The 71,227-nt window shown below is 39.1% G+C and overlaps 5 protein-coding genes and 1 long non-coding RNA gene across 8 annotated transcripts in view; 3 read left to right on the top strand and 3 right to left on the bottom strand.

Annotated features, from left to right (window-relative positions):
- The window catches only part of LOC131303201 (26S proteasome non-ATPase regulatory subunit 1 homolog B-like), a 1,087-nt gene extending 34 nt beyond the window's left edge, over nucleotides 1-1,053 (bottom strand). The window contains exons 1-4 of the mRNA XM_058329975.1: nucleotides 994-1,053; nucleotides 640-888; nucleotides 157-377; nucleotides 1-69 (exon numbers count right to left, since the gene is read on the bottom strand). The exon at nucleotides 1-69 is cut by the window's left edge and continues 34 nt beyond it. Of these exons, the coding sequence (XP_058185958.1) occupies nucleotides 1-69; nucleotides 157-377; nucleotides 640-888; nucleotides 994-1,038 (584 nt within the window). The 5' untranslated portion in view covers nucleotides 1,039-1,053. The remainder of the gene's footprint in view (nucleotides 70-156; nucleotides 378-639; nucleotides 889-993) is intronic.
- Nucleotides 1,054-11,331: 10,278 nt separating this feature from the next.
- Nucleotides 11,332-12,255, top strand: LOC131303200 (uncharacterized). Its single transcript, XM_058329974.1, has one exon. The coding sequence runs from the start codon at nucleotides 11,332-11,334 to the stop codon at nucleotides 12,253-12,255; it is 924 nt and encodes a 307-aa protein (XP_058185957.1).
- Nucleotides 12,256-16,214: 3,959 nt separating this feature from the next.
- On the top strand, nucleotides 16,215-21,632 carry LOC131302653 (catalase isozyme 1-like). Of its 2 annotated transcripts, none has more exons than XM_058329398.1 (8): nucleotides 16,215-16,448; nucleotides 17,342-17,438; nucleotides 18,249-18,526; nucleotides 19,306-20,082; nucleotides 20,224-20,313; nucleotides 20,479-20,546; nucleotides 20,665-20,758; nucleotides 21,389-21,632. In XM_058329398.1, exons 1-8 carry the CDS (start codon nucleotides 16,434-16,436, stop codon nucleotides 21,446-21,448), a joined length of 1,479 nt encoding a protein of 492 aa, XP_058185381.1. In that variant the 5' UTR covers nucleotides 16,215-16,433; the 3' UTR covers nucleotides 21,449-21,632. The 2 variants fall into 2 exon arrangements, with proteins under 2 accessions (XP_058185381.1, XP_058185380.1); XM_058329397.1 differs by lacking the exon at nucleotides 16,215-16,448 and adding an exon at nucleotides 16,565-16,603.
- A 1,274-nt stretch (nucleotides 21,633-22,906) lies between these two features.
- On the bottom strand, nucleotides 22,907-27,940 carry LOC131302654 (probable serine/threonine-protein kinase PIX13). The gene is made up of 6 exons (XM_058329399.1): nucleotides 27,618-27,940; nucleotides 26,615-26,946; nucleotides 24,925-25,060; nucleotides 24,688-24,830; nucleotides 23,973-24,096; nucleotides 22,907-23,638 (listed from the first exon to the last, which is right to left on the bottom strand). The coding sequence occupies exons 1-6, from the start codon at nucleotides 27,679-27,681 to the stop codon at nucleotides 23,184-23,186; spliced, it is 1,254 nt and encodes a 417-aa protein (XP_058185382.1). The 5' UTR covers nucleotides 27,682-27,940; the 3' UTR covers nucleotides 22,907-23,183.
- A 15,314-nt stretch (nucleotides 27,941-43,254) lies between these two features.
- LOC131304375 (uncharacterized) lies at nucleotides 43,255-48,348 on the bottom strand. 2 transcript variants are annotated; one of them, XR_009192389.1, is made up of 3 exons: nucleotides 48,172-48,348; nucleotides 46,116-46,215; nucleotides 43,255-43,921 (listed from the first exon to the last, which is right to left on the bottom strand). It is a non-coding gene; the product is annotated as an uncharacterized LOC131304375 (long non-coding RNA). The 2 variants fall into 2 exon arrangements; XR_009192388.1 differs by lacking the exon at nucleotides 43,255-43,921 and having other exon boundaries at nucleotides 45,972-46,215; nucleotides 48,172-48,306.
- Nucleotides 48,349-61,310: 12,962 nt separating this feature from the next.
- LOC131303199 (uncharacterized) lies at nucleotides 61,311-62,562 on the top strand. Its single transcript, XM_058329973.1, has 2 exons — nucleotides 61,311-62,126; nucleotides 62,488-62,562. Exons 1-2 carry the CDS (start codon nucleotides 61,311-61,313, stop codon nucleotides 62,560-62,562), a joined length of 891 nt encoding a protein of 296 aa, XP_058185956.1.
- Nucleotides 62,563-71,227: the final 8,665 nt, after the last annotated feature.

The following is a 71,227-nucleotide window of genomic DNA, read 5'->3' as shown; positions in this document are numbered from 1 at the left end:
AGGACAACGCTTGTCGCTGGATCAAATACAGTGCATAAAATTGTACAAGTCCATGTTCGACATGCGTACCTTGTACATTAGTATAAGTCCATGTATGAATGTATGATAAAGGAAGACAGTAGTTCAAACCTCAGCATAACATGAACGTCATCTTACCTGATTATTTTCTCATGTTGCGTCTCATGTGCATAAGTAAGCATTTCGGCTGCCTTCTCAGTTGCAGTCCCAACCATCAGTAAGCCCATACTAATACCAGCAGCTTCTCCAGCAACGGCACTGTCAGTATAAAGCACATTCGTAATGTCGTCATAGACGTCTTCATCAGCAGTTCCAAGAGCTGCCAAGCCAAGACTTAAGCATGCACCATGCTGAATAACCTGCACCAACAAAAGTTTCCAAACAGGAATAATTTAACTGTTAACCACCATCTCATGTAAAAGCTTGAGCTGTCAGAAATGGGCAACTTGAAAATCATTCACAGCCTCAAGGCTACTTATCGCGATGTTATCGCTTGCACAACAAAATATTAGGTGGTTAACCACAAAATCATCTAAAAGATTGAGCTGTTAGAGGGGGACTGAAATTAATGGTGCACAAAGCAAGTAAGCAACTAAATATTGGATTGTAAACAACACGCACCTCCACATTGGTACTGCGTAGACTATCCCGCAGGAATTGTTTGATACCCTCGCCATGGTTTGCATGAATCAAGCCTAGTGCATATAGAGCACCACCTTCTGAGTATGGACTACCACCACCACCGGCCCCACTCTGTGGCAAGTATGGGGCCATCAGTGATCTTCCCTGTTGTAGGTGGCCTCTGTGAATAACACCAAGCCCTGCTGTTGCACTGAACTTAGCCCAATTAGTAGCTCTGCTCAGCCAATCCTACGAGTTGTTGCAAATAATGAGGGTCAGAGACTCAGAATACATAAATTCTGCAGGGATATTCAACAAATGATTATAAGAGAACTACAGTTATAGTAAGTTCACCAGATTCTCCCGCAGAAATGTATCCACAGTTGTTCCAACATGCATAATGGCATTGGCATATATTGTCAACACTTTTCAAGTTATTTGTATTCGATATCGCCTAGCTGTTGTACTTTCTCTGCTTAATGTCTTTCTTATTTTTCTACTAAGAGACGAAGCTTATAGTGACCTGTAAGATTCTTGGTGGTGCAGCTGGCAGAACATTGCAGCAACGTTTGGCATCACAGCCGTGTAAGGAGATATCTCACATCCGAGGACTATCCTGGTCCTCAATCGAACGGAAAACCATTGTATGGACTGCTTATGCTGTTAAGGAAATACCCTGAACATTTTGTCATCAATACAAGGACCGAAGGCCGAGTGACACAGGGAAAGTAACCATCATGTGCAATAGTAGACTAAATAAAAAAGCAAAGGATAATAGTTAATTAGTTGTCTCTGCCCAAAAATCCAAGGTGTAGCCATATAAAGAGATGGTTCTCGAAGAAATACCACTTCTGCAATTTGTATCACAGAACTACAGAAGACTCCAATATATTAAGGTGAGTATAAGTGATGAATACGAGAATATCAAATCGAATATTACTTCACAAATTTTAGGTTATACTGCTCCACAGAGTAAGGTGCAAAAATAGGCTGGAAAAATTGACACGGATTGCTAATCATGCACAAATATGATGTGTATGTCAAGGCTTTAAAGGTGCTGAATGGGGAGTGAACATACACCTACAAACGTTTTCAACCCAAAAAGTTGCTGCCAAATCCTGTTTGATAGTATAACCAGTTAACATATAACCTTCAAAACATGCAGTAGGAGACATATAAGAATTGTAGCCACCCCTCATCGCTGACCATTTTGGATAAGAAAAACATAGCCACCAAGAAGTTTTCAATCAACAGATCAAGATACTCACAATAATGAATGTGTGGCTTATGTCGTATACTGGTATGCACTGTGGCAGACACTATTTCTCATCTCTACAGACTGTTTTATTGCCTTAAGAATGAGAAGATCCGATCTGTACGCAAAATCATGGAATGGGTTAAGAAAATCTTAACTAAAGGGTCTTGCTAAAACAGGTAGCACATCTATACTCATTTGACACATTTCACTTGACAAATCCAAGAGCAGTAAATTTGTTGCGTTGCTTATAAAGCTTGTTTTTACATGAAGGATAGTCATTAGGAATCTTCATAGACTTCATTCAAAATATATGTGATTGTTTTCATTTTACTCTGTGAGATCAAATTCGCCTCATTAATAGGTCGTATCTAATTGCATACGGTGTAGAAGCAAACAATCTAATGAAGTAAACACTCCAAGTATTGACCAAGTTATCCAGACAATTGAAAGGAGAACGCCACCACTTCACTCAGTAACCTAAACAAGAACGCCACAGAATGAACCCAGGTGTATTCAGGAAGAGGAGAAACAGTACCTATTTTACAACAAACTTCAACATGTTCAGCAGGGAATCCATCTGGCTTAAAACAAGCTGCCACAGCAGCAGTAGAGAGCTGCCATAGCAGTACCAGCAGAGACAGCAACAATAGTATAAAAAAACAGTAGAAGCTCCACAATGCAGTCAGCCACAACAGTGCAAAAAATTAACACTCATGCAATGCCATCAAATAAATAGCTAACAAACTAACAACAAACTAGCAACAAACTAGCAGACTGGAGGGGCTAGGCCGCCACCTCAACTCAGCAAACAGAATATGCGAGGGGTTATGCCACCACCTCGGCTAAGCAATGCAATCAAATAAAACTAATTATACTAACTAAAAACAAACTCAATATTTAGCCTGACTTCGTTACACCTCAGGTTTGGCATAAAACCAGGTTAGAGGTATCCACCAAGCTAAATACGAGCTAATAACACATCAAGATCAAGAACAAAAGTTGAAATCCCAACAAAGTTTTGAAGAAAACTGAAATAAGGTCCACAACACGTAAAGCCAATTAACGACAAACCTCCTAAGAAAACACAATTCACCACAAACCTGATTGACTTGATCAAGTTTGCTGATAATGTTGAGGCGCACATCAGGAAATTCATCCTGCAGAAGGGAAAGGAATATTGGCAGAAGCTGCTCAATAGTTGTGTCCTGCATAAACCACCAAACCAAAGTATGAAAAATTTAAAACTTACACCAACATGTGCAGGATTAATGGAAACAATTCTAATATAAAGAATCAATAAGGAACCCATAATAGGCAGTGGATTACCATCATAGATGAAAACAAGAACCAGCAAGCCAGGTATGCACCAACAGCAACAGAAAACAAGATTATGAAAGCCAAATGAACAAGAAAATAGAATTCTGCTCAGATATAATCATCATAGCAGAAAATTGAAATGGATGCAACATTAAGTTGCCAATAAGGCCTTCATAAGTTGCAACACCACTTCGTAGAATTATAGTTCATAACAATACCACTACGGCTCAGACATTACTTCTTCTTTTTTATCATCATAGCCGAAAATTTAAATGGATGCGGCAACGTTAAGTTGCCGTTAAGGCCTTCATAAGTTGCAACACAATCACACTTCACTTAGCCAAAACTGGGGTTGTGTCTGTGGCTTATTCATTTCAGACTAAAGGAGACACACACACACACACACACACACACACCAACCAGTACACCACACTGCCCCACACACACACCACACTGCCACACACACACACACACACCACAACACATGCAGGCAACATCCATTTCAGTTAAGTGAAGCTAAACAGACCACAAGGCTCAGCATATTAGTTAAGAAAATACATCATAGCCAAAAACTGAAGCGGGGGCAACATCATGTTGCCATTTAAGGCCTTCATAAATTGCCACAACATCCACTTCAGCCCACTTACTGAAATGAATAAGCCACAGAACACCACACTGCCCCACACACACACACACACACCCCACAACGCATGCAGGCAACATCCACTTCAGTTAAGCGAAGCTAAACAGACCACAAGGCATGCAGCATAAAACTGAAGCGGGGGCAACATCATGTTGCCATTTAAGGCCTTCATAAGTTGCCACAACACAATACTGAAATGAATAAGCCACAGACACAACCCCAACAGAATAAATGAATAATAGAATCAAACCAAATGCCAGCAGGTGAGCAGCATAGCAGGACCCCTAATCACTGTCTATATCAGAATCTGCAAAATAGCCTCTGAATTCATCTTTAGCTGAGCGTTTTTGAATTCCAAGGCGTGCATCCTCCCAATCTTTCAAGCATATAAGACAATCCAAAATGTCTGGAGCTAGTCTGCTCCTCCTCTCATCCAACACTCTTTTACCTGCACTAAAAGCAGATTCGGATGCCACTGTAGACACAGGAGGGGTTAGTAGATCACGTGCCATGATTGAAAGAACGGGATATTTATCTTCATTTTTTTTCCACCAAGCTAAGACATCAAAATCACGCCTATCATTCACGTCAACAGATTCTAGGTCCAAATATTTCTCAAGTTCAATACGTGAAGTTATAGTGCTACTTCCTGTTCCTAAATTTGAACTAACAAAATCCCAAAATTCATCATTGGTACTTGTAGAAGATGTTAAAGGAGCAGCAGTACAAGCAACATTAGAACGAAACTTAGATTCATATTTAGCATACATGGTAGTCAATAAATCATTCACATTTGCAAAAGAAGGTAAAGTAGTAATCCCTAAATTCGTACCAATCTCTCTTAAGAGCAAGCTAACACCTCGTAACTTCATCCTAGGGTCCATTACTGCAGCTAACATAAATATTGGTGGCATTTCCTCATAATATTTTCTGAATTTTACCTCCATATCTATACAAGCATGTGCAAAATTTGGATGTTCCCTATGTTTACGAAAATTGACACTAATATTGAAAAGATGATGAAGCACAATACAAGAAGTAGGATAACGAACACCCGAACAAGCTACGGTAGCAACATAAAACACTTTCAAAAATTTCATGAACTCAAAACCAATTTCCCAATCAGCTAGAGTTAAAGGATTACCACGACACGGTCGATATCTCTGATTAACATAAGCAGATATTACATCACTATATTTCCTACAAGACTTTAACATAAGGTAGGTCGAATTCCAACGATTTTGAACATCAGAGTTCATATTTTTTGGTTTAAGTTTGTATAATGATGTGCACAATTTATCAAATTCTTGTTGCCTAGATGGGGAAGTAGCAATAAAAAGAACAGCATTTCTAATTTTTGAAATCTGTGGAGCAATATGTGTCAAACCATCTTGCACAACTAAGTTAATGACATGGCATACACAACGCAAATGCAATAATTGACCAAAATAAGGAGTATTCAAATTCCTTATAAACAATGGAAGTGTAGCAGTATTAGCGCTATGGTTGTCAAAAGTAATGCTATAAACTTTATCAACAACTTCAAAATCCCTAAAAACACCCATAATACTTTCAAAAATCTGTTCAGCATCATGAGGAAACTCCACTAAACGGAAAGCAATAATTTTTTTTTGCAAAGTCCAACTAGAGTCTATATAATGAGCAGTCACACAAATATAACCACGATTATTTATACCAGACCACATGTCAGAAGTAAAACCAATTGCACAAACACTTGCAAGTTCACTAATCAAATCTTTTTTAACTTCACTATGAGCTTTCTTCGTATCACTACGGATTGAATTTCTAGAAACTTTAGCAAAAGAAGGATTCAGACAATTTTGGACAAAATATTCAAATCTAATATCATCACCAAAAGTAAATGGTTGTTCTGCTGCAGCTACATAAAGGGCTAGTCCACGTCTCATTTTTTCTTTTGAATAAACAAAATTACTATCAGATGCACCACCAATTTTATCGGCATGTTTACTTCTAAGATGTCTACCATGTGGTCCTACACCATTATTACTTAAGCATTTATAATTTCTGTCACAATAATGGCATACAGCCCTCCTTCCTATGTCAATACCCTTTTCATTCTTGAAGTTGTCTACTATAGAGAAATGATTCCATACCCATGAGTAGCGTCGTGACCTTTTTGAACCACTAAGGCCTGAATTTGCAGCTACAGAATCTGATGGAGTAGCAGTAGAACCTAAAGGTCCTGTTCCACTTCCACCAGGACCACCACCAACAATGTTTGAAGCGGCCTCCTCACCTACAGAACCCATACCCTGTGGTGCAATAGGGTTTCGTGGTACTTCATCAGAAGAACCTGAGTGGGAGTCAGTAGCCATCTACAAAAAAACACCATAACAGGGGTTATTAAAGGGGAACACGAAAGCCTTAATTTTGTAACCCTAAATGCAATATTCAAGTAAATAACTTTACCCTCTTGTTTCTTTAAAGGTCAAACACATATTCAAATCAAATTATTTTCATGAGTCTAGAAAGTGAAAAGCAGGTAGTTTCAATTTTTATCAGGAAGACAGCAGTACCACGGCCTTTCCAACCATAATTAGCTATCACATCATTCATGAAGAGAACCTAATTTCAGAAATTAGTAACAATTAACAAAAGCCCTAATTTCGTAACTCTAATTTCAAAAATCAGGTCAAAACCCTAATTATTTGGCTTTTCCAAATAAACCCAAACTGAATTTTTATTCAAAAATATTGAACTTAACACATCATTCATGAAGAGAACCTAAAACTGATGCATGTCATCATGTGGTCAACAAATAGGATAACGAAAACAGTAGCAGCATTGCTTTCCTAACAAATTTGTCATAAAGGTACAGTAGAGCATGGTAGTAATTTCCTAACAAATCCAAAGCTATAAGTTCAACTGGTCAACGAACTGCTTTCCAAATTCGATAAACAGATAAACTACATTGCCAAAGCAGGAATGGAGGAGATCTTTTGCAAATGAACATGAAAACAAAAGAGGACACTTTTTTTACTCCCTCCATCTTTTTAGTCCATTCCAAAAAATCGTATTGTGCTTCAAATAAAAAACTACAGCACTTTTGCAGATACTTTTCTGTTTTGTTTTGCACCAGTTGAAAGGACTAATTGAGATCTTTACTTTTTAATTCGAAAAACAACACGATTTCTGTAATGGAGTAATATTATACATGGAGGGAGTATAAACACAGATAAGGATATCAAAAACACAAACACAAATTTTAAACCAAAAAAAAAAAACACAAACACAACAAATTTGCAACTAAACCAGAAGATATGAACCAGTAACAAGTAACAACACCTTAGAACTGCAAATATTTAAGTTCCCCCTTCTTGCATTAATTAATCACCCACATTTTCACATTGCATGAATAGTTTGTCAAACAATCAAATTGAAAAAATCCTCTATATGGACCAGGTCTCCACTGGTGGCAATTAGACATTTCACTGAACCAGCTACTAAAGCTGTACGTATCCACTTCACCAGTAACAAATGCCCCTCTAGGCTGCCTAGAGAAAGTTCATACTTAAAAAAGTCGTAAGTGATTTAGTCCAAAATCACGTGGATCAGGTAGCACATTCAAATGAGGTTCTATTTGTAACAGGTGTGATGTAAATATTGCACGGTAGTACTACTTGAGAACACAACCATACAGACCACACCAAAATACTTTGACTTGCATCATACCTTTTCGGCTTTTCCTTGAGGTGAGTCGCCGAGTCGGGCAAACTCAGATCGAGTTGTAGATCTAGGGTTTGAGTCGTTTGAGTCGCAGATCCGCTGAACAGCAACAGCAACAGACCAGAAACGGTCACCAACTCACCGCCGAAAACGGAACCGGCAAAGACAGTCACAACCGGTCGGTGGTCACCGAGTCACCGACTATCACTGTTTGAGAGTTAAGAGAGAGAGAACGGCAGAACGCCTCAGGCGTTGAGAGGGAGAGACAATGAGAGACTGAGTGTATGAGAGAGAGAGAGAGAGAGAGAGAGAGAGAGAGAGAGAGAGAGAGAGAGACGTTGAGAGACAGAGAGACGTTGAGAGGTCAGATGAGAGTGATAACAGAGACAGAGAGAGAGGGGGTTGCTAGGGTTGCTCTCGGTCTCATCTCTTCCTATTTATACCAGTGTTGTGCCTGATCATGTGCGACAGTTGCACCATAATGCATATGCACTCAATAAAGAAAAAATCTCGTAAAGTCCCATAATGCATCACTCGAGGGCCGCCCGAGCTGTTTTTTGAAAATCGGAACCGTTTACCTTTTATGTGGGAGTGATTATATTATTCGTGCAAAAAATGAAGTAAATTGGTTATCATTATATACTTGATCGCACATAGCAAAAAAAATTCTATTAATAAATCTACGTCCCGATGAAAGGCCTTTCAAAACCCAATAGACCCGAAATTTTACGAAAGTGATTAAAACACCAAGAACAACAAAATGAACGGTATGGATCGTCATACTTGTGTCGCAATCGTGTGGCTAGTGCACATTAAACTATAGCGAAATACATTAGTTTAGAACCAAATAAGTTCGATGTATAGATTTGAAAGATAGCTGTAGACTCATTTTCTCAAATGTTCGATCTAAACCGTTACAATTTAAGATCTTATATTATTTATCATTCTCCTCTGACTAGGTGATAATCGGATGTCGGAAACCACGTGATCAGAACACATTCGGTGCTTCTAAACTCGTTAAAGTCCTATAATACACCACTTGATGGCCGTCCGAGTTGTTTTTTGAAAATCGGAACCGTCTACTTTTTATGTGGGAGTGATTATATCATTCGTGCAAAAAATGAAGTAAATTAGTTATCGTTATATACTTAATCGCACATTAAAAAAAATTCTATTAATAAATCTACGTCCTGATGAAAGGGCTTCCAAAACCCGATAGACCCGAAAATTTGCGAGAGAGATTAAAACACCAAGAACAACAAAATGAACAGTATGGATCATCATATTTGTGTCGCAATCGTGTGGCTAGCGTACAAGAGGCTCGTTTTTATAGAATAGAATTATTAATTATGTAATATATATTACTTGTTCTAATTATAAGCACAAAAAGATTGTTGGCCTTGGTGATTTGAGATGTGTGTCAGTGTGTCAACTATCAAGTTCCCAAGAACATGGGTTCGAACCCCATAGAGATTATTTTTTTAAAACCATTTTTTTTAAAGTAGTTTTTTTTCATCTTTTTTTCTATGTATTTTTTAAAAATCTTTATTAGATAAAACATAATGTATATTAGTATATGTGTAGTAATTGGTGTATTTTATTATTATCATGTTTGAATTTTGATTCAAAATTTCTTAATCATATAAAATATTTTAAAAGCTTATTTTACTTAAATAAAAGGAAAAGATTAATAAATTATTGGATTATCAAAAAATACATACAAATAAAGTAAACTATAATCTAAAATCCTTTGTTTATTTAATAACAAATTTTTTTTTTGGTTTTTCCATGCCTAGTGGCTAGTGCTGTGCCATGCCTGACGTCTGACGACGAGAACCGATACCGTGCCGTGCCGTGCTCAACTAAAATCTCGTTCTACTTCCGTGCTCGTACCCGTGCCCGTGCCGTGCTTAGTTAGAACCATGTTGTGACTCGTGCCCCATCCTATTTCCGTGCCGTGCTGGTCTAAGACCGTGCCGTGCCAGACCAACTTCTGTGCCAGACCAACTTCTGTGCCATGCCCGTGCCCGTGCCGTGCCCCCTCATTTCCGTGTCCGTGCTGTGCCCCGTGCCCGTGCCGTGTCATGCCGTGCCTGTCTAGAACCGTGTCGTGCCGTGCCGTGACTCGTGCCCCATTCCACTTCCGTGCCGTGCCCGTACCGTGCCCGTCTAAGACCGTGTCGTGCCGTGTCGTACCAAGCCAATTTCCGTGCCGTGCCCGTGTCGTTCCCGCTCACTCCCGTGCCCGTGTCGTGCCGCGTGCCCACTACGACCGTGTCGTTCCGTGCCGTGCTAGGATTAATTCCGTGCCTGTGCCGTGCTGTGCCGCCTTCAAACGTGTCGTGCTCGTGCCGTGCCCGTGCCGACCCGACCCATTTGACACCTCTAGCATTACGGAGGCGATTGTTATTGGTCAAATGGTCATAGGTTCCATTCCGATAGGCCTAAACTTTGGCTTCAGCTTCAACCTTGGCATTTTGAGACCCTTTTCTTCTCACCCTCCCCCGGTTCGGGTTCAGAAAAGGGTCACCACAAGAATTTGACTTCGAAGCAATCTCTTGAGTTTTCCCTTATCTGAACGGGTCTTGCAATTCGTATTCCAGGGAGAGCAAAGAGGAAGGTAAGAGGCAAACGACAGGGATTGAATCCGCGCGTGCTGGACCATTTTGAACGGAATCACGAGTTCTGGGCGGCTTTTCTTTATTTATTTCGCATCCCTAGTGATCAGTGTGTTCATAGTATTTGCAGTCATTGATTATCCAAATTCCAGGCGACTCTTAGATTTGCTTAGGAATTGAAACCTCAAAAAGAACTCTGCTACAACGCTCGTGCATGACATCTTTCTACGAGTAACATTTTACAGTTACTATATACTGTAACACACGCTGTGCCTAGTATTCCTAGCAAAAGCTTTAATCTGTCCATGAATTTCTTATCTTCTCTAAGAAAATTCCTTATCTAATGGGTAACCAAACACAGTAACGAGTTTTATTTTTGACGCTTCTTTTTTTTTTTTCTTAGGATAGTTATAACTTATAACCCGTAGTGAAAACAAAAATATATTCAGTTCGTTCCACTTAATCTTCTTGATCCTCATTTTTTTCTTTCTCATTGTCTAATAAAAAAATCTAAGCATAAAACTAGCATCGCATCTGGTTCTTGAATAGAAAAAGAAAAAAGAGAGCGAAAAAAGTTTTTCATTTTTGTTTAGGGAATTAATTTCGACACTCTCTTTTTTGATAATCACTCTATTTTTTAGATTTTAGTGTTGAAAATGTGTATTTTTTTTTTACTAAAAGACAAAAAAGAGTGTGAATATCAAAAAAGGAAGTGTAAAAATCAATTTCCTTTTGTTTAGCATATAATGATTTTCCAAGAAAATATATTCTAGTGTCGGGGCTTCTTTCTCTTTTACACGTAGTATTACAGGGTTATTCTCGTCTCTCTATTTTCCAAACCGGCGCCTGCATTTAGCCGTTTAGTTTCCCGCCACCGGTCCCGATTCCATACCTCCTCACCATCAACCAATCCATGCACCGCTTCATCAAACGCCCCCAGTGACCTCATCTAGACCGTCCATATCAATCACCCGCCACATCCGACGGTCCAAAACGAAGGAACGCAACCGTTCGCATGAGCCACAACGGCTATTAACTGAAAAAAAATAACTGTCAGTTCAAACTATATATACACCCCCTGCCTTATTCCCACACCACATTTCAAATTTTCTTCTCATTTTCGCAAGAAAATCTCTCTGCCTTTCGCAATGACAAACCCTGGAGATTCTTCCAACCAACCCCCCACCACCACCACCACAACCCCCCAAGCCTCCACCCCGCCCGTATCCGGCCAGGCCCCGACGCCTGGCGTGGCAGGAGAAGGTTCAACCACAAATACTAGTGCTACTGCTGTTGTTACTGTTGGTTCTCCTAGGCCTTCCGTGACTAGGGCGCCACCGACTGCAGTGGCCACGGACAGTTCTGCGGCCAGTCACTTTGTTGGTGGCGCTGGCTTTGAAGAGCCTTCCGGTGGCGGAGGCGGAGGTGGTGGTAGTGGTAGTGGGGGCGGTGCTGTGGCGGTTTCTGCCGGAATGGCCGTGCTGGACATTGGGGCTGGTAGTGCCGCTCGTGTTAAGGCTGGTATTGGTGGCCGCGTAGGCCGCGGTGGGATAAGGCTTGGTCAGAGGAAGAGAAGCCGTGATCAGGGGGATGTCGCTGGTGGATCAGGAGGAGAGAGGGTAGGTCCACCGCCGCCGCCGCCACCGGTGCCGGCGGGAGGAAATGTCTGCCCGGTTTGTCGAAGGGACGACTTTCCTTCTTTCCAGAGTCTAAGCGGCCACATGAAAACGCACCCGGAGCGAAACTGGCGGGGTGTTAACCCGCCGCCAACTTTCAGCCCGGATGAGTTTGGTGACATTTTAGCCCAGTTCGGCGAGGCCCAAGGCGGTGGGGTGGTGGCAGAAGATGCGGCCGCGGGCGGTGGCGGTGACGTCGTCGTCGGTGCTGCTGGTGGGGATCAGGAGGCAGAAGTGGCGGTTGCGGTTGCGGCCGGAGGGCAGGATGGTGATGCGACTGCGCCGCCGGTATTCGATCTGAACAAGTCGCCGGCGGAAAAAGCGGGCGAGCCTTCTTCTTCTTCTGGGAAACTTAATCTGGACTTGAACAGGTCCCCTCCACCACCAGAAGCTTGATGATGTTCTCATTTTGCCTCTGAAGTTTCTTCTTGGGTTGCTCTAGAAATTTATATAGTAGTGTTTCTCTGGGCTTGTCGTATCAATGAACTCTTTTTTTTTTTTTTTGTGGTTTTCGAATGTTGTTTTGATTTCTCTGTGATATTGTGATGAATAATAAGTACGGTGTTGTTTTTGTTTGGCAATAACTCGAAAGTACTATAACTTTGTTATGTTTATGTCTGTGTTATTTGATAATTTACCGGTTTCATCGTTGAGTGTATGAATCCTATAAAAACTTGTGGCATTCGATCGAGATGTTTAGGTATCACGTGACAGTGGTCAAGACCTCTCTCCTGTGAATCTCTGATCCAACTTTGAGTCGAACGTAGAAGGCATGCATGCAGAGATGTCCGAGATTGCATATCCATTTGATAGTGAATCCCATTGGATGTGCTCTTTTGTAATCGTTAACTTTTATTCTCACTGTCTTATTTCCTCCGTTCCATATTGTTAGCCATCAACGAAAAGATATGTAATTTTTGGATAAAAAAATAAAATATTTTCGTGCATGTGTTTTTAGTTTCTTGACACCAAATTAGAGATCTCAATTAGTTTTGTGCAAATTCGATGTCAAGAAATTTAAAAATTATACATGAAAGTACTTTATTTTTTATCCAAAAATTATGCGTCATTTTGCAGAGAACCAATATCATGACACGGAGGGAGTATAAAATTGGATTTTCATTAACCTTACAGACAGATCAAATATAGTTTGAGATTATATATATATATATATATATATATATATATATATATATATATATATATATATATATCCATTTCACTACTCGGATTTTAAGTTTAGGTAATGATGTTCACAGTACTCCACTCATGCATAAAGTGCTCTTTAAATTTTGTGATTCAGACGCTGAAGTGCAATATTTGTGTAAATGAGCAGTTTGAAAATCATTCCTTTGGTCTTGTAAGTTTCATTCTTGATAAATACTCAGTGCCCAATGTTTTTTCTAATAACCGGATGCCCGGGGCAAGTGCGCATCGATTAATTCTCCGGTGTCCTAAAGTTAACCACATGTGACAAACCTTCGCTAGCCCCAAAATAATGTTTAGAATGTTTGGCTTTTTCATGGAATTTGAACTTGCGATCTCTTGGAAGGCAAGCTCTTTAGTTGCTTTCTCATTCTCATTTGGCCAACCTTTGGGATTTACCTTATGATAACAAGTAAGAGCTAAACATCATACAACCTCAAAGGGTCGGCCAAGTGGTCTTGGCCGGGGACTTGGGAACAAGTGTAACGGTGTTTAAGTTAGTTTCCTGCCATTAAAATATGAGAAGTTGTGATCCCATGGGCATCCCTTCATCAAAACTGACATTGAGGAGCCCATCAGGACCCTAACACTTCGCATGCATTAGCTTTAAACAACTATTTTTTTCTTAATAATCGGATGTCAGGGCCAATTCTAGGACTCTTAAATTAACGACCGGACAAATCCTCTAGCGGCCTCAAGTTTTGGATTGTTTGGTTTCCGCGGGATTCGAAAACGCGATCTCGTGGAGGAAAACCACTTATTGCTTTCTAGCTATAAACTAGACCTCTCCACCATGACACATTAATGTGGATCTAAGTTATGCATGTAAATCCGCCATGAATACTTTGCACTTGAGGAGTTTGAGGCACCATGTGACGGTATCCAGGAGCACTGAATAATTCCTCCCCTATAGCACAAACACTTACGTTACCGGCTAGCTGGAAATAACACAATTCAGTTTTGTTCTTGTTTTTTTTTTTTTTGGCTCGGCTCAGTTTTGTTCTTGTTTTTTTTTTATTTTTTTTTGGCTCGGCTCAGTTTTGTTCTTGTTAAGGGTAAGTTAGGGTGAATTCAATTATATGTACAAGTAGTGTTCCATCTATCTTAGAAAACTTGGGAAGAAGGTGGTTACTGGTTATGTACAAAAATCTGTCCAAAGTAGCAATATTCTTTGGCAAGTGATCATTGATATTGTGGAATTAAGCAAATGACAATCATTGACTTTTTTTGTTTTAATGATAAGATGTTAGTAAATTAGATCACTGCAAATGGGCCAACTGCTGCTCCCGCTACTCCATTAGTTCAAACCCACGACCTCTGGTTCTCAAACCCAAGAAAAAAAAGACCACTGGGACAAAGCCTGAGGTCTCCAACAAGACATTTACAACTATATGTGTGTGTGTGGTGCGTAAACATATTCAGTTGTACGTAATAGTGATAACATGTGACGATACTATTTAGTTCTCAAAATGGACCTCAACTCGGGAAAAAATTATTAATTGCTCTTGAAGCACCGCCATGTGGTGCTTCGAGAATGTCCTCCACCCCATATAGATATAGATTCCACCACAAAAGTGTGTGGCTCCCACACTAACGTGTGACAGAATAGACGTTTAGAGCATCACGTGACAGTGCTCCAAGACATTGAATAATCACCCCTCAACTCGGAGCCATAGTTGTTTCACTTGCTCTGAAGAACGACTTTTTAGTTGTTGGTGACGGTGAAATTCCTAAATTTTTTGTAACCACACCTCGGGCCACTTTGGCCTCACTAGCTTTTGGTGACTTTTGCCACGGTCTTTTTTATTGATTTTTTAAAAAAAATCAAATTTGAGTCAAATTTTACAAATTATCGTTCGTCGTGATGAGAGAAATAAGAAAGGTATAAAAATAGAGACTAACGTTGAAAAAAGTTCATATAGGACAACCAAAAAATCCGTGTCAAAAGTCACTAAAACTTAGGCTAAAGCGTCACTCACCTTATTCATGAGTTCTGATAATCTAATATATCCGATCCATCATATCCTCATAATCTATACTCTGTAGTATTACCAAGGATGTTTTTGAGAAGCCTCATGAGTTCGACATGTAGCCTAACCTAAAATTTCTAAGCATTCTGTGCACAGCATGTAGCAATAATAAAAATAGTGCTACTCGTTTACACCAATTAAAAATTCAATTTAAATATTCCATAATTTTACAAGAAAGAGTGTCTTGCAATATGCTATCCAAAGCAAGAAAAGTTGAGTTGAATTTAAAATTATGTGAACTTGAAATAAACATCTATCTACTTGGGTTAGCTAGCAAGTTCATAAATATTTGGTAACTCTCTTTTCTACATTTTGCACTCATTTTCCATTTTTATTCATCGAAATTTATAAAGAACACTTCATGTATGACCAAATGAAAGGATAGTGCTACAATTTTACATAAGAAGATTAAAAAATGTGTATAAAAATTAAAAAATTGCAAAATTACTGTCTTATATATGTTTATCTTTGTCCCGTTATGTAGTACGTACAAAATAGGGGCATAGAAACACAAGAATAAGAGAATTGATTTTCATTCTTTTTTTTGTACTGTATGCACTTTTTTGTTTTTATTCACGTGATTGTGAATGTACAATTGTCATTTTAATGACCAATGGAAAAAAAATCATATTATATATCAATACAAAGAAAAACAACAAAAAGGTGTGCAAATTTTTTATCCGAAGCGCCGATTTTGGTGGTGTGCACCAATGGCATCCAATAGCTACGACGGGCAAAAGAAACACGGCTAAAAATACAATTTTAAAATAAATATGTTTAGAATTGTCTAATAAAGCATCTAAAATATATCTATATCCGAACAATAAACACCAATGGCACCCAACTACTAGGGGAAAAAGAAACTATAAATACAATATTAAAATAAGTACGTTTAGAATCGTCTCTATATCCGAACAATAAACACCAATGGCACCCAATAGCTATTAAAAAAAAAAAGAAGCACTGCTATAAATACAATTTTAAAACAAATATACTTAGAATCGTCCGCATCAAAAACTTCGAACACGTCTATGTCCGAACACACGAAAGAAAAACAACACTTGAAGATAAGGAGCATTGAATATCTGACGTCCCGATAACACATATAGTAGTATTTCTAAACCTTATATCGTAAATTACTCATTGGGAAGCATTATTCGGACACTGGATAACTCTAGTAACAGGGACGTGCAAACCACACTCCCGCTCTCTCCTCTTATCCCTGTCTCCCCAACTGACCATTCTTCTCCCTCTCAATCTACCCACAAACAATCCTCCCCCCGCCTCCCCACTCTCTCTCTCTCTCTCTCTCTCTCTCTCTCTCTCTCTCTCTCTCTAATGGATCCTTACAAGGTACCGATTTTAGCTCACGAATTTTGTTCCTCTTATCTTGATTTTGACTTTGAAATCAACTTGCTGTTTCTGCTCCTGCTCAAGTTTTGACTTCGAAAATTTGCATCTTGTTGTTTCTTTCTTTGAATTGAATGCGTGATAGTAACTTTGATTGTGTAAGTTGAATTGGGTTTCTTTTGTTTTCTCTCAATTTTCCCCCTTTCGAATTTGCATCTTGTTTTCATCTTGTTGCTATCGCCCTCTCTTTCGTAGTTTCGTTACCAGATTAATAAAGTCAATGTAAAAAGTTGGAATCTTTTTGTGGTTATATATGAGATTTCCCTGGATTTTTTTTTTTTTTTTTTGCTCTTTTGGGTGCCCCAGTAATGCAAAATCTAAGAGATATCAAAATCAAACATTTTCTAAGCAATCAATCAGTGGTCTCGGGTGAGTTTAGGCTATTGACTTAACGGTTTTTTCAGTTTTTAGTCCAAAAATACCCACTATTAAGGTCAACTCATTTGCCTTATCTAAATGGACTAAATGGTAGTATTTTAGTGAAAACAAGTGTATTTTGGCATGAATACAAAAATTATAGCGTGAACGTGAACTCACCCTAAGTTTTCACTAATGTATACTGTGGAGGGGTCTTGTTTATTTGTTCTTTGATTCATGAAATTTTGTATTTTCTTCAATTTTTGCCACATTTCTGGGCTGTGTTTGGAAAAGAAAAAGGGATATCCCTTCACGAATTCATGGTGTTGGTTTCCCCTGAAATTTTCTTTTTCCTCCACAAGTTCTTGACCCAAACACAGCCTAATAGTTTTTTTATTCTACACTACCTCTTTTCTTCCAGGCTTTTGATATGTCTCTGTACTTTTTGATTTTACTTATTGATAAACTTCTTGGTGCAGTTTCGCCCGTCAAGTGCATACAACTCCCCGTACTTCACCACGAATTCCGGTGCTCCTGTGTGGAACAACAATTCATCTCTTACAGTTGGAACCAGAGGTAGAGATGTCTATCCAAAATGGTGTATGTCATATTTTTTGGTCTAAGTCTTGGACCTTGCTTATGAAGGGGGTTGAAATTAGCGACTTAAGTTGTGGTGATCAGGATATCTTAGCCATTTCTGGCCTGCTTCTTTTTCGAGCATTTTATGTTAACTTTACTTATATGTAATTTACAGATCTAACACCATTATCTGCTGTTATTTGCTGGATTAGATGTTTGCACTTTTTACAAATGTATACATTGACTGCCACAAACCAGTTCATTGTATTTATCATACTCAAGCTTTCAAATTACTATTTGAATGGCATCTCACAAACATTAATTTTATGAAGGTACAGGCAGTCTGTATGACTTGGGCGTTGATATAATTTTTTATCAGAAGAGTAGGAGGAAAGCATAAGTCAATAGGGGTTGAGCAGTTGAGGCACTGGGCAAGAACATAATTTCCTCGAACTTAACTAAGAGTTTGGCTTCTGATGAAGCCTATCCGAGAAATGGATCATTGTAGATGAACGAAGTAATCGAGGCAAATGACTGTGTGCTGTTTTTGTCACTTACTAGCTGTGTGTGCTCCCTTGTTTTCTGAATCTTTTTTATCAACACCATTTTATGTTTCACTGTCCTTTGTTGGACTAGAGTTTTGCATCTTATTTCACATTCTCAACATGCTTTTTTATTGTATGTGATCTCTAATGAGGTCTGTAAACATATGTTCCTTTCCGGGGCCTTCTATGAGATGTTAACTTTATTAGGCTCTTGAAGTGCTTGATTTTGAAAGATGGGAATTTTTGGTTTTATTCTCAACAGGACCAATTCTGCTAGAGGACTATCATTTGGTGGAGAAGCTTGCCAATTTTGATAGGGAACGCATCCCAGAGCGCGTTGTTCATGCCAGAGGAGCTAGTGCCAAAGGGTTCTTTGAGGTCACTCATGACATTTCTCAACTCACATGCGCTGATTTCCTTCGTGCCCCTGGTGTCCAAACCCCTGTTATTGTCAGGTTTTCCACTGTCATACATGAGCGTGGCAGCCCTGAAACTCTTAGGGATCCTCGAGGTTTTGCTGTGAAATTCTACACTAGAGAGGTAGTTTAAAACTAGCATCTGATAAGTTTGCTTCCTATCAGAGTATTTGCCATGCGGATTTATTTTTACCAAAAAGAACTTCATTTTTGGTTGTTTTTTCTTGATTCTTAGAATCAAATCAATGTGGTTTCTAGATACTAGTCGTTGGTCTATTTGACTCTTTTCAGGGTGGGTGAGATTGTGGTTTCATGTCCTTGAATTCGTGCTGCATCAGTATCTGGGGTTTGGATATTTAACAGTGAGTTTGGGGCGTAGCTGATCATTCTCTAAGTAAATATAGTTATTTGTTCTCCCATGTTCTACTTGTTAAGTCCTTTGTGGTCAATCCTTGTGAACCCGAGGGGCTGTGGTATCAAATATATTGTTGTCCTTAATGCACACCTGCACCCTGTTAGCAAATTCTCTGCTCCTTCATTTGAGGGTCAGGAATGAAAGTTGGAAGTATTTAGTTCATTCTTACCACCTTTGTGCGTGCGTGTGAATATGCGATGCATCCATGGGTGATCACGTGTGCGAAAGCTCAATTTGGATGGTGTCATCTTTATGTGTGGATACTATATTAGTGGAACTCTTTCTCTGTCTCTCTGGTCAAATTCATTTTAACTTTTCAAGGTTACTATTGTCATATGAGGTAATGTGCATGGTGCAGTTTATCATAGTCATTATATTCAGTTAGCAAATGAAGCTACTGGATATTGAGTTCTCCATTTTGTTGATTTATATGGCAGTTTATTGATGGTATTTGAATTTAACAACTAATTTTCTTACCTTGTCATCAGGGTAATTTTGATCTGGTGGGAAACAATTTCCCTGTCTTCTTTGTCCGTGATGGGATGAAGTTCCCTGACATGGTCCATGCTCTAAAACCCAACCCTAAGTCCCATATCCAAGAGAACTGGAGGATCGTTGACTTCTTCTCCCACCACCCAGAAAGCTTGCACATGTTCACTTTCCTCTTTGACGATCTGGGTGTTCCACAGGATTACAGGCACATGGAAGGCTCTGGTGTCAACACCTATACCCTAATCAACAGGGCCGGTAAAGCACATTACGTGAAGTTTCACTGGAAACCCACTTGTGGAGTAAAATGCTTATTAGAGGAAGAGGCAATTAAAGTAGGTGGCGCAAATCACAGCCATGCCACTCAGGATCTCTATGACTCAATAGCGGCTGGAAATTATCCCGAGTGGAAGCTCTTCATTCAGACAATCGATCCAGATCACGAGGACAGGTTTGACTTTGATCCACTTGATGTCACCAAGACTTGGCCCGAGGACATACTACCTTTGCAGCCGGTGGGCCGCTTGGTGTTAAACAAGAACATTGATAACTTCTTTGCGGAGAATGAGCAGCTTGCCTTTTGCCCTGCCATTATCGTCCCGGGGATTTACTACTCGGATGATAAGTTACTACAAACTCGAATCTTCTCTTATTCTGATACTCAGAGGCACCGGCTTGGACCCAACTATCTTCAGCTTCCTGCAAATGCCCCCAAGTGTGCTCATCACAACAACCACCATGAAGGTTTTATGAATTTCATGCACAGGGATGAGGAGGTAATTCTTCTTCTCGTCTCTCTCCCACATGGTCCACACAAGCAAAAATAAGCAGGCTGTGAGCTTTTATTTGAAGATTATGGCATGTGATGGTGCCTCGAGTTTACCTCTGCATTGACTTTTTTGATGGCTGGTTTTCAGGTCAACTACTTTCCTTCACGATATAGTTCTGTTCGACATGCTGAGAGTGTCCCAATTCCTCCTGCTATTTACACTGGAAAGCGTGATAAGGTTAGCTTCTATTGTTCATTCGCTATAGAATAGGAATAAGTTGAAGGATGGTTGATTTGGGTGGTTCTGGGTATGTATTTTGCGGTTGTCCCTTTTGACGAAGTTGATTTAAGTGACTTCAATTAGTTATATATATAGCCTGATTCTTTCTCTTTCTTGACACAGTGCATCATTGAGAAGGAGAATAATTTCAAACAGCCTGGGGAGAGATTCAGATCCTTTGATCCAGACAGGTACTTTTTGAAAAATTGTCCCGAGTTTTTCAAATGTTGGTCAGTAATTACTAATTAGCTTGTATGACATTTATGTGCGGTGGTTTTACTTTTCTTGTCCCCTTATTTCTTATCACAGGCAAGAGCGCTTTATCTGCCGATGGGTCGAAGCCTTGTCTGACCCAAGGGTCACTCATGAGATACGCATCATTTGGATCTCATACTGGTCTCAGGTGATTCTTGCAGTCTTTTAACAAATAAATCCAGTTTTCTGAACTACACTGGCGCCTGCTTCCCTTCCCCTCGGTAACTGCCAAAAACGGAACAATAAACTGAGAAGGTAAAACTAAAAAAAAAACGAGATAAGAGGGGAGAAAACGGAAATGAAACAATGTTCATCCAAATATTTTTCCCCTTTGTAACAGTGGTTAGGAGTAGAACCAATTGATGCTTAGTTGAGAGAAAACATAGTAAGATGCATGTTCGTGTTCAGCGAGGCCAATAGATGTGCCAGTGAGAGTGTTGGGATGTCGTAGTAAAACTGATATGAAAGAATTAAATCGACTTGACTCTTGACATAAGACAATGCCTAAAACAATTCATCATGGTGAAAAATGTTTGTGTAGATGGCATCATATAAACAGAGGCAGAATGTGGCATAATATATGTTGGTCAGTTTGATTGAGACATGACGCTTAAGTTGATTAGGTTTTGTTTTGTTCTACCGTTGGTGCGTTGGTAGCTAAGTAATAAACCTGTAGCGAAAAATCGCATCGTGACAAACATGTCTTATACTGGGGTGGAGTCATTGGCAAATTTCTGTGAGAGATTAATCAGTTTGCATTTTCTGTGGTGGTTTACAGGCCGACAGATCTCTAGGTCAGAAGCTGGCCTCTCGGCTCAACATGAGGCCTAATATTTGAAGGCCTCTACAATGTCGTTTCAACCCTGAAGAGAAAGCTAAAGGACTGATATTCGCGGGTCCAACAGTTCACATAATAATTTGATATCCTCCTTTGTTTTGTATGGTGTGTCCAAAGAAACTGGTGAAGAAACTGAAATGTACTTGTAATTTGTCCTTTCAATAAGATGCAGTGTTGTGACGTGTGTGCAAGTTGTTACAGAACTGGGTTCTTGCATTCATGTCCTTTTTCATTACTATATCTGTGTTATATGGACTGAGGCGCGGGTATCGCGCACGTGGTTATACGGTATGTATAATGCCGGACGGTTTTTCGTGAGAGAGCCCTGAGAGCACAACTGGGCACTAAAAAATAGTAAGAATTTGTCAAACCGTCTTTTATTCAGTCCGAAATCTTAAGAATCTATTTCTAAATTATAAATTTTAGGTTCTCCTGTGATTTGAATCTCTTTGGTGAAGTGATAAGAAACTCATCTTTTGTTCGTACTTTTTCCCCACCGAATTTAAATTAGATAATGCTTGGTGATTTCTTGAAGCATGGGTGTGCGAGCGTGAAAGCGTCTTTAAAACAAATCTTAAACTACTAAAATCCGTGAGAGTGAGAATTGAGAGCGCGACTGCAGTGCGAGGATCGAAAGCGAAAGAGCAGGGCATTTCAAATGATTATTTCGAATGATTATGTGACTAAGGTTAAAACCACATTTTCCAAGTCATTTACGCTCTCTTTCTAAGGTTTCTTTGTCGACTTCTTCCCCTTGTGAGTTGGTAAATTAATCATCCAATCCCATAAAAAAAAAAAAATTAATCATCCAATCCTAGTAATAATGAAGCTACAGCTAAAGTGGCTTTTAGGCATAGACTTTTCTCCGCACGTCTTTTTGTAGGAAATCATTAAAGTGGGACGGATAGAGTATTTGAATTTCACATGAATTGTATGAGATCCACTAATATCGAATAGCTAGTAAACATCAGTTTCTGGAAGTCTCTATGTCCGTATCACTGCTATTAATATAGCCCAAAAGATACTGGGATGGATGTAGAAATTTAGCAAATGGATTCAAGATAAAGTTATTCAGATTATGGTGTGACCAAGATTGCAACTTTTTTTTACTTCCTTTTTTTTTTGGGGGGTGTATGCATCTCTCTCTCTCTCTCTCTCTCTCTCTCTCTCTCTCTCTCGTATAGGTCCATTAATGGTGATGGCTACACAAGGGGACTTATAAGATCTGCAATGTTCGCATCTTTTGCTAAAAAATTGAACTGGCAGAATTTCCGGACTTATAGTAATTTATTGTGGAAAAGATATTCACCACTCGATGAGAAGTTCATAATTAAACTGGTTTGCTGGTGAGGAACATGATTCAAGCAGTCCAGTTCAGCATTTAGAACCAAGGGCCCATAGCAAGAAAATCATCACAATCATCCAACATTTTCAAACCCACAAAATATCGAACACATATCGACGAAAAGAAACTTTCATTTCTGACTCTGTTCATAAATTTATATTAGACGGAATCCCAGTTCCTTCCAAGAATATGACACAGTCGTCTAAAGTAAATACAAGAGGCAACCAGCCAGTACGTAAATCGTGACAAAAGAATTCCGACAAATGAAACAATGGTTTGACAACAATTTTTAAGCACAATAAAAGGCACAAAATTTGTGTGAAACATGCATCTGTTGTTGATACAATGTAATCAGCTTAATTGCCTCACTAGATAGGGTTGGTTTCCGGTTCAATGTTGTTGGCTAGGGTGAAGAGGAGAACGATGATGGCTAGATTGACTTCCATGTTCATGTCCATGTTCACGTCCATGTCCATGATGATGATGGTGATGATGATGAGATGTAGAAGAGATGGATTTTGACGGTGATTTTGATTTTCCCTGGATAGCTACGATCCGGTCTAAGACCTCTACAACTTCTTTCATGGAAGGCCGCCTTTTTGGATCTGATTCTAGGCAGCGTAGGGTGAGGTTAGCAGCGAGTGACGCTGCCTTAGAAGAATACTGTCCTTCTATATGTACATCCATAAGCAAGTTGAGCTTGCTTTTGTAGGGGAGAAGGGGTCTTGCCCAATCAACCAGGTTATGCTTCCCCGCCCGTTTCATATCAAGTGCCCGTAAACCTGTTAAAAGCTCCAGCAGCACGACACCAAAACCATACACGTCGCTTTTCACGTATAGATGTCCTGTTGAAAATGGCACATTGATATGAGAATTACGTAGCCTTAACTAGAATGATGTAACAACGACATTTGAAACTAAAGATAACACTCCGAGTTTCCAGAATTTCCAAGCCACTGCACACCTGATAGTCATTGAAGGTATATTCCACCTTTCCTCTTCTTTTAGTTTTTAACATAGCTTCTCAACTATTTACCGAGAAAACTATAAGCGGCATTTTTTGACCCTTGTGGGCTTGTTAATAGCGTCCAGGATTTAATTCTAGGGGCCAATTCACATTAATCAATTAAAGGTACTTCCAATCATATCCAATGGAGAGTTACAGAGAAAATTATTCACCTGTCGCGACATATTCTGGAGCAGCATAACCATGTGTTCCTATAATTCGTGTTGTCACGTGCGAATCTCCACCTGAAGGCCCTGCCTTTGCTATGCCAAAATCTGAAATTTTTGCATTGTAATGCTGAAAAAAGGAGACGACAAAGAGAAACAAACAAAGCCTTAAAGGTCTCCGAATTTAGAATTTGATGTTGGAAAGAAAAGAACACTACTTAATTTTTTTTCCATGTATACGTTTTTTATCCATTTCAACATAAGTATCTACGCAATTGTTTAATGTTGGTACTTGGTACACCATGCTTGTCGAATTATCAGAAAAGAACAAAAGACAGTCCCTGTATCCTCGAAATAGGAAGTGAACAATTTTCTCTCCTTAGTTTTGAAGACTAAAAGAAGAAACAAGACACTAAACAAACTAATGAGGTTGAAGTGGCCAAAGGTGGTGGCCGGTGGGGATTGAGGATGGAGGAGGGGATGAAAACCTATTTTGAGATCAAGTGAAACCATTATTCTTTTGTTCTATAAATTGTCAAAAAGTTTGTTACCATTTCACTGAAAAATAAAACTGAAAAAACCAGCCTATGGAGCTTACATAAACGACCAGACATGTTTTGATTTCCAGATGTGTGGTATTTTGTAAACAACAACAATTTAACAAAACAAAGCCAAACACCACCTTAACCCCTAAAAAGGAATGATCATGTAAATATCTCACCCCATCAAGCAGTATATTCGATGCTTTGAAGTCCCTATAAATGACTTTCACATCTGGACTGTGCAAGAAAGCAAGCCCCTTTGCTGCATCAATAGCTATTTTGAGCCGTATATCCCAAGAAAGTGGTTCGATGCTAGAAACCCCTGCACAACCCAAAATACCAGCAATAAGTGCCATATAACAATGGCATAGCAAGTTTTTCTAATCTTCTGTGCTATTCAAACCTCAAGGTCTTACGTCCAAAAAGATGGTTTTCCAAGCTTCCCTTCTGCATAAATTCGTACACAAGCAGCAGTTCTTGATCCTCCCAACAGTACCCCAACAGCTTGACTAAGTTCGGATGACATAGCCTTCCCAAAAAGTTCACTTCCGACTGCAGTTCCAAATGTAGGAATAAAGGATTACAAAAATTATCAAAGCTAGTAGCACTTATAAGACCAGAAATCATAATCCGATACAGTACGATATGACATATCTTCAAAGAGGTAGAAATTTCACAAATTCTACTAGCTGCATCAACAACAACTAAGGTTCTGTATTACCATGATGCTGCCCTTAATATATTGATTTGCCATCGAGAATCAGATATGTAGTCCAGGCAGGCAGGCGTCACCCCACAAATATGAAAGAACTATGTTCTAAGTCCATAAATGCCATAAAAGGAATCATAACATAGATCCGGTGTTCATTGACAGAGGGAGCACCAGGGCTTTTAGTATTTGTGGCCCGTCCAAGATTCGGGTAGACCTAATTTGGGTTATATTGTTTCCCCATGTAATAAGTCCACAGAAATTTGAGCTAAAATGATCTTATTTGGCACTACCCTTGTGAACTCCTAGTTATAGAAACCAAGCAATCCCTCCCAGTTATAGTATGTTCTCAATAATTACCCTTGCGTTATAATATCTTCCTGTTGATTCAATTGCTACCCTTGAAATATTAGAAACCTATCCAAACCGAAGAGATTCTGCATTTCCATAAAAGGTCTGGCATGCATTTCTGGACAATACATTTCAGTCAAGAGGCCATTATAGCCAGAGGGAAATTGAGCCTTAGGAAAAGCCAAAATGTCAATTATAGTAAACGTGGTTAAACGTCACCCTATCATTAAAAGGACGTTTAATACTACCACCTGGACTGCGGGCTTCAGGCATAAAACCTCCCCGTAATGTTGGAAATTGCACACAAGGCATCCTGATCAATTAGGGCAAGAGGGAGAGGACATAAAACACTACGAGGATCAAGTTATCAACTTCTAGCGAATCTAGCCTAAAAAGTCCATCACTCCTTAAACATTCAGATGATATTATTAGAACTGCCTAAACTTTGCATGCTAAAATACCGTCACAAAAGGAAAGTGTTAACTCAAAAATTACATCCTACAAGTGCTTCATGTTACAATTGTTAGATGCAATAGTAGAGGCCATCACATATTCTAGCAAAACTATGGAAACAATTATCGGATGCAACACATCTATGCGGTGTCACCGATCAATTAGAAGCCCAAAGTGAGGCGGGGTGGGGTTTCTGACCACAACAGTAACCCCACCAAACTCACGGGGAGTTCTTTACCGGTGCACTCAACATCTTCTTGACTAAGACCACCAATCATAATTTTGTCCTAAAAATGCATCCAACTTTTACCCTCAAAATTAGTTCCACAACATTCCTTCACATTAGTGTTAGGAAAATAATTTTATCTTCTCCTCTTTGATACCCACACTCCATGTTTCGTCTTTATTGTGCAGTACTAATGTATGTTCACATCAATAAAGACAAAGAAATGATTGTGGTTATATACAAAAAAGAAAAAAGGCAGTTTCCAAACCATTTCCCTCTCATAATTATCCTTACAATTACTATCCAAAAAACAACTTACTGAAAACAACTTTTTTTTTGGGTAATCAATTCAAATGAGTTTTATTACCTGCCATTCTTGAAACCCCTGGATACTTTCAGGGTTAAGTTTCTTGATAGCAACAATCATTCCACTCCCAAACTTGGTTGGTGCAAGTGTTTTCTCATCCACAAATCCCTTATAGACAGTACCAAACCCACCCTGACCCAATACTGTACTGTTCCTAAAATTTCCGGTCGCACTCTTCATATCCCCAAAACTGAAAGCCTTCAAATTGGAGGTGGGCAATATTTCCCCATCTATACATGTATCTTCGCTTGTCGCAAACGACGACCGGCCTTGGCTGGCACTGCTGCCCGATGCCGAGAATCTGCCTCCCTTGGCATAAGAGCCAGCTTTTCCTGAGAAGAAAGAAGCCCAACAAATTGACCATTTGTTCGGTTTTCTCACTCAACTTAGTAAGAACAGATTAAAAAACACAACCAATGAGTGGGTTTTATGCCAATTAAGTGGGAAAACTACTAAGTGTTGCCGCCTAATTGTATGATTTTATAGCAAAATCAAACAGATGGCATGAAAAGAAAATCTAACAAATAGAGAGAACCCTTGTGTTAATCTTTCAAGAAGGGGGAAAACAAGCGATTGACACGAAAAAAAGTGAAAATGAATAAACTTTCGGTGTCTTCATAGAAACAAATGAAAACCCAAGACAACAATGTCTGAGTTCTTGAAATTTAAAGCTTCTTTGGACGGTGAGATAAAAGAAAGGGGAGCCCTTTCTCCATTTCTCACCAAAATGATCAATCCAAATGAGCGATTTGGCTAGAAACCATAATCCTTTCTTTTCTTACGAAATCCCTCCATCCAAAGTGGCCTTAACTCCGGATTCAACTTCCAAGTTCAGAAAATAACTAATACAATAGCCAAAAAAAAACATGCAGCAAAATTGAAACAAAGGGGCATTCAAATTACTGGACAAAACATGTAGGGAATTAAAAAAGAAGAAGAAGAAGAAGAAGAAGACCCATTAACAAGAACAAAAAATAGAGTTGCTAATTGACCATATCTATACCTGAGGTGGAAGGAGATGCACTGAGGTTAGAACCAGCAGACTGAAAACCAAGGCAATTCCCCATGTAGACAAAACCTCAGTGTGTTTCTCTATTTTGGGAAACAACTACTACAACATCAAACTTGGCATGGACCAAAAAGAACCACCTTGACAACTCTAGAGAGAGAGAGAGAGAGAGAGATGGTTCGCGTGGGAGTGGATATGGGGTTTGATAGTAATGGATGGTTATAGTACTTCCTTCCCTGAAAATGGCTTGTGTTTTTCTGATTGGTTTTCCCAGTGGCTGTTCTGTTTTCCAATTAACATCCAAAGTATAGTATATTTATAATGTGCAGAGTTTGACCTTTTCGACTCAAATCATTCTCATTTCCCACCCTTTTCCGTGGGAGTAAACGTCAACGCCGGGGAGCTCCCGGGAATTTCCTTTAACTAACGCACCGGCCATCTTCATGGGTAGGGACGTTTGGTGGACCCAATAGAAGGGAAGCCTCCATGGTGCCACCAGGATTCAGGGGTCCGGATGAGAAAGGTCAAATTGCGAAGTGAAATGAGATTTTACCAAAAAAATGATAAAAATTGTTGCGCATGCACAACACTTTACTGTGCATGCGCAACACTTCTACTCCTATATTGTTTGTGTGCAACGATTTTTTAGTTTTGTGCAACAATCGACTATTTTCGCCAACATTTATTTATAACTTGTTTAAGTTAAAATAAATGGTTTTAGCGGTGGCAAACATCTGTCTTGTTTATGAGGTATGTCCCTTAGCATCCGTAATATTCGCAGGTTTGGTTAATAAATCATTAACTTACCCAAAAAAACAAGGGAGATTTGGGGTGTCAAAATGTTAAATTGAAAAAGTCATACATAGATGTATAGTACTTTTTTTTTTTTTTGATAATGGAAAGGGTAGGAGGTGGCGACCAACGTAGTAACTTTCCATTGGGCGTGACCATAAGAGCTCTTTATCCGGTCTGGTTCAAGCCATAGCTACCGTCCCAGAGGACGGACCGTCACCACGGCACCATCTGGTGCACAACGATGAGAAATCCCTCTCTTCGATCTACATACGGGTTTAAAATAAAGCCTATTAGTGGCACCACCGTGTACCAGCATAAATGGTCCTCTCGGAACTCGAACCAGCATAGGTATTAAAGAGAGGTGGACTCCCACCAACTGAACTACCACTTAGATGGTCATGTACAGTACTTAAACAGGACTAAGTCAGAAGCTGGTGCCATTGCAACCCCAACCAACATTCAACATAGGTCTTGCCTTGGCAAACACTCAAAATTGGATATCCAATTTTTTTTTTTTTAATTTGATTCAATGATGGGGATCCTAGAATTACTAAATTATTGTTAATCTTCAATGAGCAGGAGTTAAAGTGTCATCCCGTTTTAGGATTAAATTAAAAATTTGAAACTGGAGTGGCACGCGGCAAACTGCGCTCTAGTTTGATCCACACAGACGCAACTTTGAAACAATGAGGTTGTTAGTCAAACTGTTAATATCAACATCCTATAAAAAGAATATAAAAAAAAATCATTAAATTTTTTTGTCAACGTTAAACATTAAAAAGGAAAAAAAGAAAAAGAGTACTGCTATTGGTACCGACAGATACCGTACCGAAAATGGACCGATGGCCACACCGGGCCATCTCCGGCCACCGGACGGCAGATCCGAGCCGTCCAAAAATTCTAAAAAAAAGGACCGAGTGGGCTTTCGCGAGAATCAACTGCATCCGAGGTGCGTAGGTGTTCGATCCAAAACATCCCATTTTTTCGTATATACATATATACACAAAAAAAAGGTGTTTGGATCAAGCTCTCTACACACATCAGATGCCGTTGATTCCCGTGAATGCCTCCTCGTTTTTTTTATAGAATTTTTGGATGGCTCGGATCGACCACCCAACGGCCGGAGACGGCCCTGCACGGCCGTCGGTACGATTTCCATAGGGACCTATAGGTTTTCTCAAAGAAAAAAGAGCATATACAAGAATATACTCTCCCAGTACTTCATCTTGTCTGAAGGAAATTAAAAATTGGTGATAGATTCCTCTATTTCTCCAATTTATAAATAATACATAACTCCATCGTGGCCCTCCCTAGTCAGGGATTGTCTAAGTGGGTAGTTAAGCGAAATTACCCTCTTGTCCCTTCTAAAAAATAATACGTCACTCGTTAATTCCACTATACGTAAACTCTTACATACTTATATGCAGCAATTGTATTCTTTAGAGTAAGCTAAATATTTGTCCTAAATTAAATATGAGTTGTTTGACAAGATCAGTGGTTAAAACTCACCAGTCTATTCGATAAATTGGACCCACAAAAGATTCATGGAAATTTGAATAATAAGTCCAATTGAACCAGTAATTTTGGTTCCAAACCGATCCAAACACCTTTTAATACAATAATTTCGTGCTAGATACATGAACACATAAATAGATAAATGCATATATTATTATAATTCTAAAGGGGAACACCATTTGAAAACGAACTCATGAACGAATGGTGTTAAATGAATCTGATCTATTAATTTTGAATCAGGTAAACCAAAGAGTTCCTGTAAATGAGCTAGAAAAACTATAGTAAAAACACACACACATACACAACTATAAAACACATCTTCGGACAGACACAATTGTGTCCGGAACCGTTCGATACACATGAAACGAATCGTTCTAGCCACTGCTGTTTTCGGAATTATGTTTTATAGGTGTGTTAGTAGACTTTCCGGATAAAGAATCCTATCAAGCTCAATTTAAGTTTAATGGTTCTGGATGAAATTTTAGTCTCTTCACAAAAAATGCGGGTACGTAATCTTGTTTACCTGATATCTTTACTATGTTCGAAGTGAAAGCTTATTGTGCAGATCAGCAGATAGAATTGACGAACGCTCGCGTCCAAAAAGAACCTACCGTAATGAAAAATCATTACTTGCTCCTAGAGCACGGTCACGTGGTGCGGGCAGAAGCAACCGGGTTCAGCGAGCGCCCATCATCTCCCGAATTTCGCAGGTTTAGTTGAATTTATGTGCTTTAAATGGTCTTTTTTGATATAAGAAAAATTAGTCTTTCAAATTGTAAACAAAATCAAGTTTGGTCTTTGGTTTTTGATAATTTTTACCTTGCTCCTCGTAAATTTATCTTTTAACTGCATGCTCATAAAGTCCAAGCTCATGATCTCAAAACTAAAACGAGATTCACGATTCGGAAAATCAAGGTTCATGCAAGAGCGGAGCTTTACTCGGTTTCCATGACCATTTTTGTGTTTACATACTGTAGTATTTTTTATTATTGCTTGTAACTTTTTGTTCACTTTTTCAGCAAGCCAATGAGTAGTAGCAGATGGGAAAACCACTAGTAGTATTAATCATGACTGGATCAGTTGTTTCCTGTGGGCTGGTTTAGGAAATTACTATTAATGTCGAAAGTGGTGACATGCATATCCTAAGTCATCATGATTCGGGTGCGGAGCAGAAGCAAGGGCGTGAGCGCAAGAGTGAAAACTTTTTTGAAACGTATCCTACCTTACTAAAATTCGCGAAGACCGAGAATTGAGAACGTGAGTGCAATGCAAAAATCGAAAGCGAAAGCACAATTAATGCATTTTGATGGAATACAAGTCAGCATCCAACAGATATATATATATACACACACTGCCAGAAAATCCTGGAAAGTTATAAGTAGGATCCAGGAAAGATTGTAATCAAATTCAAACAAATATTTGAATGGGCCCACTAGCCCAAACATCCAATTTTCAAAACCAAACCAAAAATGTGGAAGTTGCTTGTTTCTTTCTTTGGACTTCTTTGATATGTGGAAATGCATAGGTGATGGTCCCATTGAGGTAAGTTAACTGTTTGATGAAAGGCTGACAGCCAAAAATAAGTTACTCCTAAACTCTTTGATGAGGAGGAGGAATGTCAACCTAAAAGTTTTTCAATTTTACCTTAGCTAGGGAGGCTAGGGTGACGTAAATTGCTAATCCCCACCCCCCGACACACAACCCCCGGCCCCACCTCCCTTTTCCCATTATACCCCCGCCTCTCTCTCTTTCTCTTTTCTTTCTTTCTTTTTTTACCGTTTGTTTCTTCTTCTTCTTTTTTTCTTTTCTTTTCAGTTTCGGTTTTTTTTTTTCTCGTTTTTTTTTCAATTTATTTCCTTTTCTTTCTTTTCAGTTTGAATTTTTTTTCTCTTTAATAATAGGTTCAAGTCTAATTCTAGGCTTTGTAAAGTAATTGAGAGAAAAAAAAGTGTTTCAATTGATCATGTTTATCCAACTGTTTTTTTTTATTTTTTTGTCCTTTATAGATTAAAAAATATAGTTACTAAAATAAGTGTTTCAATTTTCAATCCGTTTGAACCGGTGCAAAGTTGTTATTTTTCTGATCATTTCATCCTAAATGGTTCTAATAAATTTTTGACTCCAAGGCCTTTCAATGGACACCCTAAGAGAGTTTTGAAACTAAATAATGAGTCTTAGGGTATTTGTTGAAAGACTTTAAACCAAAAAATTCATTATGACCATTTAAAATAAAATAATAAAAAAAACGATCCTTGCTCTGATTTAACTGAATTGAAAATTAAAGCACTTAATTAATTTTTCAATTATATTTTTAAATATACAAAGGGTGTATTTATAGAAATTAAATAAATGAGGTATAAGTAAATAAAAAATTAAATTAAAAAGTAGGGGGACCCGGGAGCTCTGCTGCCCTCATTGGCACAGTAGCCCTTATGAAGCCCCTAAAACGTTTCCGTTTTAGTTATAAAAAAAATAGAAACCAGCCATTTGCAATCCTATGGAGTAGAGACGTGATTTGAAGCAACATACTACTGAATCAGTTAAGAGGATTTTATGCTAAATAATGGTTAACAAATTTATTAAATTGTACTATAGTTAAAAAAAAGTAATCCTAAATATAACATTTGTATTTTGGATTAGTATGTCGTTTGCAAAATACATTTCGTAATTAGTTCCCGAACACTAATTGTAATCTTAATGAATTTTTTGCTTTACGGCTTTTCAACGAGCACCCTAAGACTCATTATTTAGTTTTAGGACTCTCTTAGGGTTAGGGTGTTCATTGAAAAGCTTTGGAGCCAAAAATTTATTACGACCATTTAGGATGAAATGATCAGAAAAATAACATCTTTGCACTGGTTCAAATGGATTGAAAATTGAAACACTTATTTTCGTAACTATATTTTTTAATCTATAAAGGACAAAAAAAGAAAAATAAAACAGTCGTATAAACATGATCAATTGAAACACTTTTTTTTCTCAATTACTTTACAAAGCCTAGAATTAGACTCAATCTATTATTAAAGAGAAAAAAAATTCAAACTAGAAAGAAAGAAAATGAAAAAAAATGAAAAAAAAAATTAAACCGGAAAGAAAAGGAAAAAAAAAGAAAGAAAGAAGAAAATGAAAAGAAGGAAGGAAAGAAAGAAAGAAAGGAAGAAAAGGAAGAGAGAGAGAGAGAGAGGGGGGTAATTTCGGGAAAGGGAGGTGGGGCCGGGGAGGGGGGTGTGTCGGGGGGGGAGAAGCAGCTCTCTAGGGTGACCAGCATAGTTGACCTCCTTGGACGTGAGAAATTTGAGTACTGAGTGCCGGCGAGTGAATATCACGTGGGGGTACCAGTCGGCGATCCTAGCCGTCCAAACGTGTTTTCACGGTCTAGATTTCCCTCTCTCTCCTCTCACCTGATCACTCTCTCTCCTATTTTTTTTTTTAAAATTCGGACCGTCCAAAACACGTTTGGACAGTTAGGATCGCGTAGCAGCTCTCTAGGGTGACCAGCATAGTTGACCTCCTTGGACGTGAGAAATTTGAGTACTGAGTGCCGGCGAGTGAATATCACGTGAGGGTACCAATCGGCGATCCTAGCCGTCCAAACGTGTTTTCACGGTCTAGATTTCCCTCTCTCTCCTCTCACCTGATCACTCTCTCTCCTATTTTTTTTTTTTAAAATTCGGACCGTCCAAAACACGTTTGGACAGTTAGGATCGCCGACGGAGTACCATGCGTGTGGTACCCGTCCAGCACCCAAAAAATTCTCCTTGGACGTGATTATAGGGAAACCCTTATGTCTTGGAATGTCCGGATTTGAGCCATAATTGACCTGATCGAGGAGGAAACATTTGTCTCTCACCACGTCGCGGGACCCGTCACCAGAACTCCATCGAAATTTAAGTTAAAATGAGGTCCCCACAACCCAACCATCTAATCCTAAGCTTACTCGAACTCAGGATCGATAGGAGGAGAATTTTGGAGAAAGGTTTTAACCCGGTTGCCTCAGAAGTCAGAACTACCACCCCGGTGGAAATGCAAAGGCGGACCCATTGACGTAACTCAACTCTTTGACGATGGAGGAGGGGGTAAAAAATGTCAAGCTAATTAGGAAGAAATGGTACATGATTTTCACTTGAGAGGACGCCCAACTTGCCAAGGAATTGGAATTTTCTAGTATTTTTCACTGTCAATTTCTATTGCCTGGAGAGAAATCCGTTATGATGGTAACGGATATGATATGGATATCGGCTGACCAATTCTTTCCTTCGGTTTTTTGATTGGAGATCATTTACTGTCGATGACGGAACTATGTGTGGCACATGGGCGCACATGTCCCCACCACAAGATATGAAATTTCACCGCTCCATTCATATTATATCTTAAATATGGGGAATGACTTTGGTGTCCCCGGTCATTTTGGGAACACCGTAATTTTTGGCATAACAAAACCATTATGAGTATAACCAAAATTCATTATGAGCATAACTAAAACCATTATGAGCATAATAGAACCATAGCAAGGCATAACTTGTTTGTTATGCAAGTTATGCCAAAAATTACGGTGTCTTCAAAATGACCGGGGACACCATAGCATCATCCTAAACATGGCAGCATCCCCATAAATTACATTGCATTTAATTTAGCCGGTAACTTAAAAGCTTAAAAGCGACTCGTGTCAAAAAAAAAAACTTAAATGCGACAATATTAAGTTTCTATCAGCATTAATATCTATCTACCGATACAAAAGTAGGAGCTTTTCTAGTAGTTTTTTTTTTGTTATTTATAAGTTACTAAATAGATTGTAAATTTTCAATGATGCTATGGTGTCCCCGGTCATTTTGGAGACACCGTAATTTTTGGCATAACTTCACCATTATGAGCATAACTAAAACTCATTACAAGCATAACCGAACCCAAACAAGGTATAACCAAGGAATATCCAAAAAACCAACCAAGGCATAACCAAACCCAACCAAGGCATAACAAATAAGTTATGTTTTGCTATGATTCTGTTATGCTCATAATGGTTTTGGTTATGCTCATAATAGGTTTTGGTTATACTCATAATGATTTTGTTATGTCAAAAGTTACGGTGTCCCCAAAATTACCGGAGACACCGAAGTCATTCCCCTTAATCCATATGGATCGGTTAGGAAAATTATGACTTTTCATGTATCAATTTGATTCATTTTACGAACTGTAATTCCCTGATTAAAGTTGTGCACGGATGATATGAGTTTCAAATAGTTTATTTGTGTGAAAAATTATAGATTTTCAAGAACATGTTATGAGAAGAAAATTACACGGTTATCATCAATAAGTGCTTGTACTAAGCTTGAATACCTCCTATGGTAATACGGGATCCGGGGGCTCTGCTGCCTAGAGGGGGCAGCATCCCCTACCCACACCCTCAAAACGGTAACATTTTGTCCCAGCTCAGCAGTTTACCCTCAAAACGACGTCGTTTTGAGGGTGTGGGTAGGGGCTGCTGCCCCCTCTGGACAGCAGAGCCCCCGGATCTGGTAATACGTTAGTGCCTCCACTACCGGAAATTTTTAGGTCTGCCACTGTTTATTGTCCCACCCTAATTAATTCCCAATAGAAATGTTGACCAAATCAGCAAACCCGTCGCCAATTGTTTAAAATAACTTCAAATTGTCGTTTTTTTTTTTTGAAGAACCATTCAAGTGTTAAAGTTTAAAAAAACAAAAAACTATAGTAGCATCCTGCAAATTAAAAATCAATTAAGCATCATTTTGTTTTCAAATTTTACATGCAGAATTTTTTAGCATATAAATAATATTGAAGATTCCAATGTACTATATTACGTACGTACTATAAAGGATCTATAGACACATAATATAAGGTTACTAGCAGATGTCTGTGCCTAAAGGCATGTCCAAACGAAATACAGTTTCAACTTAAATAAGTTGTCTGCTCTACCTGGCTCTACCCGTCCAATATAACCTACTCACTCTCTGCCTCACTTTAAAAAGCTCATGTCAAGGTAGAGAGAAGAAATAAAAAAGGCAATAATTTACAGGTTAATTATCAACCCTCTTAAAATACTACTCCCTCCGTCCCTTTTTAAGTATCATGCTTCGTAACTCCAACTTATTAAAAAGACATCATCATTACACCTTTCACATCAACTTTTTCCTCCACTTTCCCTACTTACCCATCATCATTACACTTTTACTCACTAACTTTTCAAAATAAAATCTACTTTTAGGGACAAAATAGATAATACACCAACTTTTACCCCCTTAACTTTACAAAATGGACACTTATTAAGGAACAACCCAAAATGAAATACTGGACACAAAAAAAGGGACGGAGGGAGTATCAACTTAATATTGAAAAAACCAAAAGGTAATAAATTGGAAAGGAAAGTGTATATATTACCATAACAGCAGGTCAAAGTATAACTTAAGAAAATATTCTCTTAATCGAACGGCTACGATCTTAACTTGAAGGCAATCAAGGGCTGCAAAGGTGCTCATGTTTATACATTAGACAAAAACGCTCTGTTTTATACTCTATCCGTCCCTTATTTAGAGTTCAGTATTCCATTTTGGGTTGTCCCTTAATAAATGTCCATTTTGTAAAGTTAGTAGATAAAAGTTGGTGCATTATCTATTTTGTCCCTAAAATTATATTCCATTTTGAAAAATTAGTGAGTCAAAATGTAATGATGATGGGTAAGCAGAAAAAATGGAAAAAAAAGTTGATGTGAAAAGTATAATAATAATGTCTTTTTAGTAAGTTGGAGTTACGAAGCAAGACACTTAAAAAGGGACGGATGGAGTAATATAGACTAGGGTTTGCCCGTGCCTAAAGGCACAGCTCGAATATCGGCATTCAAGAGATCGTCATGGATCGAAACTCATTTTTTAGCAAGCTTCAATTGTCTGTATTTAAAGGCACAATGGAATATATATCAAGACCAATTTAACCAATGAAATTGTTACTTCTGCTTGATTGGGCAAAAGTAGCAACTCCGCAGGGTAAAAAAAAAAACTCAATTGATCACATAGTATTGATCATCCTACCAACTATTCATAAACCCAATTGATCACAGGATATTGATCACTCTACAAATTATTGATCACAACTGGTATAAGCCAATTGGAAAAGTTTTAAGATAGCAAAGGCTGCACTCAAATGATACACGTGTGTCTAAAGAGTATTGAATCTAAAATTCCTAGAGTTCAAAACCTTGAATGCAATAAAAAATTCCTAGAGTTCCAAATGCCTAGAAACTAAGGTTAAAAAAAAAAAAAAAATTAAGGTCAAAACCACCTAAGAATTCACAATCATACAAATAGCAATCTCACGTTTACCTCAAAATATTATTGGGAATGTGAGATTGCGGGTCCTAAAATAATACGGGTAGTTTTTGTTTTTTAGAGGAGGGTTTTTTAACTAATGAGAGATTCCCATCTTTCTGGCCGTTAGATTGGGCTGGAGGGATAAGGGCCGTTGGATTTATATAGCACATAAAATTCAAAAATCGTTCTCCCTTATTATATAGATATTATATTATATATTATTATTACATTGGGTGCGGGGTGGGTACAGATATTTAAGATTGAGGATAACAAAACTATACTCTCCCGTACTCAAGTACAAATATTTTGAATCTGGAGCGCCCGTTACTATTGGAGAAAAAAAAATCAGATTGCGTCTCCGTAGGATCGGGGTGGGATTGTATTAATCCATCGAGTTTGGAGCAAATTGCCATCCCAAACCAACGGATATAGCCTACCATGAATCCATGATCATGCTTACGAAATTGTCTGCTCAGCGAACAAAGGGGGAAACAAACCCAGACTAAGACAAAAAAAATTTAATATATTTACTAGTTTTAAATTAATTAACTCATGTGTCACACGAAACACTTTTTTTTTTTAAACTAAGACAAATTTTTTTAAGATATATTTAGTAGTATTAAATTAATTAACTCACGTGACACACGAAACACTTTTTTTTCGGAAGAGTAAGAAATTCATTTGATGATAAAAATTACAACCCAATAGTTTGCATACACACAATACACTTGAATGATGTATTTGTATATTCTTTGAGAAATATTTCATAGACGTTGACTAGGATTAGCAGTGGAAGAATTTTTTTTTGATATATATATATGTGTATATTATTATTTTGTCTCTATTTTATTATGGATTTTAGTACTCTTTTTCAAAGAACTTTATGGAAGGAGTACCATTTGGAATTAAGGAAAGGAAATGACAGAGAAGCATCACTTTTTCCATGTTTGTTTTGGCAAAGAAATGAAAAGCAAACAAGAAAGCAAACCCCCTGAGTTCGACCGAGCGAGTATGAGAAATCTAACAAGTGTTTGTTCTTCGTGATATCGAATTTTTGAATCACATTAATTCTAAACCTTGAAGCCACTAACCAAATTTGTCCGGTCGTTAACTTTGAGGCGTCGGAATTAGTCAAAGTATACGCAAGCTAGCGTGAGAACCTAGTTATTGGGAAAAAAACGAACTTTCTGCCTAATTCTGTTATACTTTTTTCCTGCCCCTTTCACATTAGGAACCAAACAAAGAGAGAAAGGACCTGAATAGGCTGTCATCATCTTGTGAAAGTTTTCCCACAAAGAAATGAACGGCAGTCCATTGCAATTCCTGTAAGGTCCGAGACTGGTTCCACGTAAACCGGCTGTTCATATGCAACCAGCAAAACAATTTCCAACTAATATAGTCTTGATGCTGCGGGATGTTTTTTTTTTTTTTTCAAAAAAAAAAACATCCCGCTGCATCACAACACCATCAAGATTGCCCAATTTAGGCAAAAAGCAAATTCATGCCAAAAATGATCTGCAGTTTCTTAAAAGCAAGCATATGCTATAAGGGAACAACCCGGTATAGTGAAGCGAAGCGCGCGCAGTGAAGAGCACATTGAAAAAACAGAGTAGAATGTACCTTACCAAGTGACAAAATGACCCAATATCATCAAATATGACATCTATTATTGAAAGCAACACATATAATAAACCAAGTACCATACTTGGAAGTCCAAAAGATAGAACGTCAATGATCATACATGGAGATTCAAATGACCACATATGAAACGCAGAAACGGTAACAAAAGAACATACTACACATTCATCAAAAACTAATCTTTGAAAGTTTAGCTTTAATTAGAAATTAGAAACGTGATGAAGTAATAGCAGGCTAATAGTGGTCTAATATGGAGAGCCGTAGTCTTGTATAAGAAGCGCCAGTGGAAAACGTATTGCGGAGTAGGATTTAGGGCATTTTATATGAGTCGTGATCTCATTAAAAGCTCTAATCTGGTGCATTGAATCTTATTCACGTTAGATTGACTTCAAAAAATGAACGGCAGACAAAGATTTCTAACCATAATATACTGATATGAATATGATGAAGCTGATGCCTGATGATTTGTGCATGCAGCTGAAATCTTCATGTTAAACGTCTTATGATTACTGGATTTGCACAGGCAATAGTTGTTTCATTTGCTTCACAGGAACCTTGAAAGAAAAGCATGCGAAAATGCAGTTTTGCAGAATAAATAAAACCAACCACATACGATACTCAAGGAAAAACACGATTTCTTTTTTAGCTAGACGATTATACTTGGTAAGTATCCGCACCTACCTATTTACAAAATTAAGTAGTGCATTGATCTCGCATATGAGGAGGGCATATACCACTAGAAACATGACTGTAAGGAACTCTTTGTAGGCCAAAATCTTCTAATCAAGCTAGCAGGTATTCAGGGGAAGATAGAAGAACGATCAACGATGAACACAAGATTGGCTGATGGATGATAATTCCTGACCAGAATACACCTTAACGCGTTGCAATTTGTAACTTCCGTTATCCTGCAATATTTGCACGCGATAATTAAAACGGAATACATCCATTAGTAGCAGTAACATTGTGTTGGTGTCAATAGCTCATTCCAAAAAAACCAACACAAAGCAAGAGTATATGTTCGAACCTTGTCCATCACTTGAGCATGGACTTGCCTTCTCCACTGCGTACAGCAGAATTCATAAAAATAACAGACGTAATATAGCGGAGAAAACTAAACAAGCAAAAAACATCTCTGCATCGAAAACATATTAATGTGGTCAAAACAAAGTGTCTTCCGAATATGAGAGAAATGCAACCGTAAGCAGAGTACCGCATTAAGCATGAGATAACAAAAGAATGAAAGCTGACACAGTCGTTCGTGTACATCTCGATCCCTGAGAGTTTCAGCATTCATATAGGAACAAGCATAATGGATTTACAAAATTGCGTAATACAATTTTTAATTAGTGTGGTTCGTCTCCATTTTTGTGAAACTATTCCGCAAGCAAGGCAGCCGATAAGTCATCGAAGGGCCCGAACATTTTCTCTTACCAAAACTCCACTCTCCCGGAGTTTGTTTCCTATTTGATGTTTTCGAAAAACATAAGTGTGCGAAATTCAACATATTGGAGCAAAGTTGCACCATTTTCACAAAACATACATTCCAAAACGTAATTCTCCAGAGCATCAGCGTTCCCTAATAACTAAGTATGAGAGAGATTAAAAAAAAGAAGAAGAAGCCGCCACAACTAATAGAATGGAAAATGGGAGACTCCAAAGAACAAATCGACCCAAAAAAATTTTGACCAGCAATTCACCATTGCCAACTCGAAGAAACTAACTGCCAAAATCCTTGAGCTTAAAAGTGAAGCTCTATCAAAAGTGGTATCAGACTGTCAGAGACAAGGTTTGGAACCGAGGCTTTGAGTCGGATCGTGGTTGCTTGGGTGCGAGGTTGCAGGATGTGGGCAACCAATCCACCATTGTATACTCAGAAGAGACAATCACTACTACCCTAGAGCTTAAAAGAAAGCCCTCCCTAATGCTAACGGGGTTTGGTGAGATGGTAGAACTCGACCACCTTAACCAAAGGGATGTAACCTAACGTTTTGCCTTCGTTTTTTTAGATCTGGTATGGGTTCCTTTGTTTTCCTTTTATTTTATTTTATTTTTTTTGTGTTGGATGAAATTGTGGATCCCACTGATGATGTGGCAAATGTTGTAAACAGTAATTCATACATTAAAGTTGATGTGGTAAATTCGAGGGGGTGGTTTGATGATTGTGCCATGTTCTCATTTTGCTTGCGTGAATGTAATCGTAATAAACTGTGAGATTTTAATCAAGGATTTTCTCATTTTGGTACAGGGTGTGATTGTTGGCTCCATTACGGGGACTTGCCGTTTTTATGACATATCCAATAAGCCATTCTTTTCCTCTTTATTGTATTTATCACTGCTTTTGTTTACAATGCTAAGGAAATTGCTATAAGTATGCATTCTTTTCAGCATGCATATGGTGGTTGAATTGTCATGTTGTGTACTCCAACATCAGTTTATCCGCGTGCTTATCAATTCTAGATTTTTTTAAGCAGTTTTAGCCTTTTAGGTGTAATGGTCATTCAATATCTGTGGATTTATGATTTTCTTGTTTAGTTTGTCATAATGTAGGGTTTTTGCGTTGATGGATTTTGCTCTTTTCATTGTGATCTACTAAGTGGATGAGCATTTCACAGACTTGATCACTTGCTATTTGATGCAATCCTAGAAGATTGTGTACATAAATCTGATTAGTTTCTGGGTTTGGAAGGATATAGCTCAATGCGAGTGAGAAGTTGCAAGGCTGTGGTATGGGGAGTGCTAAGCTCCAATATAAATGTTTATGTGGGGCATGCAATTCAGTTTGTACACACTTTTGGTAACTAAGGTCTTGTAGTGGACCATGGAGGAAAACTCGCATTGTCAGTCCCATGGAGATTTCTGGATATGAAATGTGAATTTCGAAATTTAGGCCTTGGCAGCAGTCGGCTGACTTAAATGCCTTTAATTTTCGAAAGAAACTAGAAGAGTACTACTAAGATTCGACAGTAGATTGTAATCCTTTTGACACAACGTCCTTCTCTGTTATAGGTTCGTATAACAATTTTAAACCCCATGAGTTGTAAAGAAACTTCAGATTTTAACCAATTGTTCTGTGCTTGCTTGGATCAGGTGATCGCTTCCAGCAAGAAGCTCAAATATACTTGCACAATAAGAAAACAGTAATGCTATACACACAGATTTTGTGCACAGATTTTGTATGGGGCCCACTACGAGTCCCACACAAATAATCCGAGCCGTTCATTAAATGTAAAACATTTTTTCAAGGGCCCCCGCAAAAAATCAGCTCAATCCGATATCTATAAGTGTTTGATTCAATCATTTAACTTTTCATTATCCTGAGATTCGAATGAAAAGTTAAATGATTGAATCAAGCATCTATGAGTATCGGATTGAGCTGATTTTTTGCGGGGACCCTTGAAAAAATGTTTTACATTTAATGAACGGCTCGGATTATTTGTGTGGGACCCGTAGTGGGCCCCACAAAAAATATGTGCACAAAATCTGTGTGTGTAGCATTACTAATAAGAAAAGGGCACCATGCAAAAGGATAACTTGCTTTCGAGTGGTCATCTCTCACCCATTTATGCTTTTCTTATTGCCTACCTTTATTACGAACTCATTCTTGTATTCTGCACAATTCACACTGATTTCATTTAATTCTATGTGCAGTTCTTTCCACAAAATCTGAGTAAATTGATGGTCACCTATGCGGATTCACAAGTCAGAGTCCTTCATGGGATTAATGTGGTGGGAAAATATAGGGGTACGATCGTCCTCTCCCGCCTAAGATACTTCGTAGTTGGCATATTTGACTACTTGTTTTTTTTTTCTTCGGCTGTATTTGAATCAAGGTTTTAGCCTTTAGATAAGAAAAAGGAAATGAAAACAGAAAAGTCGGAGGGTAACGGCTCCAAATACAGGAAAAATCCATTTTTGTTGTACAAATAAATCATTACGATGCTCGCTTTATGCAGTGTTTCCATTTTTGATGTACATGGTAAGCTAGAAACATGTAAATGCATTTGCTTCGGCTTCGGCGATTGTTATACTTCTTCATTTAGAGGAAGAACAATTCTACTTTTATCACTTTGATTCCATATGATCAAACTTATGCATACAACTTTTGCTACGCTCATCCACATTAAAAAGTTCAAAACCAATCAAAATCGATATCCACAATGGGGCATGACAGACGTGCCTTGTACGTCGCGATGCACCTAGTTATTATCTGTGAAGTTCTTCATACTTCATTGTCCACAATTCCAGCTAGATCAAACATTGGACGATTTTAAAAGCAAGTAAAGAGTTCTATCAAGAGTCAAAATTGCGGGGGGCAAAAGGAGGTTACAGGCTCCCAAGGAATGTATGCAAGCCAGAGCAAACCATAAAAATTACGGTTGCATTAATAGGGAGTTTACTGTGACCACAAACATTAAAAGAAATAACAAGAGACGATAGCCACACACACTACATAGTACTCACGCACGCAATTATTGTGCATAGCTCGATTGCTTCCACAAAAAGATGGCACTACATAGTGAAATGTGGAGGACTAACCGATCCCAGCTGGCCATATTTGGCTGCATAAAGTGTTTCCCCAATTTCCTGCACCATGCTTTGGTCATCGTAAGTGAAATCTTTATCACTCCTTTTCAAATCCAAAAATTACGAATAAAATTAAAGATTAAAGCGCAACTACTTTAGGAGACCAAAAGAGAACCCCTTGGAATCAACAGTAACCACAGCGTTAGCCGGGAAGAAAGTGCCACCTGTGTTGTTTACTTCAAGACTCAGGTTCAATAAAATGCAATGCTTACATCAAGACTCCTATTTAGAAAAGAAGAAAAAAAGATCCTCTAAGCATGCATGGAAGCGCACAAAGTAGTACTCTCGCTCAGTACTCAAATCTGAACTTATTCTAATGCGGAAACAACTCCCAGATCCCCATTACCGCAATATCTTCCATTGTGAACATTGACTTAACCCCTGCTTGGACATCACGGACTTGAACAATGCGGCAAAATCAAACTAAAGAGCTTCCAATCCCTTCAAGTGAGAAAAAGGACATAAGTCATTGGAAGGGAACTGACCCCAAGAATGGCATGAAATAGCTCACCAATTGAGAGGAACTCTAATTTGGCTAGATTTGACCGCAGCCCCTCAAAACACAACGCAACACATAACAGATAAGCCAACTAGTCTGGATCATTTCAATTACAAACGAGCCGTAAGGTCATGCGAGGAAAGCTCACAAGGGCCCCAACGGTTCTCGAAATAGGCCCCATGCCTACTGGAACAAAGTCCATGTCAATTGGCGACAGTCTAGTATTTTAACAAACCCTTACAACGGTGTCGGCCAGCTTGTAATCTCTCAACAATCTAAATAATGCAGTACGAGAGCTGCTGGTACAATGAAATGTTCGCTTATACCAATGAAAACAATATCCTAATTAGTAAAATACACTCTTTTACACCAGCAGCACAAACATGAAACTTGAAGAAAGAACAACTAAAAAGGATTTGGGGATGAAACAAAGCAAGAACATTGAGCAAAAAGCAAGGGAAATCTCAAACTCCCACAAAGTAAAGCTCTGCACAATCAAGAGAATAACTGCAATAGTAAATGTAAGGGAGGGACAACCATAAATTCCAAGCCCATTTAACGAAATAAGCAATAAAAAGTCAACTTAAAGGGGAGAAAAGAAGACATTAGGCCAGATCTTGTCATCTTCAACCACGTCCAAAGTGAGCCCAAAAACCTTGTTGTTGACCTTCTCATTGATTATAGCCACGTCCTTCATGAGTGTATCAAGGGCCTGCCTCTCATTTGCATAGTTCTCAATTTATCATCAAGCACTCGAGCTGCCTCCTCACAAGTCTTCCTTTCGCGGCTCCGCTTCACCCTGTCCAACTTCCACATCCCCCATGAGCAAGCCAAAGCAATAATGGGAATACTCGCCATAAATGCCCCGAAGCGAGATTGGCGATGGACTATCACGATCCTATCCAAGCGGGAGAAGAGCTAACGACTGCGCGCACCACCTTTGCTACTAGTTTCTTCAGTATTTTAGCCATTTCCAAAGCCTCCGGCACTCTCGGAAGGGTCTTTGGCTGCAAGTACTGCACCTTCCTTGGTATTTGAGCCATTTCCAAAGCCTCCGACACTCTCGAAAGGGTCTTTGGCTGCAAGTGTTGCACCTGCAGCCAAAGACCCTTGCAAGAGTGCCGGAAGCTTTGGAAATAGCTCAAAAACCGAGGAAGGTGTAGCACCTACACTAGCAGCCAAAGACCCTTCCGAGAGTGCCGGAGGCTTTGGAAATGGCTCAACTACTAAAGAAGCTAGTAGCAAAGGTGGTGCGCACAGTCGTTAGCGCTCCTCCCGCTTGGATAGGATTGTGATAGTCCACCGCCACCCTCGCTCCGGGGCATTTATGGCGAGTATTCCCATTATTGCCTTGGCTTGCTCATGGGGGATGTGGAAGTTGAACAGGGTGGAGCGGAGCCGCGAAAGGAAGAATTGTGAGGAGGCGGCTCGAGTGCTGGATGATAAATTGAGAACTATGTACATGAGAGGGAGGCCCTTGATACACTCATGAAGGACGTGGCTATAATCAAGGAGAAGGTCAACAAAAAGGGTTTTTGAGCTCGCTTTGGACGTGGTTGAGGATGACAAGATCTGGCCTAATGTATTCTTTTCTTCCCTTTAAGTTGGACTACTTTTTATTACTTATTTCGTTAAATGGGCTTGGAATTTGTGGTTGCCCTTCTTTTACATTTACTATTGCAATTATTCTCTTGATTGTGCAGAGCTTTACTTAAGGTGCGAGTTTGAGATTTCTCCTGCTTTTTGCTCAATGTTCTTGCTTTGTTTCATCCCCCAAATCCTTCTTAGTTGTTCTTTATTCAAGTTTCATGTTTGTGCTGCTGGTGTAAAAGAGTATTTTACTGATGAGGATAGTGTTTTCATTGGTATAGGCGAACATTTCATTGTATTGATGAGGACAGTGTTTTCAATGGATAGGATGGTGATAGTCCACCGCCAACCTCGCTCCGGGGCATTTATGGCGAGTATTCCCAAATGGCCCATGCTTTCAACTTTTCAAGAACCCCAATAAGTTCCTTGTTAACATTACCCACCAAAAGCGAAGGGCAACAACTAACCAGCTTAATAACCGTGGATTTGCTCAAGCCTAGTTCTTCATAAGCCCTAAGTTTCGAATCCAATATCCCATACTCATACCTAAATACAGCGGTGCTACACCTTCCTCGGTTTTCGAGCTATTTCTTGAGCCTCTGGCAAGGTGGGAAGTGTCTTCAGCAGCGTTTGATGCCATAATAAGCTGAAAATCACAAATATCTAGACATTATGACCATGTTTGATAAGTGTGTTGCAGACTTGTACGTGACACTGGTCTATATTAAGCAAGAGAGAACCAAAAAGCAATAAAATTGACAATAGTAACTGCATTACACAAGACTAAAGCATACACAAACAAAAACCTAACAAGAACACTTGGAAGCAAAACAAAATTGAGCTCTCATTCCAATTTATGGTCTCTGATCTTCCAAGAATTTTCTCATCATTTTCATATTGAAACCCAATCATGTCATCCTCTCATAAAATGGTCCACCTGCAGCTCCATTTCAATAACCAGAGCTGGTGATTTTGATACCACCATAACGCTGCCACTTACAAAACAACCAAACCAACATTTAGAGAGTCCTTCATCTTGCCATCTTTCACTTTTGCAGTCAATGGCAAATCTACAAGCATGTTTTCAGGGGCAATATACATATGCAGAGACATAATGCAAATGATAATCCCCAAAAAGAACTGCACATACATAAGAAAAAGATATACCAAGTTGGAGCAGATATAAAACTGTTGGTTTAATTTAATATTTTACATTAATATATATTTGATTATAGTGGTCAGCTAATATATTATTTACCTCACAAGAGTGCCATTCATGATGGGCAAGTTAGAAATATCTGGGATTGGTTAGTAGATAACCAATTTGACTTGGTCTCCTATTTTTTCTCCTAAAAATTAGAACACTAACGTTACTGAAGGTTTTCTCAGTTGGCATAAAACAGAGATATACTTGGCTTCCTATTTATTCTCCATGTTATTAGCATGAACGCGGAGTTCATAACAAATTCTGATAGATTTCTAATCTCTATAAATAAGTTATTGTTTTTCCTTATAATGTACCACTACACTCCTGGAAAAACTACTTCTCTACTCAGTTTTGGTTTACACAGTAGACAACAAAATTCTTCTCCTCTTCTTCCAATCAGTGTACTCTTTCACAAATACGAAAGCTTCTCCTGTTTCTTTTACTCCATACACTCGTGGATTATTTTGAGTGTCGGGAAACTACACGGTTCGTGAGTTCAATTCGCAGCACCGAAGAAAACTTGAAGGTCGTTGTATCTTGGGAAAAGAACGCCATCCAACCCCATGCAGAAGGCGGTGTATCATTCCTTTGGAGGGCGCCATCATGTGCCTCGACCACCCCATAGGATCGACAGGGTACAAGCCTAAACAGTCATCATCTTATAAAGCGAGGCAATCATAAAATGCCGATAGGGGATTCGACAAATTCCCTCTTTGCCTTACCCTGCTAATTCTCAAAACAAGGCACATGCCACGGGGAGGATCAACTGGTCATCCTTAGTGTATAACATAATCATATGAAGTCATACCCACTTCAACATAGTCACAGTTATTACAAGTTCATATTAGCCTAATAACATCATATTTTCCACCACCCCAAAAGCTAACACCACACACTCACATCCTTCTAAATCAACCCTGCCAAGAGCATGCACACCCACTTCATCCACTGATTCTTAAAGGTTTATGAACGATTGATTAAGGTCTTGCTCACTAAGATTTTACTTGTTTTGTCCTTGTTCAAATTCTTTCCGCATTTGTTAATTTTGTGCCTAACTTGTGGGGATTATTGATTCGTCTACCCCCAAAAAATTACTCTAACCTGGTGGTGCCCAAAAGGATGGGTTGCTCAACAAATATGTTGCGTTAGAAGGCAAAAGCCAAAGGACTCTGGTCCTCAGGTTATGGAAGGCTTGGAACATCCTTGACTGGGTGTTTTTAAGTACGAGGAGTCTTTAGTTTTTCCTCTTTTTATAGAAGCGAGGAGGAGTTGGATGAATTCCCCTCTTCGTAAACGCCATAGGATTTTAATTGGATTTCACCAATTACTAATCAAGGAACTAAACCAAAAACCACCAGATCCGAGTTGAAGCCAGTCGTAGTTGAACTCACTTACCTGAGCCGAGGTCGCCGGAGATCCAGAAGGCAGCTCGTCTACCTCGCTCGGGCAGCCTCAGCCTTCACACGAATCACACACACAGCCTTCTTGGTCAAAATGAGATATTAGGGCTTTTTGGCGTTGGTGGAGAAATGAGATGGGGCTTTTTGGCTTTGGTGGAGTAATAATAAGGGCTTGTTTGGAACCTGTGGTTAATCCAAATTTAACTCCACGACTTGGTTGGAACTTGTGGAAGAGAAAGGAAAAGAAGAGAAAATGTTTAAGAAGAAAACCATGAAGAAAATGTGACTCTTTCTCTTGTTTGGTTCTAGAAAGAAAATGGGAGAAAAGAGTTTCTCTTGTTTGATTCCAAAAGGAAAATAAAGGAAGGAAAAAGGTTTGAAAGAGGAAAATAGAGGAGAAGGTTCTGGTAGAGGAAAACATTTCTCTTTGGCATCAGAAGAAGAATGGAAAAGAGTTTTCCATTTTGATTTCCACGGTACTTTTTCTTTCCACCCTAAACCAGGAACTAAACAACTTATAGGGAAAATTTCTTATTTTCTTTTCTTTTCTCTTGACCTTAAATTTTTACCAAACGAAGCTTTGCCTTCCAGAGACGACGTTTAATCTTCAAATTAGCTTTGCCAAAAGGCCCAAAACTTACCACCAATCCTTGAAGGCTACTCTTTTATCTTAATTTAACTAATACGCACTAACCACGTTTTAACTCAAATTTGTACTTATGTAAGTACTTATTACAGGCAAGAGACGCAAAAGTCTATTGGGGTTTAGGCTTGTGATACAGCTCCTCTCTAATCGAAAAAAAATAGATTGGACCGTTCTATTGGCCCATTTTTGTGGGCCCACTTTGATGATCGAAATCATTTTTGTGGGCCCATTGCTTGATTGAATGTAGATACCCACTATTCAGCTAACCCTAAGAATTACATATTTACTAGACCTAGAATCGAGACTTAATCGAAGCCCAAAGTCAAAATTGTGTAAAATCAGTACAAAGAGCGCAACCACGACACCCTGAATAGCAGTCGCCACCTCATACTTTGCGTCCTCAAACTCGGTCATCACGTTCGCCAACTTGATGGTTCAATCCAGAAGCCTTGCATAAAAAAACTAAAACCCAGAATCCACTAACTGAGAGAGATCAATTAGTTTGAGTCGATCGACAGAGAGATAAGAGATCGACGTGGTGTGATGACCGTTTAGCCCTTAGGTTAAGACTGTAATTACATTTTTGCTCTTTCGAACTAAATTTGGTGCAAGTTTAAAGAGGCTCACCACGTGCACGTCTTGAACTTTTTCAAAAGGCGCGCACCTTGGTCGCCTAAGTCTCGCCTATCTCAAGTCGCCTCTCACGACCCTCCGGGCACTAAAAAGTTAGCCTTGATGGGGCTTGTGCCTAAAGGCACAACTTTTACAACTATGGACTACTTGATTTTGTCCATTGAACCACTTTGTACTCCTACCTAACAAAGTTTTAGACGTTTGAGTAAGGCTAAGAAATGATCTCACCCATTTATTGTTACAAGAAACATATGTACATAAATGTGTGTGTATATGTATAATGAAAATTGGAGTACTAAAGGCTAAGAAATGATCTTAACCCATTTATTGTTACAAGAATTATATGCACATAAATGCGTATTTGTATACTGAAAATTGGAGCACTCTAAACGAAACGAAGCTTTTGTTTAAATTTTTACTCAAATTTTTGTACAGATGCCAGAAGCTCCTAGATCATTGGAAACAATTGGACGAGATGTGCTCTTTGGCGTTTTTCAAATGCGGGAATTCCCTCGCCGGCGACGGTTGCCGGAAAACTTTTATTCGCGTGAAAAATGCCAGTTGTTATTGCCGGCGCTTATTAAATGCATGTAAGTATTCCCAACATTCGGTATCACGAGTGTTTGAAAGAGTATATATATATATATTCCCCGGAAACGCAGGAAAAATCCCGATTTGTGGTTGTGTTGTGGGTGCTGGTTAATTATTAATTGGGTACATTCCTATAGTTTTTTTTTTATTATTGTTTTGAAAAAGGGTACATTTCTATAATTTTTTTTGTTATTCGAAACATAATCTACTCTATCCTGGGGGACTTGGGGATGGAGAGGGGTGATTATGGGAATCGAACACTGCCCATGTGCATGAGAGTATAAGGGAGACACTAACTGCACTACACTTCACTTGCACATTTCTACAGTTGATGAGTTAGTTTTTGTGGTTAGAAAAGCAGGTGGTATGGAATTTTAGGAATATGATCAAATTCTTTTTGACATAGGAACTGGAAAATTCAATGAAGAATTCTTTTTGGCTGTCACATCCTTTTTCTCTTTTCTTCTTCTTTCTTTTTAATGCGGATGCTCATTGCTCCAAGGTGTAGGCTCTTCTTTTTTTAACTGAGCAATGCTACTAATATAATTTTAAAATAGAACTTCAGACACACTTGCATCTTCAACCATTTGATGCGGTTGGGCCTACGTATTGAATGGTTCTGGACACTGAATGATTCTGGACACAGTCATGTTTCTAGATTTTTTTTCCCCCTAAATTATTCTTCCATATCAAAGTGTATGTAACGAGTTGGTCAGGTTTAGGGCTCGAAAAAGGTGGAGATATTTGCACTTTCCAACATTCCAATTTATTAAAATTCCAAAAAAAATTTATCGGCAAAAGGAATTTACTGTATTAATCTTCATATATGAATACAAAGATTAAAAGGATCAAGGGCACAACGGTAAAAACCACCCGAGACTGAAAGGAAGACAAGACGCCAACCGAAATATCAAATCACCGATTCACCTAACGTAACTGTCCCAAAAACCGATTCGAAACAGCCAGACACCTGTCTAACAAATAAACAAAAACCAAACAACATACCCCTAGCCGCAAAACCAAAAACAAACCCCTAGCCGCAAAACCTAAAACAGCCCAACGAGGAAAAACTTCCGAACGTACCGAAAACCCAAAAAACAAACCATCAAAAACCTACACAAACCCGCAAAGCAGCCACACAGAAACTAGAACTCCAAAGAAAGGGAAGCATTGCCATACCAATCAGAAATTTCTCTCTCTTCTAGCTCTGCGGCATTTGCACCCTCTTCATGGAAGAAAGCTCTCCATACACTTATTTCTATCTCACAAAACTAACGATACAAATCCGCGCACGGAGTCTCGTGCCCGTGATAGAAATTTATTGTCATAGCGCTAAGTATGATTGAAATGAGAAGTAAAGCATAAAACCAAAGCACAAAAGTGAAGATGATACTGATAAGTTGTGGTAAGGCATTGTCTAATGGTTCTAAGTTATCAGTAACAATAGATAATGTACTCTCACGTGAAGGATCAAACATCTCAAAGGTATCATCTAGCATTGGGCGACTATAGCAATTGAACCCCCAATATGGAAGGATTTGTGTCAATTCGGAACCCACTCCAATAGAACGTAAAAAAAACGAAGAAAAAGCAAGCGTTCTCTGTTGTTGAATCTGAAAACATGCATATGACCATTAACACGTAATCTGTAGAACCCGGGAGAAAATCGACTCGATAGTGTGATTAACAACCCAAGAAACAGATCTATCAAGAAGTGAACAAGCAAACAAGCTCGAGCCGTGCATTTGGTAGAACAGAACAGAAATTTTGAAGGCACAAATCGAAAGAACAACCCAAAACAATTCGTTCATGTTTGCACAATCTTTTGGTCTTAACATCAATGCTAAACAAACAATAAAAAGATACTGTAGAACTGAGTGAAAGAGAAAAAGGAAAGAAGATACATTACCAATCAGATGTTCTTCCGAATATGGGCGTTGTGAAAATGATGGGGCAAGAGATATATATACTCCAGGTTTTAGCTCAGGGGTTCGATTCCCCACGGGTGAGGACCCTGATAGTAAGTGGGGGGTCGTGACTGGTGTGGCCGCGCTAATTTCTCTGAGGTTTGGGTTGCACAGTCGGGTCCAATTGTGACTCGACTGTAGGGCTGTTCCTCGGTTATCAAAAAAATAAATAAATAAATGTAAGCGCAAGTCCGGATATGGGTAGGATTTGTGTATTTTCCAATTTTGAGATATCAATGTCCCGCAAGATAATATTTTGACTAAATGCTCTTCTCAACAAGTCCTATGATTGCTACGGTTCAGATCGAGGAGATGCTAATTAAGCGTACAATTGTCTAACTTTTTTGCAAAATTCTTTTAGAGTTTAGGGTCCTGAATTCTGAATGAAAAAGTGAACGAATTAGATCAATTACTTAAAAATACTACCTCCGTCTCAATTTAATAGCCCCTCGTTTTCTTTTAATAGCCCCTCGTTTTCTTTTAATAAAAGATTAACCAAATCGAAAACAAAAACCAGATTTCGTCATTTAACCAAGCTTGGCATTTTAGGCCGAAGACATTAGAGATCGATGGTGTACCAGAAGGTTATGAATTGGATATTCACACGTGAATCATGTCTTTATAGTTCTCTTAGATATTACGCATTTTAAAGGAGCTCATACTCAGTAGTAGTATAAGGCGGCTAGTCGCGAAAAAGTGCTAGTTTTGGACATTGAAACACAATATGCACTACAATTTCCAAAACATTATCTAGACCGTTTCAATCCAGCCAAAAAGCTGAAGTAGAAAAAAGGGGCGCCGTTAGTTTGGAAAGAGAAATGTTAAGTGCAAAAAAAATTGACAAAAAAAAAAACCTTAAAGTGTACATGAATGGCACAACTCAGCTTCCGTTCATGTACATTTTAAGGGGTTTTTCTTTGCTCATTTTCTTTGTCTCTAGCATAGCCCGTTTGGAAATCATTTAGAAATTAGCGCACAACCGGATCACATACCATTCGAGCCCCCGATCAGAGTACAACGTGGACGGCATGCCGGTTTGGAAGACGTGTCTGGTTCACGAGAACCGGAGGTTTCTGGTCCCTCTGTACACCATTGAAGAGAGCGTCAAGCACTCGCTCACGTCGAATTGCGATCACTGCCGTAGCACTGGTGGGTTTGTACGCTCCTTTTTTCTTGATTCTTGAAATGGGTTTTTGTCTAACTTTTGATTTGAAAGCTTAGATTTTCGAGAGCATATTGAGTTTTGTTTGATTTTAGAACTGGGTTTTGTGGAATTCAGACTTGAAAGCTTCGGTTTGATTTTAAGGTTGGGTTTCTTGAGGTTTTTTCTTGATTTTTGAACTGCGTGGAGACCAGAGTTTTTTGTTTGATTTTAGAATTGTGAAATGTGCTTCCATTTTCTCCATTTTGATTTTGAAATTTCGATCGGCTTTCCCATAAATTCATTGGATTTTTTTGTATAGTTTTAGAACGTGGTTATGTTCTGATCGGGGGCGGACCGAGGGGCGCAAGCGGCCCTCGTCCCCCCCACACCACCCAATCATCCCATTATTTTAACAATTTTTTTTTTTTTTTTTTGCAAATGATGAAGAAAAGTCCCTTCAAAATTGTGTTTTTATTATTTAAAGATGATATTTTGTTGTCATATACAAATATATGAGATTTGGTTCCCGTAATAAGAATCATGTGTCGATTATTTAGATTTGATGTGGGACTTCAGGGTTTAGAGGAAAACAACCCTATGGGTTCTGTTTGGTTTTAATATTGTGTATTTTGAGATTTTTGATCCGAAAGCTTCGATTTATTGGTTGGATTTGGGAATTCAGGAATTACGTGGAACCTTGAGGGGTTTTCGTTGATTTTAGAATTTATTTTTGCGAGACTTTAATCTGAAAGCTTCAATTTTAAGTGGATTTTTCAGCTTTTTGAACTAAAAATTTTAACTTCATCCAACGACTGGAAATGCACCAACAAGTATAGAAAAAAATTGAATATAATTACATTGGTCATTTTAAAGTGGTAGACTACTAGATGGAAGAGAAGCCAAATAATTATGGGTGGAGAGTTTTTCGTGCCCTAGATGTATAGTATTTATACAGTAAAGATACCGGTACAGAAAAATTGGGACCGAAATCCTACCGACGGCCGCCGGTGGGCCGTCTCCGGCCACCGGACGGCCGATCCGAGCCGTTCAAAAATTCTAAAAAAAAAAACCGAGGGGCCCGACGCGGAAATCAATGTCATCCGAGGTGTGTAGGGTGCTTGATCGGAGCACCCCTTTTCGTGTATATCGGTTTTTTTTTTTAGAATTTTTGAACGGCTCGGATCGGCCGTCCGGTGGCCGGAGACGGCCCACCGGCGGCCGTCGGTAGGATTTCGGTCCCAATTTTTCTGTACCTATAGCAGTACTCGTATTTATATGAATTCTTGTTTGCGAAGTAATTAGGACACTAGCCTAAGGGAATTTAATAAATTTTGTTTTTTTTTTATGAAAACTCAAGTGTTTAGAAAGTTTGATATTCAACTGGTTTTGATCTTGAAAAAAAAAAAAAAAAAAAACCTATAATGGGTTCTATAATAATATGAATTTCTTATCTTTCCATAATTATATTGATACTTTCTTATACAAGTTGACCATGCATTATTTGGAACTCCTATTAATAGTACTCCGTAGTAAATTCAAAAGAATCAAACTTAATTGTGTGTCGTTTCGGGGTAACGTGTCGACACGGAAAATTAAACAGTTATCTGTGTTCTAATTGAGCTGCGCGTGTTCGACCCATTAAATATTTTTGTTGGCGAATCATGTCATATTTGCGTTCATATACAAAAATGGTCGACTCAAATCCTCTAATTTCATATCATGCAAACAGATTGTGTCCGAAATTTCCACCCCTATTTACCTATGAGAGATGCAACAATCACACCCAAAATTACATACTCTCTCACAAAACACTGTTGACTTTTGTGGCTCCAACCCAAGCCTGCATTTGCTCAGTAGACAAGGAGCCTCCCAAATCTTTGACTGATATCCTCCAGTATCCTTCAGCCTCCTTTGTGGAAAATGAAGGGAGACTACCGTGGCAAATGAACAGGGTCTCATCTGGCTATAAATGGAGACCTTTGGTTCAGAGTGTTGTATCAGAAATCAGAGAGAAGAGAGTGATACACGAGTAGATTGTGAGGCAATACTGTGTGAGTCTGAGTGATTGTTGTAATCCTCCTCCAGTAAATATAGTGAATCCGCTGCCCCTCCGTGGATGTACCCGATTATTGGGGAACCACGTAAATCCTTGTGTTTCTCTGTGTTGTGTGTTTGTGTTTGCTTGGTTTGACTCTGGTTTAGCACTACAATTGGTATCAGAGCACGTAGTGTAGAACCAAGAACACAAAAACCACCATAGTTTCCGACTCTGCTTCTCAGTCCGTGTTCTGTCCGAGTCACAGAGCCACGTTTTTTTTTTGATCCAAGAATCCGTTTGACCACTGAGTCTTGTGCGTCCTTGCGAGACGATTCCAACGCACCAAGACCCATCGGAAACGGAGTAACAACGAGGTCACACGCTCCGTTCGACGGTTGAGCGTGAAAGAAGCTGCTGCTCGCCGGATCTGTTTTTTTATCTTTTCAGAAAACAGAGTTTTTTTTACTTTAATATCTGTAAGGAGGAAAACCAGGTGCTGGTTTTTGACTAGTCAAAGCCAGGGAAAATTATCCAGTGCTACTGACTCCCCTAGAGACGCTGATGTCAGCTTGACATCATCGATCCAGAAGCTTCAGAAGGCCAGAAGGTTACGCCCAGTCAGCACGACACGTGTCACCCAGTCAGCAGACACGTCATCTGCCACATCATCAGAGGGGCTGAGTCATCAGCCACGTCATCAGCCACGTGTCATTCCACGTCAGTGCCAGGTGGGCGCCACGTGTACGCCACAACAGCAAAAAGGTCCCATCATTAGCGCCCAGTCAGCATTTATTGCTGAGTCAGCAGGTCCAGTCAGCCCTAACCAGAGGGAATATTCTCTGATCCAAGGAATATTCCAGAAGGTGTTATTTTGCGATTTCGGAGCCGTTTCAACTCTGATTTGCGCAAGTGAGTAGTCGTTCCTGACTATTCTCGACGTTCCGGATCCAACGCCGCACTCCGTTTTCCGTAACTCAGCTCCGACATTGGTGTTTTGTCCGTTGGTTGGCTAAAAAGCGCCGTTTTTTGGTGTTTTTGTGCACCGGATATTCACGTGGGTGGAGTTTAAGGAGTTCTAATGGCGGAAGAAGAGTTTAAGGAGACCTCGGAAGTTTCTTCATCTGCAGAGAAGAATACCGAGCATCCCAAGGTCACTTCGAGCAGTTATGGGCAAAGGAATACGGTTTCCAATGCTAAGTTCGAGGTGGAGAAATTTGACGGAACAAGTAACTTCGGCATGTGGCAATGCGAAGTTTTGGATGTTCTGTATCAACAGGAGTTGGATATTACGTTAGAGGAGAGGCCGAACGACATTTCAGACAAGGATTGGATAAAGCTTAATCGCCAAGCTTGTGGCACCATCAGACTTTGTCTTACGAAGGATCAGAAATACTTCGTGATGAAGGAAACGTTAGCTAAAGAGCTATGGGAGAAATTGGAAAACAAGTACATGACGAAGAGTATTGAGAATCGGTTGTATCTCAAGAAGAAGCTCTACGGGTTCCAGTTCGTGCAAGGTACGACTATGAACCAACACTTGAACAATTTCAATAAGATTTTGGCTGATTTGCAAAATCTAGACGTTTCCATAGAAGATGAGGATAAAGCTTTACTGTTGTTAAATTCATTGCCTGATACTTATGATCATTTGACTACTACTTTATTGTACGGTAAAGAAGAAATCAAGTTTAATGACGTTTCAAATGCTTTGATGAATAACGAGGTACGGAAGAGGGATCAGCAAGCTCACCGTGACCCGTCCGCATCAGCTTTGACAACAAGAGGCAGAACCGACACTAGGAGGACTGGTGGTGGAGGGCGAAGGAGGTCTCGCTCAAAATCAAGGGGGAAGTCTGTAGAGAGAAGATTGGGGAAAGACGAGTGTGCCCTTTGTCGTCAAAAGGGGCACTGGAAGAAAGATTGTCCGAACAAACAACCAGCTGCAAATGTTGCAGAGGAGACAGAGGATGATCTAGAGTCAGCACTATTAGTTTCATCATCACCTGACCATTCAGATGAGTGGATACTAGATTCGGGATGTTCCTACCACATGTGTCCCAACAGGGACTGGTTCTCGAGTTTTCAAGATCTCGATGGAGGAGTTGTTTTGCTAGGCGATAACACCGCTTGCAAAGTCCAAGGGATAGGTTCAATCCGTTTGAAGTTGCATGATGGGACGTTTAGGGTGCTAACAGACGTTCGGTATGTTCCGGACTTGAAGAAGAATCTCATTTCGCTTGGAGCCTTTGATGTGAAAGGATACAAGATTACGATGATGGGTGGAGTGCTAAAGATAGTTCGAGGGGCGCTCATTGTCTTGAAAGGTAGCCGAAAAGGAAACTTGTATTTCCTAGACGGTTGCACAGTCACAGGGAGAGTGGCCGTTACTACTAGCTCAGACGAAGACGATGCATCCAAGCTATGGCACATGCGTTTAGGGCATGCTGGCGAGAAGGCCTTACAGGGTTTAGTAAGGCAAGGCTTGTTGAAAGGGGCCAAGACAGGGAAAGTTGGCTTCTGTGAGCATTGTATATTGGGCAAACAAACTCGAGTCAAGTTTGGCACTGGAGTTCACCGCACAGAGGGGATTCTTGACTATGTTCATTCAGATGTTTGGGGGCCGACCAAAAATGTAACTTTGGGAGGCAAACGATGGTTCGTGACATTTATTGATGATTTCTCCAGACGTGTCTGGGTTTATACCATGAGGCACAAGTATGAGGTCCTTCCAATCTTCCTTCAGTGGAAGAAAATGATGGAGACGCAGACAGGAAGGAAAATCAAGAAGCTGAGGTCAGATAACGGTGGCGAGTACAAGTCAGATCCTTTTCTCCAAGTCTGTCGGGAGGAGGGGATAGTCAGACACTTCACAGTTGCGGGGACGCCGCAGCAGAATGGAGTAGCAGAGCGCATGAATCGTACTTTGGTGGAGAAAGTTCGGTGCATGTTGTCAAATGCCGGGCTTAGCAAGGCGTTCTGGGGTGAGGCTCTCAAATATGCCTCCCATCTTGTCAACCGTTTACCGTCAGCAGCAATCGGAGGGAAAACTCCGATGGAGGTATGGTTTGAGAAACCAGTTACAGATTATGATTCATTACATGTTTGGGGTTGTTCTGCTTACTATCATGTAACTGAGTCCAAGTTAGATCCACGAGCCAAGAAAGCTGTTTTCTTGGGTTTCACTTCAGGTGTTAAGGGATACAGGCTCTGGTGTCCCGAGTCCAGGAAGGTGATTCTAAGTAGGGATGTTACTTTCGACGAATCTGCTATGTTACAGCAGGTTCCTTCCAAGGAGAATGTGGAGCCGAATGCCCAGCAGCAGGTGGAGCATTCAGAACAGGTGGAGGTTGAGACTCCCCTTGTTCCAGCCAAGACTGTTCAGACAGTCAGCCGTCCTGAGGATCAACCCGTTGATCAGGATGTCATTATTGAAGAGGAGGCTTCATTACAGGAAATACCACAGCAGCCAGAATCCATTGCAACCAGCAGACCGAGGCGGGAAATCCGGAAACCTGCTCGATATGCTGATACAGTAGCTTATGCACTTCCAGTGACAGACGATGATGTCCCCTCCACTTACCGGGAGGCAGTGCAGTGTACAGATAGTAACAAGTGGAAAGAGGCAATGGATGAGGAGATGGGTTCACTCTCCAAGAATCAGACATGGGATTTGGTTCAACTTCCCAAGGGCAAGAAATCTATTGGCTGCAAGTGGGTTTATGCGAAGAAGGAAGGTACAGGATCTGAGAAAGTCAGGTTCAAAGCAAGATTGGTAGCCAAGGGTTACGCACAGACAGAGGGGATCGACTACAACGAGGTGTTCTCCCCTGTCGTCAAACATTCGTCGATCAGGATCTTGCTTGCATTGGTAGCACAGTTTGACCTTGAGTTAGCCCAACTCGATGTCAAGACCGCTTTTCTACACGGAGATCTGGATGAGGAGATCTATATGGCTCAACCAGATGGTTACAGAATTGCAGGAAAGGAGAATTGGGCTTGTAAACTGAAGAAGTCGCTATACGGGTTGAAACAGTCGCCGAGACAGTGGTACAAACGCTTCGATCGGTTTATGATGGAGCAGGGGTACACAAGAAGTCACTTTGACCATTGTGTTTACTTCTGCAAACTCCCGGATGGATCATTTGTCTATTTGCTCTTATATGTAGATGACATGCTGATTGCATGTAAGAGCAAGGTGGAGATTGACAGACTGAAGGCTCAACTCAGTAAGGAGTTTGACATGAAGGATCTCGGGGAGGCAAAGAAAATACTCGGCATGGAAATTCAGCGGGACAAGGCGAAAGGCACAGTTTGTTTGACTCAGACGCAGTATCTGAAGCGAGTGTTGCAGAGATTTGGGATTGACAGGAAAGCCAAACCTGTCAGTACACCTTTGGCCGCTCATTTTAAACTTAGTGCATCGATGTCGCCGCAGAAGGAAGACGAACGGAAGCAAATGGCTCAGGTTCCTTATGCCAATGCTGTGGGAGCTTTGATGTATGCTATGGTTTGTACGAGGCCGGACATTTCACATGCAGTTAGCATGGTCAGTCGATACATGCACAATCCAGGGAAAGAGCACTGGCAGGCTGTGAAATGGATTCTACGGTATTTTCAGGGTACTGTGGATGTTGGATTGAAGTACGAGAGAAACAGAAAACTTGGTCAGCATTTGGTTGGTTACGTGGATTCCGATTATGCTGGTGACCTAGATAAGCGACGGTCGACTACAGGGTATGTGTTTACACTTGCTGGAGGGCCAATCAGTTGGAGGTCAACGTTACAGTCAACGGTGGCTTTGTCTACTACAGAGGCAGAGTATATGGCAGTGACAGAGGCTTTCAAGGAAGCTATTTGGGTACATGGTTTGATTGAGGACTTGGGAATTGTTCAAGAAAACGTGGAGGTTTTTTGTGACAGTCAGAGTGCCATCTGTTTGGCGAAAAACCAGGTTCACCATTCCCGCACCAAGCATATCGATGTTCGGTTTCATTTCATCAGGGAGATTGTAGAGGAAGGGGATGTTCTTCTTCAGAAGATTCCGACTGCAGATAACCCTGCGGATATGCTCACCAAAGTGGTTGCAGGGATCAAGTTCCAACATTGCTTGGACTTGATCAACATCTCTCGAGCAGTGCGCGCCTAAGGGCGCAGAGGGCAGTGTTGATTCAATGATTGTCGCCAAGGTGGAGATTGTTGACTTTTGTGGCTCCAACCCAAGCCTGCATTTGCTCAGTAGACAAGGAGCCTCCCAAATCTTTGACTGATATCCTCCAGTATCCTTCAGCCTCCTTTGTGGAAAATGAAGGGAGACTACCGTGGCAAATGAACAGGGTCTCATCTGGCTATAAATGGAGACCTTTGGTTCAGAGTGTTGTATCAGAAATCAGAGAGAAGAGAGTGATACACGAGTAGATTGTGAGGCAATACTGTGTGAGTCTGAGTGATTGTTGTAATCCTCCTCCAGTAAATATAGTGAATCCGCTGCCCCTCCGTGGATGTACCCGATTATTGGGGAACCACGTAAATCCTTGTGTTTCTCTGTGTTGTGTGTTTGTGTTTGCTTGGTTTGACTCTGGTTTAGCACTACAAACACAAGGTTTCCCCACACATTGCACACATAGTATGTATGGGACCTTTGTATTTTAGGTGTGTGATTTTGGGTGTGGTGGTAGAATATTTGTGTGCTCACTCACCCCGCTGCGCCACCCCCAATCCGAAAGGGAAAAGGCCAAATTCGGAAGAACAAATCCTACTCATAGCCGGACCTGCGCTTACCGTGGTCGGTGCGAACCTATATATATAGGAGTATATATATATCTCTCTCTCTCTCGCCCCATTGTTTTCACAATACCAAAATCGAAAGAACAAAACAGAAAAGGTTTTTCATCGATCTTTCTCTTCCTCTCAATTCTATCTTTTTGTTTTTCATTGATTTTTAAGTCCGAATCCTTTGAAGGCTGATTTCTGTTTCCTCCGTCGAAGTTTGATCTGTCCCCATCGGCTTGTGGTCTAATTCAAAGTTGTCTGTTCTTTTAGCTATTCAAAGTTGCTGCCGTGTTATCAAAACTGCAGTATTATTTGTTTGTTATACTGTCAACCTAGTTTCCCCAGAATGCCCAAGGAAACAGGAGTCCCTTCACTCTCGTCTGATAGGCCCACCGCATCTCCGTATGCTTCCACCGCTGAAACCGCCGCCACGATGAACATGTTGAAAAAGCTTGTACGATCAGTACTTTATAATAAGGAATCCATGGAAGAAGCTAAATGCTTAATCTGCATGGAACCCCCTCACAATGCAGTAATCTTAAATTGCTCTAACCTCGAAAAAGGATGTCGCCCTTACATGTGCGGCAGCAGCAACCGCCTCTCAAACTGTCTCAACCATTTTCTTAAATCACCTTCCTCGACCCCAACACCTTCGTGCCCACTTTGCCGAGGGAAAGTCAACAAGTGGATTTTTATATCGCGCTTTAGTCGGTTCATGAATTCCATACCGAGGAGTTGTTCTGTCAAGACTTGTGAATTTATAGGGAATTATCTGGAACTAGAGAACCATGCCAGCCTTGAACATCCGTCAGTTAGGCCATCAGTAGTGGACCCTGTTCTCATGCAGGATTGGACGAGGTTGCAGTGCGTTATTCTGTTCATCACACCGAGGAGTTGTTCTTTCGAGACTTGTGAATTTATAGGGAATTATCTGGAACTAAAGAACCATGCCAGCCTTGAACATCCGTCAGTTAGGCCATCAGTGGTGGACCCGGTTCTCATGCAGAATTGGAGGAGGTTTCAGCGCGAGAGGGACTTGGGGGATAGGAATTTGATCGTTTCCGGTAGTGATTTCGAGAGTGTTGTTGCTGCGAATGAAGAATCGGATGCTGTCACTGCCCGGCTTGAATCCTTCATGGTTGATCTTCCACAGCACCAAGTTGTAAGTAGAAGAGATGACACGACACGACAAATTCATGAAGATCGTTAAAGAAAGAGAGCACTTGAAAGGGGAATCGGTTTGTGGTTAAGGCTTAGAACAAGGCAAGAGGAGTTGAAGATCGTATGCTAAAGAGCTCTTCACAAATGAGTTTAATTATGATTAGCTACATCGACCGATCCTTGTTGTTTTGGAGTAGCATTTTGTTCTGCAGGTTCTTCATGAACATTTTCTTTATATCTAAGAGTCTAAGACACATTATTGTCCCCCCTTATCTACCCTGTGTAGTTAAAGGAAATTCTCTGCGTTGGTTTCGCTCTCTTTTCGTTTCTATTTTTGTCCTCATTCTGTGCGTGCTTTGCAGCGTCCCATGCGTTTGTTGGTCGAGGGTAGGGCTGCTAAACGAACCAAGCTACTTGAATCTTCCTTAAAAGCTTAGTTAAGATTGGTTTGTTACATAATTAAACTGGTCTGTCGTTTTCGTACCAAAAATATAATTTATAAAATAAGAAATTAACTATCATTCCAAAGAACAGTGATTAAGTCCAGGATCATTCACGGAGAGTAAAAAGCTAAGTTATGGTACTTTCAATTGATTTCTAATTAATTCTGAAACTAAAAGGGAGTTTAATTGGATTTGTGATTGATTCATTTAAACTAATATTTAAACTATAAAAGCAGATTAAAGATTTTGGAAGCAGGAGAGAGGAGGGACTAGGATTTTCGATTTAGTCTCCTCTTGTAACATAATTGCCTCGAAACTTAGGGTTTGTATTTAACATCAAATCAGACCACCGTTAGGGTAGCGATCCCTATCGATAATCCCTAAAAATATAACAAAAACTCGTACTCAGTATAGACTATCTCAACACGGCACAGACCGTCTCACTGGATTTAACCAATGATACGATCTGTCTCATGTCGTATAGTCTATCTCAAAACCTATCTCGAAACATGAGAAATCATTGTAAGACGGTGCTTGAAACCATTGATACAGACACATTCAAATACTCAGAAAAATATAAAACTTCATAAAAAGTTATGACACTGTTTGTTCATAAAATCTTAAACATCTAACTATGCTAGTTGGAGAGACATCCTTATTATCCTAGCCGACGAAATTAGCCAATCATTGAGTTGTTGCTCCAAAGCCGCAGCCACGACACTGTTTGTGCGTCCACCGAATTGTCTAAAAACAAAAGCGAAAACCTTGTCTCATTTTTATACACCAACTAGTCGTGAAGCATGGGAATTACGTAATTAGCTGCAACACATAACCCTCCTGATTCCCTTCCATTTGTTCCCTAGGGCCCACAAATAAAACTTAATCTCCAGGCCGTGGATTGAATACTAGGCGAGCCCATCACATGAAATAATTCTCAATTTAGCTCCATGTCTCATTTAATTGTTCCGCCGGCCCTAAAACGAGAAAAATGAATATCAAACTTCAAGTAATATAATAAATGAACATAACAAGAGTAAATTAGGAGGCGTGAATGGTCACATTTACGCACCTATCACAAACCAAACTTGAACATTTTTTTGAAACTCGTTAAGATTTCAAGTCAAGCTTAAACAAGCTACTACTCGGCTCATTCGGCTTAATTATTATGTATAAAAAAAAATTCAAGTTACTTGAGATCGGCTCGTGTTTGAATTCTTTTAAATTCAAGCTACTGATCTCAAACAAGCATCTTTTCCGTTTCCAAGTAGCGCAGACCAAATGCATCTCCTTCGTGTCTCTTCACAACACGACGGAAAGCTCTTCGCCGGTGGATTTGAGTTTCCATTCATCTCCCCTCACGAAGGTTTGTTTATTAATTATATTATATAGGAAAATTTTCAAAATAGAATATGACATTTCACACAAATTACGCATAGGCGACCTTTTAATATTATTAAAAAATCACCTGACTTAGTTAAAAACATATCAATTTTCCATCCGCCGTTACCTTTCCATCCAAAAACAAACGAAAATGCTAAAATGGCCTACATCTGACCATTTGGAGGGAAACAAACGAAAATGCTAAAATGCTAAAAGAATAAAATTGGCAGTTCAAACGGTTTGGAGACCAAGTATTTTGTAAAAGAATGGCCTTTTGTAGGCGAAGCGGATCAATTAAAGGTTGATATAAGTAGTGTTTTTACGTTTGTAGAAACTAATGAATGTTTAAGATTTTAATTAGGGAGACCCGTAAGCTTCCATCAAATTATTGAACAGTTCGGGAATTTATCAATACAAAAGAGATATCTTTTTTTTTTCTTTTTTTCTTTTTCCTCAAGGAACTAGAGGTTAGTTTTCAACTTTCTGCAGCTCGCTTTCATTATTTTGATTTCAGAAATTAATTTTCCCAAAAATCATACAATAGTCTTCTAAATGCTAATTTTTATATTTGTAACGCCCCGATTTTCTAAGAAATTTCGGAAGCATTAATTAATGATTTTTCGATAAAAATATTAATTTAATTAAACTTTATTACCATAACTAAGTATGATTATTGCATAATAAAATTTTATTTATTATTGACCAAATTTTGAAATACTGAATTAACAGACATAAAAGTCTGACATTTATTTAGAAATCAACTCCAGAGCGACTTCTAGTTCTGATACGGATTCCAAGCATATTATGCCTCAGTCTTCGCTCCTGGAATCTCTCTTGAATTATACGGGTCCGCCTCGTAAGGCTGCTCATCTACGTCACCAAATCCTGCACTCTCTGGCAAATCTAGCAAATTGACCGCCAAAGCAATCGATTTGCCAGAATACAAACGTATCCGTGAGTGATAAATCACTCAGTAGATTTCTCTAAACCCATTAACCCATAACATACAAGCAATATCATAACAAATAATTAGCAGATGCATTTAATAAAGTTGTAGCAAAAAGTAGTATTTTATGAATTATTATTGTCTTTATGTAAATTCTAGATTTCTCCACCAGGAGAAATACTCCTCCCAAACAACCTCTGAACTATAGCAACTCTGTCGATTTACCCTCTTCTTGCTTGTCCAGCCTGGGGTCCCAGACGAATAAGACCAAACTACATGTCAGGTCGAACTCAGCTGTACCATCACAAGGAGCGAATGATAAACCAACCAACCGCGAGAATGATATCCATGCTCCGGTTTCAACCAATAGAAACACCCCCGGAAATTCCGGAACATAAATTCAGTAGTGCCATATTCAGGATTCGCGCGATATATCAAAATCCACTGGTCTTAAACCACAAGTACCAATACCGTTACCCATTCTTTCAGTAATCAACGGTCCTCGGCCACTTTGGCTATCTCCTGACCGTAACCGTCACAATAGTGACTATCAACATTTCACTTCCCCTAGGTTTTAACGTCTAATCATTTATTCAAGTCTCGGGTACCACCCAATGTACCTATTGTCCAATTTCTACGTTCACGTAGCAATTCAAAGTACAATAATCCACGTAACAATCAACAGCATACAAAACTCACAAATACAATATTGCATGCATTAAGTCTGACATAACAATATTCTAATTTATTAAATATCAATTGACGATAAGCCAGCCAAGATAAGTAAACGGCGGTTTGAATAAGATCATTATCTTAAAAGATAAAGGTTTTCTTTATCTTTTACCAAATTACTAATATCAACTTATATTGTATTCTCGAAATCATTTATCTATTCCTTTATTATCACAAAATAAATATTCAGTCAAACAATTAATTACTACACTTAAAATTAAGTATATTTCTCACATTTAGAAATTATAAAATATTTTCACTAATTTTCTATTTAAGATATTATCTTTAATTACCACATTATTATTCATAGATTTTACAAACTAATTTTTATTCGAAAATATATATTACTAAATTTAGTATTTACTTAACTTTTTTTTTATAACAAAATACAATAAATTTTTAATATTAGATCTTTATTATGGCCAATAAAATATTTTGAAATTAGCTTATAAGTAGTAACTATTTTTCTTTAGCTAGAACAAATATCTCCTCATTTACATTTTTAATTTAAATCCTTACGTATTTGATTATTAAATAATTACTACATAAACTACGATTATTCCGATAATTTATTAGTCGCACAATTCTTCACCTACACATGAATTTCAACACCACAATTCGCCATAATCTTGCAAATAATCCTCAATTTACAAATAAAATCGTTTCCAGGCCTTACCTCTGATTTCCTATCACAAATAGGACTAAAGATTAATAAAAACAGGACTAAACAATAATTAATTGACTGCTGGAATTAAAAACAGGTTATCATCTACAACAGGAATTAAGTTTTAGTCCTAAACTCCATTAAAACGCAGATTGAGTTACGGGTTTCCAAAAAACTACCTCAAACACGATTCTAAGTTTGGGTAAGTGTTGTACGGTGTCCGTAGATCGCCGTGGTGGTTCCGAAAATTAAAGGTGGCGTCCGGCGGCATTCCGGCGGGGCTCGTGGCGGCGGCGTGCACCGAAACTCACTGTGCACACACTATACACACGGCTGGGGAAAGGGGTGGCTCACGGGTGGCGAGGGAGACGTGGGTATGCTGGTGGGTGGTCTCGGTTGTGGTGGCAGGTGGCAGAAACGAGTTGGTGCCGAGGGAGGTGGTGGCGGCAGTGGGTTGGCTGAAAGTGGTGGTTATGGATTTCGATTGTGGGGATCTCCGGAGGTGGTGGGTACGGCCGGAGGTGGCGGGTTCGGTTGTGGCCGGAGGAGACCAGTGTAGGTGGTAGTAGGAGGAGCCGAAAAAGGGCAGGAAAATTATAAGGTGTGTGGGTGAGGGAATGATAAGGTGTGTGGGTGTTTACGGAAAAAGGGGAGGAAAATTATTATCTCGGGCGCGAAAATGTGTCACGTAGTATACGGTGGTCCTGTTTTTGGTTTCGATAAAATATACAAATATTGCCGTTGCGTAATAAAAATATTTCAGAGTTAACCGCGGTCTTAGTTTGTGGAGGAAAATTCTCGTTGGTTGCGAAAACATTTACGCGAGAAAATAATAATAATAATAACATGCATGGAATTAATCATTTGCACAATAACTAATTATCTAAATTAAAATTGATTATTAAAGAAAATGAAATTGAAATAATATTACAGAATTTTTATTTATTAAAAAAAATTCGGAATATTACAATATTCACATTGAGACACAGGAGATGGGTCCTTTTTCCCCACACAAATTTCACAATCTCTAAGAGTGCGATACCACCATATTCTGAAAAAAAAAAACACACCGATTTTTATGCTAATTATCTGTAAACTACAGTATAAATTAAATGAAGCTCATTTAGTCTACTTTTTATTATATGCATTTGTGTAATAACAATGGTATTATATTAATTTGTGCTATTAATGTAATTCTTTGGATAGTCACAACTATTTAGTCACAGGAGATGTGTTGATTTTGATTGAAAAAAAAAATTATTGGGTCTTATATTCTGATCAGTTAACATCTTTTTCTTCTTAAACTGTTGGTTATAATTATCTTCCCTCCCTTGTATGAGAAAATTAGCCATAAAGATGGTAAAATAGTTTTTATTCAGGGAAAGGACGTTAGCAAAATAGTTTTCAGTAGATGTCCTTCAACTTTTTAAGTTTTTTAGCCATAAGGCCAAAACATGTTTTCACGGACAAAACTACTCTACCTTAGGGTAGGGTAAGGTATTCTAGGATTTAGGCACTTTTATAGGATTTTAGGGTGCACTTTCCTATTATACGGTTTTAGTAGTTTAGGCGCTTTCATAGGATACCCTAGAATTTTAGGCACTTTTATAAGGCACATTTGTCTTTATATTTGATTGCAAAAAATGTTTGTCCTTGAACTCAAAAAATGTAAATATAAGAAATTTTTGGCTAAGTCTCCCTTTTGTATTTTCTTGTGTTGCATGTCTACATATATTACAGCGAATGACTATGATGACACATTTTAAGGTTGGGTTTGGGCTAACAATTAACATATTATTGGATGATTTTTTGCTAACTTTTTGTCTTTATAAACTCTTTTTAGTTTTGCGTGAAATATTTTAGAATTATTGATGCATCTCAAACAAGAGGGACCAAAATTAAAAAATTATAACAAAAAAACTAAGAAAAGCACACTAAGGACAACAATAAATCAAAACATAAAATTTTATTTTGAATTATTTGTCTTCAGTGAACTTTAAACTTTTTGTCATACTTTTGAATTTTTTTAGTTTCCTCACATCAAGACAAATTTATAATACTCAAATATTTGACGAAAAACTAAAAAATTTAGTAAAATAATCCTATAACAAAGTTGGGCCAAATCTCTACCTGTTAAAGTCTCGTGCGTCGCAGGTCTAACTCCGCCAAAACACTATAGGCCATGCTAGAACCTTTTAGAATATTCCAAAATTTTAGGGGTTAGAGCAAGTGCACCAATAAATAGGTAAATTGGCTATTCACAACATAGTTTTTGTATTTTACCTATCTACTTTTTGTATTGCCTCTACAGCAATGCTCTGTATAGTACTTGCTCTCTATTTTATTATAATAGTATTTTATCATTTTAAATAAGGAGAGAGAGAATGAGTATGGAGTAACTTTTCAGAGAGAGAGAGAGAGAGAAGACAGACCGATAAAGTAGGTGTTGACATTAAAATAATAGTAGTTTATGCTTTTGCTATGCTACAGTTGATAGCTATAAGTACTGAGTTTTTTCAATGCATGTATAATACATAAGCAAATAGCTAGACTGGTATAGTCAGCTTTTCATGGTTTTGCTCTTTATTTTAGCTTAAAGAACCCAATTACAGAGTCTAGTGTACTTGCTCTTATAATGGATAGATGGAGTCTTCCGGATTTTGAAAACTTCTACAACACTTGTTCTTTTGGTGTCTATAACTAGGAGATGGCAGCTAAGTGTAGTATTAAATGAGAGACAATCGAGTGTGAGTGAGTGTTAGAGTGTGCGTAGACATAAACTCTGGTGTGAGAATGAGGTGTCCTTGCAAGAGTATCTGATAAGAGTGAATTAGTTTGGGGTGTCCAAACTCTACCGCGCGTTTTCCCCATAGCTCATGCACACAACACTGGAGAAAATATATATCTTGCCCCATTGTTAACGGCCTCTCCGCCTCATGGGTATGAAATGAGAGATCACTTTATATCACGAGGGACTCTCCACTCATTGTCAATTGATTTTGGGTTGAATAAAGTTTCCACTTTCCACAACTTTTGCTATGCGATCCACATATTAATCTAAGGTTCTCTATCTGAGGTCTTCATTTGGTAGACAAGCAAAACATTTTAGGAGAGTGAAGCAAGATAATCTCAGGATATTGAATATGGCGTTGAAGGTAATTCACTGATATAAACATGATGTCTATTTCGAATTTACTTGATGGGGGCAAAATAAGAGTTGCTATGAAACTTCGGGGAATTTGCTAAAGCAAAAGGATACTGGCTGACAAGCATTTTAAAAGGGACATTATCGGGGGTTAGTGAAGATAACCTTTTTGCTATGGCAGATTCCCAACTATTGTGAAATCCTACAGCACTAATCGTCGAGTTAGATTATATCTATTTCTGGTGTAGAGAACATGACAGAGAATGAAGAAACAATAGGAGCTCTAGACTGCAGTGTCAAGCGTCATTACTGATTAACAGGCAACAAACTAAGAGGGATTGCATTCTTAGGGAAGGGATTCACTACACCAATAATCGGAAGAACAAAATTCAGAAATTTCATCTGATTGGTAATATGTCTTATTCTATGTTGTCTTCCTCTCAATTCTATCTTTCTAGCTTATTGCTTATATATCATTGATTTAAGTCCAAATCCTTTGAATGCTGATTTCTGTTTGATCCGTTAAAATTTGATCTGTCTCCCATCGGCTTGTGGTCTAATTCAAAGTTTGATCTGTTCTTTTAGCTATTTCGATATTTTCTTCGGCGATGATTTCCTCCCAAGTAGTCCATAGAGTACATGTTACGTTTTAATGGTCTGATGCATGTTTTCAGATTCAACAATAGAGGATGCTTGCTTTTTCTTCGATTTTTACGTTCTATTGGAATGGGGTTATGCTTTCCAAATTAAACATATTGCGCAATTGACACAAACCATTAGCATTTGGATATGTGCAGGAAAAATAAGCTATGGCATGAAATTAGGGCAAGGAGGAAGAAGCTGAAGGTACAAACAAAATGAGTTTGAAAAATGGAAAGGTTCAAGCATACAATTGAAATTAGCTGAGTTTGTCACGTTGAATTGTATACAAGCCATTCCAGTGCAAACAAAAAGGATGTTTTCAAGCCATTCGAAGTTGGGCAACAATCCTTCAATCTCAGTGACCTCCAGATTTTCAGTCGCGAAATATATATGTATCCCTCATTGTATTTCTTACCTATGCTTTGAGATCACCAATTGTAGAATCCAATTGAACTACAATGACTTCCCCAACTCCAACATTTTGAACATCATCTTCTGAATCTACAAAATTTGACACGAGTCAACAAATGTATCGACGTTGATCAGATTCCCCTACCCATGCTTTTGCAAAGTACTCCATGTCCAAAATGATTTGAATGGAGGCTTTTGCTATCGGGTAATTTCTCAATACCTTTTTCAACAAAATTTCCCAATATTCGAAAACTTTGTTGATCACTTCAACATCTGTATCTTCGAACCTATATGACATATTAGAGATTCTGCACAAATGTTGATAATTAAAAAGGTTTGGAACAAGTAGATTTTTTGTTAAATTTGACTTTTTAGAGCCAGGGAAATCTGAGCAAGTCTCTGATTGTTATCAACGAAGTTGTTTCACTCAAACTCTGGTAATAACGAATGATGCATTTGAAACTTGTGTACAAACAGGAATTTCTGAAATAGTTCATCATCTCCTCAAGCTCTAGTGAGCTCACCAAATCAACTGCCTCTTCAAACTTGGTTTGGGTTAGTGGCCTTCACGTAAGGTCGATCTTATTTGCAAAAAATGCGGACGTCAACCTCAGCCATTGGACTGTGTTTTGAATAGTCCACATTCGCGGACAATTTGTTCGCGCGAACAAATTATCCGCGAATCTAGATCTTTCAAAACACAATTCAACGGCTGGGATCGACGTCCGTATTTTTACTT

This window comes from Rhododendron vialii, chromosome 10a, assembly GCF_030253575.1.
Source record: "Rhododendron vialii isolate Sample 1 chromosome 10a, ASM3025357v1".
NCBI lineage: Eukaryota > Viridiplantae > Streptophyta > Magnoliopsida > Ericales > Ericaceae > Rhododendron > Rhododendron vialii.
The sequence above is the reverse complement of the archived record's forward strand: the minus strand, read 5'-3'. Positions and strand labels throughout refer to the sequence as shown.

Excerpts from the sequence above, each read along its gene's own strand:
- LOC131302654 (XM_058329399.1), bottom strand. The coding sequence starts at position 27,681 with ATGGGGAATTGCCTTGGTTTTCAGTCTGCTGGTTCTAACCTCAGTGCA. Across the intron at positions 25,061-26,614 it reads AGGGGTTTCAAGAATGGCAG|TCGGAAGTGAACTTTTTGGG; the intron begins GTAATAAAACTC and ends TTGGAACTGCAG. Across the intron at positions 24,831-24,924 it reads GGAAAACCATCTTTTTGGAC|GGGTTTCTAGCATCGAACCA; the intron begins GTAAGACCTTGA and ends TGGGTTGTGCAG.
- LOC131302653 (XM_058329397.1), top strand. The coding sequence starts at position 16,580 with ATGCGTGATAGTAACTTTGATTGT. Across the intron at positions 16,604-17,341 it reads GTGATAGTAACTTTGATTGT|TTTCGCCCGTCAAGTGCATA; the intron begins GTAAGTTGAATT and ends TTCTTGGTGCAG. Across the intron at positions 20,083-20,223 it reads TCATGCACAGGGATGAGGAG|GTCAACTACTTTCCTTCACG; the intron begins GTAATTCTTCTT and ends GCTGGTTTTCAG.
- LOC131303200 (XM_058329974.1), top strand. The coding sequence starts at position 11,332 with ATGACAAACCCTGGAGATTCTTCCAACCAACCCCCCACCACCACCACC.
- LOC131303199 (XM_058329973.1), top strand. The coding sequence starts at position 61,311 with ATGCCCAAGGAAACAGGAGTCCCTTCACTCTCGTCTGATAGGCCCACC. Across the intron at positions 62,127-62,487 it reads ATCTTCCACAGCACCAAGTT|CGTCCCATGCGTTTGTTGGT; the intron begins GTAAGTAGAAGA and ends CGTGCTTTGCAG.